Raw genomic sequence first — 72,089 nt, 5'->3', positions numbered from 1 at the left:
TGGGGTTGCTCTCTTCACACTCTCTCGCACAAAACGACTGTGGCCACATCTCTAACATCCCGGCGGATCACGTCCCCTTGGGGAAAGGGTGGATGCTTAGTGTAGATGCGGTGGCCATCGCCGACGGCGAAAACCCACTGTCGACACGTGCCGATCAGGGGTCCCCACCGTTCTCTCTCACAAAGCCGGTGAGGTTGCCTTCGTCCCTTGCTCACTGCCGCGACGTGGGAAGTTGCCGCCTCCCGCCGCCCTCCTCAAGGTTGAGCTACGTCCCTCAGGTACAACTCCCTTTACAGCCGGCTTGCACCACTGCTCCAGCTGCCCACATCACTCCCTGTGGATATTTCTCTACTTCTTTGCCCCGCACATACCTCTACTGGCTTCTACGTACTGTATTTGTGATGAGTTTATGTCTCATCAACTAGTCCCAGTAATCTTATTCTAATCACGCTTCTTCAATTTCTTTGCCATAGGGATGCTCATCTCGATTTTGGTGAAACTGCACAAAATGATCCGATGGTCAAAAGGTTGCAAACTTCATTTATTAGGAAGCTCGAACGTTGCCAGCAAATTGAAGCCTGGTCAGGGTTCACGGTTCAAGGGCTAGGGACTGCATGGATCGTTTTTTTCTTTAGCTGCCTCTGTTCCAAAATAAGTGTCAACTTTAGTAGTAGTACAACTTTGTACTAAAGTTTGCACAAAGTTGAGACACTTATTTTGGAACGGAGGGAGTACATATTTGCTATGATCTGTCAATCATTGAGATGCAATAGCATGCATGTTAGTCTCCTTTGTATTTGATGAAATGTTGCAACGGGCAACCTTGGACGCAAGATACATGTAACAGAAGCTGGAAGTTTCATTGCAATGTACAAATTTATCTCGCTGATAAATTACAGTATGTACTATACTAGTACTTCCTCCGTTCCTAAATATAAGTCTTTGTAGAGATTTCACCATGAACCACATGCAGATGTATATAGATGCATTTTAAGTGTAGATTCATTCATTTTGTTCCGTATGTAGTGGAATCTCTACAAATACTTATCTACTAGTAATAGCTAGCCCCCACTACTAGGAATTCTCTATCCTCTCCTTGAGCCACATCATCAAAATTGATGTAGCCGTTAGATGAAGTAAATCAGTCCATAATAGCCATCTGATCTAGACGTTGAGAGGCTCCGCACTAAGCCACATGCAAGCATGCAGAAATACTGTGGCACATGCATGTGAGTGGGTTTTAAATCACATCAACATGTCTGCATGCAAGCATGCACCGGTAGCATGCATGTAAGTGAGCTTTTAAGTCCCATTAACATGTCAAAAAGAAAAATATAATCCCATTATGCAGTAGGAGTTGGCTGATCTTTTTTCCTTACGTGGGATGTTCTAAATGATGATGGGAGTTTATTTAGTTTGGCTACCACATTTGTCATGCGGTTATAGAGTTTTTTTAGTTCTATGAAATCGATAATTTTGCACAGAGAGATATACCACTGTTCCGCGGCAACGCGCGGGGACTCATCTAGTAATATTTAGGAACGGAGGGAGTACTATGTAAAGAGTTAGGTGTCGCACGGTGATAGTGTGAGGTGGGCCATGTAATCACTGAGCCTATGTGTTTTCACTGCTCTTGCACGCCTCCGCTGTAAGAATGGAGAAAATTGTAATCTAGTAGTAGTACCTCCTTTCGCCGAAAGCGTGGGACATCCAACAGTCCTACCACCTCAGTAATAAAGACCAATGAGCCGTCAAATCACATAGACCCAGCAGTAAGTTGGACGGACGAAGCAACCATCACTCTTGCGCCAGTGAGAGGTCGCGTCCGCTCTGCCCAGGCATGAATGCGGCACCGATTCTTTGGAGCGGCGCTGACCGTTTCAGGCGGGAAGCGCGCGCGGGCAATGGAAGGGCTTTGGGTGGGCCAGGCTGGTCAGGAGCGGGTGTGGCAGCTGTCCACATCTCCCTACTGGACACGCCCGGAAACGAGAGGATGCACCGACTCTCGCGGCTAAAATCGTACTCCACTACACAACATCTCTCTGTAGGAGTAGGTCGATCTGTCGTTCTCTCTAACACACACATGTTGTTAAACACACACACACACACACACACACACGCACACGCACGCACCTTGGTCCCGTTGCACCTTCTAACGTGACTTATTACACCTAGACGGAGGGAGTAGTAAGTATACGAGATACGGTGGCACACTGACTTAAGTCGAATACAAGTGCCCAAAATTTGTGTGCATGTTATAATAAGGATTCACTTAAAATAGTACGTGAGCGAACAGAGGGATCAATTGGACAGTGTTCCCGAGCAGTAGCAAGATGTGTGAGGTAAGATACACCGCTGGCGCTTTTAATTTTTCTTATTAATTTGTTTGTTTCACCCTCTGACTGGTGGGACCCAACGTACTACGTGGAGAGAGGTAAGGTGACTAAGGCTGCATTATTTCTGCATCACTATGGATAGTCTTACCACCAAAGCCACATGACACGATTATGATTGAAATCCCAATGACTCCCACACACACAAAAAAACACGGCATGCTTGTCACACGAATGCAGGAATGTATAAAAGGTTATTTCCCTCTCGTTGAACATAACGGGAGGGTTGTGTAGCTGGTTAGCCTGTTCGCTCATCAAACTTGAGGTCTCGGGTGGATTCTTTGACTGGTCAAAATGTTTTCTAGGGTTTGCACGCTTCACACTCTCTCTCCAGTATATATATACACGCTGGAGCCTCAGCGCTTGTAGTTGCTCTCTTCACACTCCCTCGCCCTCTCCCGCTGGAGCCTCAGCGCTTGTAGTTGCTCTCTTCACACTCTCTCGCCCTCTCCAGATCTAAACAAGACTTCGTTGGCCTCTCTCTCCCCTCACTGCTGCTCAAAGAGCCGGCAGGATCCGTCCGCCGGGAAGGGAAGGAGGCTTAATGCTGTCGCCGTCGGCGAGGGACTACCGGTGCAGCTGTTCACTTTCTACCCAACGGCGGCGCGGGAGGGCCTCCGACCCCTTCTTCTTCGCCGCCGTCCCGTCGCCGACCGAACCACACCCCAAGAACCTTAAGGTATAATTTACTTACTCCACATGCATTGCTCTAGCTGCATGTATACCATGAATCTAGGACGTGGTTCAAAGAGGAAAGGAGTGGGGGAAAGTAGTGGGAAAAGTTGTATATAGCATGAATCTAGGACGTGGTTCAAAGAGGAAATGAAGGGGGAAAGTTGTATAGCATGAATCTAGGACGTGGTTCAAAGAGGAAAGGAATGGGGGAAAGTAGTGGGGAAAGTTGTATCGCATAAATCTAGGACGTGGTTCAAAGAGGAAAGGAAGGGGCGAAAGTACTAGTTCAAAAAGGAAAGGAAGGGGCAAGGCTGTAGAGTTTGAGCAGGACTAGATTTGCTGCGCTCACATAGGGAAAGGTGTCTAAAGATAACAAAACTGGGACCAACACAAATATGCTCCTTGGTTGTTTGTTCTTTGTTGCAACAGACTGTGCATGACCACAGTACATCGGTAGATGCACATGGTGCTGGTGCGTCCACTGTCCCGTGCAACTCCTTAGCTGTTGTTAATCTAAGGCCCTGTTTGGTTAAAAACTCCCTAGTCCCTACCTGCTTGGTTCCAGGGACAAAACATGGACTAGAGGTTATTAAATGACATGCTAAAAGACCATGTTACCCCTAGTAATGAACTACTCCCTCTGTCCCAAAATATAAGAACGTTTTTGACACACTACACTAGTGTCAAAAACGTTCTTATATTATGGGACGGAGGGAGTAATAGAAACAAGGTGCGATGCGTGGCAGGGTCAACTGTTGGAAAAAGTCCGAAAAAGACTCCCTCGGGGTCTTCTTTCTTTAGTCCCAAATGCCCACTTTTAGTTCCTAAAAGTCCCTCCTGTTTGGTTTAGATGGGACTGACACGGAGTTTTTTTAGTCCCTACACCAAAATGTCCCTGTAAACAAACACCCTCTAATAATGCCGCTGAAAAATTGATGCAATGCCACAGTTAAAAGCAAATTACATGTTTAACGAATTTTATTGTTAATATAATCTCTATGTTAATATTAATCAATGCCACAGTTTGAGAAATGCTACTGTCTTGCTTTCTTTCCCATTTAGATAAGGTAGATGCTTCTTTTTGTTGGCTTCCGTGTCATCCACCGTTATTGACCACTAATTGTTTCCTTTGCACCTCTGTGTAAACAGGGTTATCTACTTCACCTCGTTGCCATTGTGACCTTTTGTTGCACTGCACAAAACACTTTTGTTTTAAGAGTGTTTTGTGCAGTTCAACCAAAATGTCACACCGACAATGTTGCTTGATTGCTTGATCTTAGTGGAACTGCACAAGAGGAGATCTTACTTCCTATCCGTTAAGGCGAATTTGGTTCAGATCTTCTTCTTGTGAGTTGTTTGAATTCCGCATCATGAGAGGTCAGTACTAGCCTTCTTTCACATGATTCTACAGTGTGCTTTCATATGTTGTGCTACTTGTACGATAATGTTGCTTGATTTTAGTGAACTGCACAAATGGAGACAAGACTTCCAATTTGTATGTGCACCGTAATATCCCATTGAGGTAAGATAAGGATATTTCACAACTGCTGGCCTGTATTTTGCCACTTTCATCAGAAAATTAATTTTAGTACTATACTTGTGCTCCCTAATTGACATGCCAAATCTTACATTGAAGGCGAAGCTTGTCTGTTATTGAACCAAGTGATGAAGGGGAAGAACAAGCGGAAGAAAAACAAAAATCAACTCCCGGTGCTATAATGAAGCACTGGAACTGTGATGACACAAGTAATGATATAGTTTTGCATCTTAATTTATTGCTATGGCTGGAATGAGCAATTGTTTTGCCACTGATTTGATGCCACTCTTAATGTAATATGTAATTATCTCTACTTGTGCAAACATGGTTTATTGCTATGGCTGGAATGAGCAATTGTTTTGCCACTGATTTGATGCCACTCTTAATGTAATATGTAATTATCTCTACTTGTGCAAACATGGATCTTCTTTGAAGATACCATATATTTTAGTGGAACTGCACAAGAAGATGTTGGAAACATTAAACTAATCGAGGAGTATATAGTAAGCATGGCCACCACCATAGATAGCAACAGATGGTTCCGGAGAAGTGCTTCATCTGTATGCTCTACACAATAAGCCTCCTGACAAAGGTTGGTACTCACCCACTGATTTCATCCATATGATTGAGCTTTGTCATCTCTATTGGTGTTGTGCTACTGTTTAGATACTGTCATGAAAAAGTGGTATTGTCCTTGAGAAGTGCTTCATCTGTGCTGTTTTAAATATTTCCTTTCCTTTTTTCGAGCAAACAGGGATGCTAGCATTTAGTAGTCCTCTTGTCTTTGCACAATAGGATCATCTTCCTCTAAAGAAGAATATGGAGTACGTGAAATGACTAGTTCCGATTATGCCAGGATGAAGAAGCCCTGCCTATCTTCTCATCAGAAGGAGCAGTTGAAGGATGGTTACATTACTCCCCACAAGACCAAACTAACTTCAGCTCAGAAGGACTAACAAATCTCCATTTTTTGGCTGTGATGCGCGAGTACAATGTTGTTCTAGGATTCTTTCTGGTGAGTTCCATTTTTCTGAAAGTGTGCTCTACATGGACCATGTATGTGCCTGTTGAAACTGTCAATTCATAGTACGGTTTGCTTTATACTAATCACTTTTTTGTATTTGTGCAAACAGGGGTGCTCAGCTTGATTTCAATGGGAACTGCACAAAATGTTCATGAATACATCGAATCATTCATTTCCACCACAAGAAAGGAGGTGCCGATAAGTTCAAGGCGTTGCAACATATGAGGGCGAAATCATACAAGCTACGCGCGAATTTGGTTGATTTTGGTGGAACTGCACAAAAAGAACAGCTAGTTTATTTAGCACGAGGTGCCATGTCAATGTCCGAACTGATGGAAAACCCTGCCCATTCCACAATCGTAGGCATTTGATATTTTGGAATGGGAGAACCTTGTCAAATTTTGCTCATTGATTTTAGCAAGACATGCGTTTGATATTTTCGAATGGGACGCCCTTTGCTGTCAGCAGCGTCGATCAATTTTTTCTTTTTTCTTTAGTTGTGAATTAATATTGCCTCTGACATGTGAGTCGCTGAGATGCATAATCATCGATTGTTTTGAATGTTCTCTATGAATTGCCAGGCCTGTGTGTTTGATTGCAATGTACAGAAACGCTAAAAAGCTGCTCAAACTCTTTGTACTCCTTCTGTTCCTTTTTACTTTGCACATTGTGAAAGTGCATACTTTTTTGTATAAGATTGGTCAAAGTAGAGATACTTTGGCTGCAGACAAAACTTGTATGCAGACTAGAAAGGACCGGAGGGAGTACATGTGAAACTGCTGCAAACGAGGTGATCACCCTGGGAATAATGCTATTACGTATTGTTTTGCATGTTCATCCAATGCCAGTGATACAGGAATTCGAACTAATCGAAATAAATTCATTCATACACGGTCGGATTTCATATAAACATGCCGGATTTCATTACATTTCATACATTCTTCAACTAAAAAGGGGTGCGCTGGAGGTATAATTAATTAACCGAAGCTACCCACCTGTGTCCCGCTGAGCCGAACAGAAGCTTCAGTGACTTAACTGCAGGTGCAGTTGCGTAACTGACATGTGGCCTGTTGGGCCCACATGTCAGTCAGCCAACTGCACCAGCAGTTAAGTAGAAGCAGCGTTCTTCTCCAGCGCAGCTCTCCGACTCCACGTCGCCGCCAAGAAGCTAACCGGCCGTCAATGGTCAACCCGCCTAGCTTGGCTTCAACCGGAGGGTAGCAGCGGTGGCCTTACTTGGACCCGAGCGGCGGCGACCTACCGTGTTCTACTATTCCTCGTTTTCTGTGTGGCGCGGCCTCGTTGGCAGCGGGGCGGGGCCTCGGCGGAGCCGGCGATGTCCTCTGTCTCGTTGCCGGCGGGCGGCGCCTCAGCGGAGCGGTGGAAATCCTCCCCCACGTTGCCGGCAGGGTGGGGCCTCGGCTGAGCCGGCGATGTCCTCTGCCTCGTTGTTGGCGGGGCGGGGCCTCGGCGGAGCCGGCGGTTGAAGGAAATATGCCCTAGAGGCAATAATAAAGTTATTATTTATTTCCTTATATCATGATAAATGTTTATTATTCATGCTAGAATTGTATTAACCGGAAACATAATACTTGTGTGAATACATAGACAAACAAAGTGTCACTAGTATGCCTCTACTTGACTAGCTCGTTGATCAAAGATGGTTATGTTTCCTAGCCATTGACATGAGTTGTCATTTGATTAACGGGATCACATCATTAGGAGAATGATGTGATTGACTTGACCCATTTCATTAGCTTAGCACTTGATCGTTTAGTATGTTGCTATTCCTTTCTTCATGACTTATACATGTTCCTATGACTATGAGATTATGCAACTCCCGTTTACCGGAGGAACACTTTGTGTGCTACCAAACGTCACAACGTAACTGGGTGATTATAAAGGTGCTCTACAGGTGTCTCCGACGGTACTTGTTGGGTTGGCGTATTTCGAGATTAGGATTTGTCACTCCGATTGTCGGAGAGGTATCTCTGGGCCCTCTCGGTAATGCACATCACTTAAGCCTTGCAAGCATTGCAACTAATGAGTTTGTTGCGAGATGATGTATTAAGGAACGAGTAAAGAGACTTGCTGGAAACGAGATTGAACTAGGTATTGAGATACCGACGATCGAATCTCGGGCAAGTAACATACTGATGACAAAGGGAACAACGTATGTTGTTATGCGGTCTGACCGATAAAGATCTTCGTACAATATGTGGGAGCCAATATGAGCATCCAGGTTCCACTATTGGTTATTGCCCGGAGACGTGTCTCGGTCATGTCTACATAGTTCTCGAACCCGTAGGGTCCGCACGCTTAACGTTTCGATGACAATTATATTATGAGTTTATATGTTTTGATGTACCGAAGGTTGTTCGGAGTCCCGGATGTGATCACGGACATGACGAGGAGTCTCGAAATGGTCGAGACATAAAGATTGATATATTGGAAGCCTATGTTTGGATATCGGAAGTGTTCCGGGTGAAATCGGGATTTTACCGGAGTACCGGGAGGTTACCAGAACCCCCCAGCAACATAATGGGCCTTAGTGGGCCTAGGTGGAAGAGAGGAGAGGCGGCTAGGGCTGGGCCGCGCGCCCCTCCCCCCTAGTCCGAATACGACAAGGAGAAGGGGGCGGCGGCCCCTTCCTTCTTCTCCCTCTCCTCTTTCCCCCCTCCCAAGTCCTAATCCAACTAGGAAAAGGGGGGAGTCCTACTCCCGGTGGGAGTAGGACTCCTCCTGGCATGCCCCAAGGCTGGCCGCACCTCCCCCCTTTGATCCTTTATATACGGGGGCAGGGGGCACCCCATAGACACAACAATTGATCATTGATCTCTTAGCCGTGTGCGGTGCCCCCCTCCACCATATTACACCTCGATAATATCGTAGCGGTGCTTAGGCGAAGCCCTGCGTCGGTAGAACATCATCATCGTCACCATGCCGTCATGCTGACGAAACTCTCCCTCAACACTCGGCTGGATCGGAGTTCGAGGGACGTCATCGAGCTGAACGTGTGCTGAACTCGGAGGTGCCGTGCGTTTGGTACTTGATCGGTCGGATCGTGAAGACGTACGACTACATCAACCGCGTTGTGTTAACGCTTCCGCTTTCGGCCTACGAGGGTACATGGAAAACACTCTCCCCTCTCATTGCTATGCATCACCATGATATTGCGTGTGCGTAGGAATTTTTTTTGAAATTACTACGTTCCCCAACAGTGGTATCAGAGCCAGGTTTTATGCGTAGATGTCATATGCACGAGTAGAACACAAGTGAGTTGTGGGTGATATAAATCATACTGCTTACCAGCATGTCATACTTTGGTTCGGCGGTATTGTTGGATGAAGCGGCCCGGACCGACATTACGCGTACGCTTACGCGAGACTGGTTCTTCCGACGTGCTTTGCACAGAGGTGGCTGGCGGGTGTCAGTTTCTCCAACTTTAGTTGAACCGAGTGTGGCTATGCCCTGTCCTTGCGAAGGTTAAAACAACACCAACTTGACAAACTATCGTTGTGGTTTTGATGCGTAGGTAAGAACGGTTCTTGCTCAGCCCGTAGCAGCCACGTAAAACCTGCAACAACAAAGTAGAGGACGTCTAACTTGTTTTTGCAGGGCATGTTATGATGTGATATGGTCAAGGCATGATGCTATATTTTATTGTATGAGATGATCATGTTTTGTAACCGAGTTATCGGCAACTGGCAGGAGCCATATGGTTGTCACTTTATTGTATGCAATGCAATCGCCATGTAATTGTTTTACTTTATCACTAAGCGGTAGCGATAGTCGTAGAAGCAATAGTTGGCGAGACGACAACGATGCTACGATGGAGATCAAGGTGTCGCACCGGTGACAATGGGGATCATGACGGTGCTTCGGAGATGGAGATCACAAGCACAAGATGATGATGGCCATATCATATCACTTATATTGATTGCATGTGATGTTTATCTTTTATGCATCTTATCTTGCTTTGATTGACGGTAGCATTATAAGATGATCTCTCACTAAATTTCAAGATAAAAGTGTTCTCCCTGAGTATGCACCGTTGCCAAAGTTCGTCGTGCCCAGACACCACGTGATGATCGGGTGTGATAAGCTCTACGCCCATCTACAACGGGTGCAAGCCAGTTTTGCACACGCAGAATACTCAGGTTAAACTTGACGAGCCTAGCATATGCAGATATGGCCTCGGAACACTGAGACCGAAAGGTCGAGCGTGAATCATATAATGGATATGATCAACATAGTGATGTTCACCATTGAAAACTACTGCATTTCACGTGATGATCGGTTATGGTTTAGTTGATTTGGATCACGTGATCACTTAGATGATTAGAGGGATGTCTATCTAAGTGGGAGTTCTTAAGTAATATGATTAATTGAACTTAAATTTATCATGAACTTAGTACCTGATAGTATCTTGCTTGTCTATGTGATTGTAGATAGATGGCCCGTGCCGTTGTTCCGTTGAATTTTAATGCGTTCCTTGAGAAAGCTAAGTTGAAAGATGATGGTAGCAATTACACGGACTGGGTCCGTAACTTGAGGATTATCCTCATTGCTGCATAGAAGAATTACGTCCTGGAAGCACCGCTGGGTGCGAGGCCTGCTGCAGGAGCAACACCGGATGTTATGAACGTCTGGCAGAGCAAAGCTGATGACTACTCGATAGTTCACTGTGCCATGCTTTACGGCTTAGAACCGGGTCTTCAACGACGTTTTGAACGTCATGGAGCATATGAGATGTTCCAGGAGTTGAAGTTAATATTTCAAGCAAATGCCCGGATTGAGAGATATGAAGTCTCCAATAAGTTCTACAGCTGCAAGATGGAAGAGAATAGTTTTGTCAGTGAGCATATACTCAAAATGTCTGGGTATAACAATCACTTGATTCAACTGGGAGTTAATCTTCCAGATGATAGCGTCATTGACAGAATTCTTCAATCACTACCACCAAGCTACAAGAGCTTCGTGATGAACTATAACATGCAAGGGATGGATAAGACGATTCCTGAGCTCTTCGCAATGCTAAAGGCTGCGGAGGTAGAAATCAAAAAGGAGCATCAAGTGTTGATGGTCAATAAGACCACTAGTTTGAAGAAAAAGGGCTAAGGGAAGAAGAAGGGGAACTTCAAGAAGAACAGCAAGCAAGTTGCTGTTCAGGAGAAGAAACCCAAGTCTGGACCTAAGCCTGAGACTGAGTGCTTCTACTGCAAGCAGACTGGTCACTGGAAGCGGAACTGCCCCAAGTATTTGGCGGATAAGAAGGATGGCAAGGTGAACAAAGGTATATGTGATATACATGTTATTGATGTGTACCTTACTAGAGCTCGCAGTAGCACCTGGGTATTTGATACTGGTTCTGTTGCTAATATTTGCAACTCGAAACAGGGACTACGGATTAAGCGAACACTGGCCAAGGACGAGGTGACGATGCGCGTGGGAAACAGTTCCAAAGTCGATGTGATCGCCGTCGGCACGCTACCTCTACATCTACCTTCGGGATTAGTATTAGACCTAAATAATTGTTATTTGGTGCCAGCGTTGAGCATGAACATTATATCTGGATCTTGTTTGATGCGAGACGGTTATTCATTTAAATCAGAGAATAATGGTTGTTCTATTTATATGAGTAATATCTTTTATGGTCATGCACCCTTGAAGAGTGGTCTATTTTGAATGAATCTCGATAGTAGTGATACACATATTCATAATGTCGAAGCCAAAAGATGCAGAGTTGATAATGATAGTGCATCTTATTTGTGGCACTGCCGTTTAGGTCATATCGGTGTAAAGCGCATCAAGAAACTCCATACTGATGGACTTTTGGAATCACTTGATTATGAATCACTTGGTACTTGCGAACCGTGCCTCATGGGCAAGATGACTAAAACGCCGTTTTCCGGAACTATGGAGAGAGCAACATATTTGTTGGAAATCATACATACAGATGTATGTGGTTTGATGAATATTGAGGCTCGTGGCGGATATCGTTATTTTCTCACCTTCACAGATGATTTGAGCAGATATGGGTATATCTACTTAATGAAACATAAGTCTGAAACATTTGAAAAGTTCAAAGAATTTCAGAGTGAAGTTGAAAATCATCGTAACAAGAAAATAAAGTTTCTATGATCAGATCGTGGAGGAGAATATTTGAGTTACGAGTTTGGTCTACATTTGAAACAATGCGGAATAGTTTCGCAACTCACGCCACCTGGAACACCACAACGTAATGGTGTGTCCGAACATCGTAATCGTACTTTACTAGATATGGTGCGATCTATGATGTCTCTTACTGATTTACCGCTATCATTTTGGGGTTATGCTTTAGAGACGACTGCATTCACGTTAAATAGGGCACCATCGAAATCCGTTGAGACGACGCCTTATGAACTGTGGTTTGGCAAGAAACCAAAGTTGTCGTTTCTTAAAGTTTGGGGCTGCGATGCTTATGTGAAAAAGCTTCAACCTGATAGGCTCGAACCTCAATCGGAGAAATGTGTCTTCATAGGATACCCAAAGGAGACTGTTGGGTACATCTTCTATCACAGATCCGAAGGCAAGACATTCGTTGCTAAGAATGGATCCTTTCTAGAGAAGGAGTTTCTCTCGAAAGAAGTGAGTGGGAGGAAAGTAGAACTTGATGAGGTAACTGTACCTGCTCCCTTATTGGAAAATAGTTCATCACAGAAACCGGTTCCTGTGACGCCTACACCAATTAGTGAGGAAGTTAATGATGATAATCATGAAACTTCAGATCAAGTTGTTACTGAACCTCGTAGGTCAACCAGAGTAAGATTCGCACCAGAGTGGTACGACAATCCTGTTCTGGAGGTTATGTTACTAGACCATGACGAACCTACGAACTATGAAGAAGCGATGGTGAGCCCAGATTCCGCAAAATGGCTTGAGGCCATGAAATCCGAGATGGGATCCATGTATGAGAACAAGGTATGGACTTTGGTTGACTTGCCCGATGATCGGCAAGCCATTGAAAATAAATGGATCTTCAAGAAGAAGACTGACGCTGACGGTAATGTTACTGTCTATAAAGCTTGACTTGTTGCGAAAGGTTTTCGACAAGTTCAAGGGATTGACTACGATGAGACCTTCTCACCCGTAGCGATGCTTAAGTTTGTCCGAATCATGTTAGCAATTGCCGCATTTTATGATTATGAAATTTGGCAAATGGATGTCAAAACTACATTCCTGAATGGATTTCTGGAAGAAGAGTTGTATATGATGCAACCGGAAGGTTTTGTCGATCCAAAGGGAGCTAACAAAGTGTGCAAGCTCCAGCGATCCATTTATGGACTGGTGCAAGCCTCTCGGAGTTGGAATAAACGCTTTGACAGTGTGATCAAAGCATTTGGTTTTGTACAGACGTTTGGAGAAGCCTCTATTTACAAGAAAGTGAGTGGGAGCTCTGTAGCATTTCTGATATTATATGTGGATGACATATTGCTGATTGGAAATGATATAGAATTTCTGGATAGCATAAAGGGATACTTGAATAAGAGTTTTTCAATGAAAGACCTCGGTGAAGCTGCGTATATATTGGGCATCAAGATCTATGGAGATAGATCAAGACGCTTAATTGGAATTTCACAAAGCACATACCTTGACAAAGTTTTGAAGAAGTTCAAAATGGATCAAGCAAAGAAAGGGTTCTTGCCTGTGTTACAAGGTGTGAAGTTGAGTAAGACTCAATGCCCGACCACTGCAGAAGATAGAGAGAACATGAAAGATGTTCCCTATGCTTCAGCCATAGGCTCTATCATGTATGCAATGCTACGTACCAGACCTGATGTGTGCCTTGCTATAAGTCTGGCAGGAAGGTACCAAAGTAATCCAGGAGTGGATCATTGGACAGCGGTCAAGAACATCCTGAAATACCTGAAAAGGACTAAGGATATGTTTCTCATTTATGGAGGTGACAAAGAGCTCATCGTAAATGGTTACGTTGATGCAAGCTTTGACACTGATCCGGACGATTCTAAATCGCAAACCGGATACGTGTTTACATTGAACGGTGGAGCTGTCAGTTGGTGCAGTTCTAAACAAAGCGTCGTGGCGGGATCTATGTGTGAAGCGGAGTACATAGCTGCTTCGGAAGCAACAAATGAAGGAGTCTGGATGAAGGAGTTCATATCCGATCTAGGTGTCATACCTATTGCATCGGGTCCGATGAAAATCTTTTGTGACAATACTGGTGCAATTGCCTTAGCAAAGGAATCCAGATTTCACAAGAGAACCAAGCACATCAAAAGACGCTTCAATTCCATCTGGGATTTAGTCCAGGTGGGAGACATAGAAATTTGCAAGATACATGCGGATCTGAATGTTGCAGACCCGTTGACTAAGCCTCTTCCACGAGCAAAACATGATCAGCACCAAGGCTCCATGGGTGTAAGAATCATTACTGTGTAATCTAGATTATTGACTCTAGTGCAAGTGGGAGACTGAAGGAAATATGCCCTAGAGGCAATAATAAAGTTATTATTTATTTCCTTATGTCATGATAAATGTTTATTATTCATGCTAGAATTGTATTAACCGGAAACATAATACTTGTGTGAATACATAGACAAACAAAGTGTCACTAGTATGCCTCTACTTGACTAGTTCGTTGATCAAAGATGGTTATGTTTCCTAGCCATTGACATGAGTTGTCATTTGATTAACGGGATCACATCATTAGGATAATGATGTGATTGACTTGACCCATTTCGTTAGCTTAGCACTCGATCGTTTAGTATGTTGCTATTGCTTTCTTCATGACTTATACATGTTCCTATGACTCTGAGATTGTGCAACTCCCGTTTACCGAAGGAACACTTTGTGTGCTACCAAACGTCACAACGTAACTGGGTGATTATAAAGGTGCTCTACAGGTGTCTCCGAAGGTACTTGTTGGGTTGGCGTATTTCGAGATTAGGATTTGTCACTCCGATTGTCAGAGAGGTATCTCTGGGCCCTCTCGGTAATGCACATCACTTAAGCTTTGCAAGCATTGCAACTAATGAGTTTGTTGCGGGATGATGTATTACGGAACGAGTAAAGAGACTTGCCGGAAACGAGATTGAACTAGGTATTGAGATACCGACGATCGAATCTCGGGCAAGTAACATACTGATGACAAAGGGAACAACGTATGTTGTTATGCGGTCTGACCGATAAAGATCTTCGTAGAATATGTGGGAGCCAATATGAGCATCCAGTTCCGCTATTGGTTATTGACCGGAGACGTGTCTCGGTCATGTCTACATAGTTCTCGAACCTGTAGGGTCCGCACGCTTAACGTCTTGATGACAGTTATATTATGAGTTTATATGTTTTGATGTACCGAAGGTTGTTCGGAGTCCCGGATGTGATCACGGACATGACGAGGACTCTTGAAATGGCCGAGACATAAAGATTGATATATTGGAAGCCTATGTTTGGATATCGGAAGTGTTCCGGGTGAAATCGGGATTTTAACGGAGTACCGGGAGGTTACCGGAACCCCCCGGCAACATAATGGGCCTTAGTGGGCCTAGGTGGAAGAGAGGAGAGGCGGCTAGGGCTGGGCCATGCGCCCCTCCCCCCTAGTCCGAATAAGACAAGGAGAAGGGGGCGGCGCCCCCCTTCCTTCTTCTCCCTCTCCTCTTTCCCCCCTCCCAAGTCCTAATCCAACTAGGAAAAGGGGGGAGTCCTACTCCCGGTGGGAGTAGGACTCCTCCTGGCACGCCCCAAGGCTGGCCGCACCTCCCCCCTTTCATCCTTTATATACGGGGGCAAGGGGGCACCCCATAGACACAACAATTGATCATTGATCTCTTAGCCGTGTGCGGTGCCCCCCTCCACCATATTACACCTCGATAATATCGTAGCGGTGCTTAGGCGAAGCCCTGCATCGGTAGAACATCATCATCGTCACCACGCCATCGTGCTGACGAAACTCTCCTGAACACTCGGCTGGATCGGAGTTCAAGGGACGTCATCGAGCTGAACGTGTGCTGAACTCGGAGGTGCCGTGCGTTCGGTACTTGATCGGTCGGATCGTGAAGACGTACGACTACATCAACCGCGTTGTGTTAACGCTTCCGCTTTCGGTCTACGAGGGTACATGGACAACACTCTCCCCTCTCGTTGCTATGCATCACCATGATCTTGCGTGTGCGTAGGATTTTTTTTGAAATTACTACGTTCCCCAACAGCGGTGTCCTCTGCCTCGTTGTTGGCGCCGCGGGGCCTCGGCGAAGCAGGGCCTCGTCGACGCCAGCAGAGCGAGGACTCGCCGGAGCCGGCATTGTCCTCTGCCTTGTCCTCGGTCTCGCCAAACAGCGCCTCGCCCGCTTCATCGCCCTCTTTGCTAGCCTCTTTGTAGGCGGTCGCAGCCTCCGTCACCCGCATGCGGTACCGCCAGCGCTCGAGGCGGCCCTTGCGGGCGGAGCGGTACGAGTCGAGCAGCGCCTCCTGCTCCGCCCGCTCCGCGGCGATCTGCTCCTCCGCCAGCAGTGCTCCTGGAGGAGATGGTGGTTGTAGGCGGCGTCGGCCTGCGCCTCCTAGAACTGCTCCTCACGCTTCTGCCTCACCCTGTCCATATATTGGGCACGGGCCTCGCCGATGGTCATGGTGCAATGCACCGGCGAGGATGGCGCGGAGGAGGGGGTTGGCGCCGGATCGTCGACTACCATGTTCTCCATTGGGACGTCATCGTCCTCCGGCTGCTTGCCGGCCAGCCGGTCGGCAGCAATGGCTGCCATCCCCTTGTGGTCCGTCGTCCGCCCGTCCTGAAGATCGCTGGAGCGCGAGGAAGCCATGGTGGGCAGTAGTGGTGTGGACAGGAGAAAGGGAACGGATGCGGATGACTGCGGCTATGGCCGGCGCAGCAGTTTATATAGCAATGGTGGGCGGGCGGAGGGACGGACGTGTGGCGCCGGAGTAGCCGCCTCGGCAACCGCGTATCATTATTGTGGGCGGCAGATGGACGGACGGACGACACTTGTGTCATTTGAAGGCGGAGCAATCGCCTGCACCGGGAAGCGGGGCGGGCGGCGCTGACTGTTTCGCGCGGAAAGCGCGCGCGGGCGAGGAGATGACTTTACTTGGAGAGGATGACAATGGGGACCCACCAGGTCCATAGCCTAACGTACGCAAGTGCCTCCTTATTATTATATATATATATATAACTATAATTTATTTTGCTTCCTCCTAGTTTCCTGACATCACGGTCCCACACCATTGTCAACCTATGTAGTAGTCAATAAACGAGAGAATTGCACAAGAAGCGGCCGACAGCTGGGACCAAGCAGCTCGAGCAGTATTTGTGTTTTTGAGGTGTGAGCACTGTAGAGTTTTTTGATGTTTAGCCCAGATATTAATATTTCTCCTCTGAACAACAATGAAAACATCGCTGCAGGTATTAACTGGGCGGGCTATGGCCCGTCTAGCCCAGGCCAGATATTAATTTTTTTCAAGCTGAAAATGGCTAGCCCAGCTATACTTTTTTTAGGAATACCCAGGCAAGGTCAAGTTGTTATTCTCCGCCCCGCTGGGCTGCAAATCTTTCCTAGGAGGGATGCATTAGGCTTAACAAGAAAATGGGCTTTAAGAAATAATAAATGGGATGTAACTATAAAAATTGGGCAGTAACTATAAAAAAATGCACCAAACACGTGATTACTTTATAAAATATTATTTTTGGATATTGAAAATTTTAATTTCATTAATTGTTGCGAGCGCAATGTTTCGTTGGATTTTTACGTAATATAAATTTATATTGAAATTGTATTTAATCTGACTAGAAATTTCGGGATAAAAATATTTCAGATCCCATCAAAATGTGGGAAATTTTATTGAATTCTGTTTTGAACGGTTGGTTGAAATGGGCTGTACTTTTAACAAACTGTAAAGGGGCTGTAGTAAATTCCATTAGAATTCAAAAATGGGCTACACATTCTTACAAATCTCAAATGGGCTATAAGTTCTCTGCCACACACTTCTGGCCTTACTAAGTTGACGCGTCCCCTAAAAAACAGAGTTGACGCGTATGCAAGGCTTTGTCAACTTATAGTCAACACACGGTTCTAGCAGCAGTGGCCGTTGGATGTCCATCCAACGGATGCCGTGCTTCTTCTTCAATCTCGGATATTCTAGCTTCACCCGCCCAAAAAATGATTCCTCCCCCTGACATCTGGGGCGCACCGTTTCGGTAGCTGACCTATGGGCCTACTAAGTTGCCGTACCAAGGGCTTTGTCAACTTAGTCAATATAAACGATTCTAGCTGCAGTGACCGTACGATGTCCATCCAACGGCCGTCGTGCTTCTTCAAGCTCTGGTCTTCTTGCTCCAGCCGCCCAAAGCAGCGCCGGTCGTGCCGCCTGCTCCTGCCTCCCGTGGCCGGCTGTGCTGCCACGGAGGCCTCACCGCCCCCTACTACTCCCACCGCTGGCCAGGCCATCCCTCCACTCACCCACACCCCCTGTTATTTTGCGGCGACGGCAGCGCAGCCGAACCAGTGAACCCTCGTACTCCTCTCCGCGTGTGCATCCACTGCCACGTCTTCCCCGGCTCCGCGTCGTCCCCTTCCTAGGCCTCGCCGTCGTCCACCGCCCTGGTACTCTCGGCGCGGCGTGGTCAACGTGGTCAAGCAACGACTTCCATCGGATGTGGACTGTACGTGGAGAGGCTGAGAGCTGGGTCCACGACAGCCGCAAGGAAGTGCCTCCTTATTACGCGGAAAATAATTATTCCTCCACCTGACAGCGGGGACCCACCAGACGGGCCACCAGTATTTTGCGAAAAAAATCATTTCCCCCTGACTGCTGGGACCCACCGGACGGGCCACCGTATTTCGCAAAAAAAACGTTCCCCCCGCTGTCAGCTCGGACCCACCGGAAGTGCCTCCTTGTTACGCACAAAAAAAATGAATACTCCCCCGGCTAGCTGGGACCCACCTTGGTGGGAGGCTGACTTGTGGGCCTACTAAGTTGACGGGGACGAAGGGCTTTGTCAACTTAGTCAATATGAACGATTCTAGCTCTAGTGACCGTACGATGTCCATCCAACGGCCGTAGTGCTTCTTCAACCTCTGGTCTTCTTGCTCCAGCCGCCCAAAGCAGCGCCGGTCGTGCCGCATGCTCCTGCCTCCCATGGCCGGCTGTGCTGCCGCAGAGGCCTCACCGCCCCTACTATTCCCACCGCTGGCCAGGCCCTGTGGCGACGGCAGCCTCACACCGCAGCCGAACCAGTGAACCCTCGTACTCCTCTCCGCGCGGGCTTCCATTGCCGCGTCTTCCCCGGCTCCGCGTCGTCCCCTTCCTAGGCCTCGCCGTCGTCCACCGCCGTGGTGCTCTCCACACGGCGTGGTGAACGTGGTCAAGGAACGACTTCCATCGGAAGAGTACTGTACATGGTGAGGCTGACAGCTGGGTCCACGGCCACAGCCCAGTTTTTTTGTGATTTGCCAAGTAAGTCGCTTTGTCAGGCCTGTTGGGCTGCGAATCTTTCAAGACGAGGAGAGCTTTCATTCGGCTGGCCGAGAAAATGGCCCATCAGTAATGAGAAATGGGTTGTACATTTTTTTAAACACATCAAACCGGCAATTAGTTTCAAATATCTTTTTTTTCATTTCAAGATTTTAAATTACATTAATTTTTATGCGTGGAGAATTTGTTGTATTTTATATTGATATACATTTATTTTTAAAATCAGTTTGAATGTGAGTCGAAATTTCGGGATTTAAAACAGTTCGGACCGCATCGAAATATGCAAAATTTCGTATAATTTTTTAACCGTGGCCACAATATGGGTTGTAATGCTAACAAAAAGAATATGGGCTCCAAAAAAAACCTTAAGAATTAGCAAATGGGCTGTAAATTATTAGAAATAATGGCAGATGGGTTGTATGCTGTTTTCCACAGATTTTAGGCTTTCCTAAAAAAAGGTTGACGCACAAGCACTGACTGTTGGATGTCCATCCAATGGCCGTCGTGCTTCTTCAATCTCTGCTCTTCCTGCTCCAGCCGCTCAAACAAGCGCCGGCGGGACTGCCTGCTCCCTCCACCCCGCGGCCGGCTGTGCTGCCGCACATGCCTCAACGCCCCACCGTACTCCCATCGCTGGCCTAGCCATCCCTCTACTCACCCACACCTGCTGTTATTCTCCGGCGACGGCAGACGAACCAGTAAACCCTCGTACAGTCGTACTCCCCTCCGCGTGGGAAACAACTGCCGGGTCTTCCCTGCCTCCTTGGTGTTCCCTTCCTAGGCCTCGCCGTCGTCCACCGCCCTGGTGCTCTCGGCGCAGCCTGGTCAACGTGGTCAACGACCGACATGCATCTGAAGTGGACTGTACGTGGAGAGGCCGACAGCTGGGTCCACGGCCGCACGCAAGGAAATGCCTCCTTATTATGCGCAAAATAATGATTCCTCCACCTGACATCAGGGACCCACCGAAAGGGCCTCTGTATTTCACAAAAAAAACGTTACCGCCGCTGACAGCTCGGACCCACCGGCTATATCTTCGCACGCAAGGAAGTGCCTCCTTATTACGCACAAAAAAATGAATACCCCCCTGCTAGCTGGGACCCACCATGGTGGGAGGCTGACTTGTGGGCCTACTAAGTTGACTGGGATGGGGCCTTTGTAAACTTTAGTCAATATGAACGATTCTAGCTCCAGTGACCGTACGATGTCCATCCAACGGCCGTAGTGCTTCTTCAACCTCTGGTCTTCTTGCTCCAGCCGCCCAAAGCAGCGCCGGTCATGCCGCATGCTCCTACCTCTCGTGGCTGGCTGTGCTGCCGCGGAGGCCTCATCGCCCCCTACTATTCCCACCGCTGGCCAGGCTGTGCGGCGACGGCAGCCTCACATCGCAGCCGAACCAGTGAACCCTCGTACTCCTCTCCGCGCGGACTTCCACTGCCGCGTCTTCCCTGGCTCGCCGTCGTCCCCTTCCTAGGCCTCGCCGTCGTCCACCGCCCTGGTGCTCTCAGCGCGGCATGGTCAACATGGTCAAGAAACGACTTCCATCGGACGTGGACTGTACGTGGAGAGGCTGACAGCTGGGTCCACGGCCGCAGCAAGGAAGTGCCTCCTTATTACGCGGAAAATAATGATTCCTCCACCTGACAACTAGGACCCACCAGACGGGCCACTGTATTTCACGAAAAAAACGTTTCCCCCTGACTGCTGGGACCTACCAGCTACCCTTCGCACACAAGGAAGTGCGTCCGGGCAAAAAAACGATTCGCCCCCCTGACTGCTGGGACCCACCAGCTACATCTTCGCAGGCAAGGAAGTGCCTGACAGTCGGGACCCACCTGGTCGAAGCGTACGTAGCGTTGTCATTCTGGTCGCGAACGTGTACGTACATATATATAGTGGATGTAGAGGCGCGCACGTAGCATTTACATGTACGTACAGCGGCCAGTGTGCAAGAAAGAAAATACGGCCACGTACGTATACGGGCAGGGTCTCGAACGCCTACTCGCGCATACGTATGGCCAGGGCTCGTGTACATGGTTGGGTCCGAACGGAGAAACAGCGTCGTCGTCGTGCTCATGGGGAGCCAACCGGCTGGGTTGAAACGGAATGCGTGGTCGTGTTCATCGGGAGGGCTTGGACGGAACAGGCGATGGAAACGAGGCCTGGCGTACCGCAGAACGGAGGAAATGGACCTCCTATGGTCGAAACGGGGGTCCTGTTGATCGGGAGGGGTGTGGCGTACCGCAAAACGGAGGAAACGGACCTCCTACGGTCGAAACGGGGGTCCTGTTAATCGGGAGGGGTGTGGCGTACCGCAAAACGGAGGAAACGGACTTGTGTTGGAGCGCTACGGTCGAAACGGGGGTCCTGTTCATCGGGAGGGGTGTGGCGTACCGCAAAACGGGACTCCACGGGATACTGTTCATCTCCACCGTCAACCCCCTCCAGCCTCCACGGGCTACTATTCATCCACCGTCAACCTCCTCCAGCCTCCACCTGCGACTGTTCATCCACGGGCTCCTGTTCATCCAGCCTCCACCACGCGCTACTCCACCGGCTACTGTTCAACCAGCCCTCTCCACGGGCTCCTGTTCAACCACCCCTCCACGGGCTACTGTTCATCCAGCCCTCCACCGTCTGCTGTTCATTCTGCCCTCCACGGGGTGGTCCTGTTCATCCTGCCCTCCACGGGGTCCTATTCATCCAGCCCCAACCGGCTCGATTGATCGGGGTCCTGTTCATCCAGAGGCAACACCACGGGGTCCTGTTCATCCACCCTCACCGGGAACTGTTCATCCAACCCCCCAGCAACGCTCACTGTTCATGCAGAGGCAGCATCGATCGGCTTCAGTTAGCAGCAGTAGCGAAGGAATCGTTCGATCGGGTTCAGTTAACAGCCATCGATCGATCGCTTGGGTTCAGTAACGCGTAGCCTGCAGTGCAATCGCTCGGGTTCAGTTAGAGCCCAACGCTTCGCTCGGGTTCAGTTAGAGCCAACGCCTCGCACACACGCACGTACGTGTACGAGAGAAACATGCATCGCTCGGCCCCCGACCTCCCACCGTAACCGGGAACTCTCCAAAATTTTCCTCGCCCTCGCTTCTACCACGGTTTTTTCCGTCATGGACGGCCCAAAGAATGTCATGCAGCTGCGTCTCCGGCCCGCCCAGGACGAAAAACCCATTTTCTGTCATGATTTTTTGTCATAGAAGTAGGAGCCCACCACATCTATGATGATACCGGGTTTTGTCACAATTATCGTCATAGAAGTGTCATATGTATGACAGAATTTTTTTTCGTTCGGCCCAAAATGTCACGGATGTGTCTTTTTTTGGTAGTGTGTGTCCTTGTCAGCTGAAGAATTTGCGAACGGAACTTTTAACTTATCTTATCCAAATTTTCGGCTTTGCCGCTCAAACCGTTCCACATCCCATGAAATACTTATCTATTCACCCACGATCTAACACGATCTCCACTTCTCAGTACGTGGGTGACACATGTCAAGGGAATGAGAAGGGTCAGGGGCACGTTCATCCAAAATCTTCGGGCGAACATTTTTTCACCGTGGCTATAAATACCCCCTCTCCCCTTCCTCACTTCCTTTACTCCGCTCGACCTCTCTCCAGCTCGAGCTTCTCAAACCCTAGTGCCACCGCTACTTCATCGTCGTCGGTGAGGAAGCGCTTCACTGCCTCGACCTCGTCGCCGCCGTACTCGCGCCGGCCGCGGAAATCCTCACTCCGCCCCCACCGTAGCCGTCTTCCTCCGCCGAGTTAGGGCGTGGAAGATTTGCACAGACGAACTTCTCATCTCTACCTCACAGTTCGTCGTGTTCTTCGTCCAGGGTAATTAAAAGTTACTTTTACTGCCCTCTTTGATTCAAATGATTTCTAAAAAATCTTCAAAGGTGTTTATTCTTCAAATTCTTCAAACACTAAACACCTCACATGTCATCTGTTCTTGATTCGTTTCTCTAAGCAATAATTTTTCTTCAAGATTCCTCAATTGTGTGGATCTTTGATCTATACAACTCTGGAACCTAAGACAAAGAATGCTTAGTGAAATTCTTCAAGACTCATCTGGTCAAATTCCTCAAACTTGTTCTTTTTGAAAAACCTTCTGAGAACGCATATGACCTCTCCAAATTCCTCGCAACTATACTCTGTTCACAGGTACTCATGTCCGCTGCTGAATCTCTAGGTTCTCATCAACTTAACTCATTTGCAGCGTTCCTCAAAGAAAAGTTGCATACTTCTTCAGAGAATTCAATTGTTCAAATTCCTCATCTGAAGAAAATGGCTGATGCAAAGAAGCCACAGAAAGGAGGAAAGAGGCCTGAGGTCAACACGGCATTTGAAATCCCTGAGGACATCTATGCTGGGTACTGCACACCCCCTGAGGAAGATAAAAATCAGCGCAAGGTGCACATTAAGAAGATAGAGAGGAGATGGGCAAGAGAGCGGAGGGAGTACACGTATGTGACTCCCAAGTACATGCAGAAATTCACACTCAATCCTCCATGCCCAAGACCTCCGTTGGCACCTGGCCAAGAAGCTGATCCCACCAGCCTCAAGCGTGGTGAGGATTATCCTGATGAATGGGCCAAGCGCCAGGCCAAGCTGGCTAGACAAGCCAGAGAAGCAGTGAGGAAATTCAATGAAGACTCTGCTGCTGCTGCTGCCGCTGAGGCCTCTGTCAAGCCAAAGAAATCCATGGCAAAGAAGCCCGCGCGTAAGCCAAGTCCTTCACCTTCAATGCCCTCAAGGCCAAGTTCCTCAGCAATGCCCTCACGGCCAGAATCCTCAAAGCCCTCACGGCCAATTCCTCACGCTGCTCCTGCTCCTCAAAATCCTCAGCTCCTTCGCATAAGTCCTCAGCTACTCCGACTAAATCCTCAGCACCTGTGCATCTTGCCATGTGCCAAAGGACTACATGCATCTCTATTGCCTCGGGAGCTTCAGCTAGTTCCTCAGCTGCTCCAAATTCTTCAACAGGATCCTCTCTGCTGAAGACAAAGACCACTGCTGGACGAGGTTCTCGCCCAAGTCTTCACAAGAAGGAGGTCGCCTTCCAAGTGCCGTCTGAAGAAGACGAAGCTGATGATGAAGAACTTGCTGAAATCATCAGAGATAGGCAAGTCAGGGCCGCTAGAGCCAAGGGCACAAATGTGCCTCTGCTTTTGGATCCAAAGTTGATCCTCGATTACATTGATCTCTGGCACAAGGACCCAAACACTCCTATGCCTGACTTCAAGCTGACTCCTGGCCAAAATCATATGCTGACTGCCTTCATCCAAGAAGAGAAATGGAAATTTGAGAAGGCCAGGCAGATCAAGAAAGCGCAGCACAGGAAGGAGAAATTCCTGAAGAACAACATTGTCTCTATGACAACTGATGATCTTGTGAAGATCCACTCTGAAATCAAAGTCCTCAGTGATGATTTCAATGCTTACTATGCTGATTGGCAAGGAGCTAAGGTTAGGTTTGTTAAACTGACTGAGAAGTTCACCTCCAATGTTGCAGCCCCATCGCAACAAGAAATTCCTTAGACTGAAGCATCTGCTCAGCCAACTGAAGAACATGCCAGCACCGCTGATGACATTCAGGCTGCTGAAGAAAATGTGAGTTCCAGGGCTGATGACTGCATTCCAGCCGCTGATGAAATTGCCAGGGCTTCCACTAGTGGTGCGCCTGAAGAAAATGAAGAGGTCAGGGCAACTGCATCAGTTGTGCCTGAAGAAACTCAACCACATTCCTCTGCTCCTCCTGCGCCTACCCCAACTCCAATTCTTTCATCTGCATCAGATGTGAAGAAGACCAAGGCTGCAGAGCGTGCAGCAGTGAAGAAAAGGAAAGCATCAGCTTCATCAGATTCTTCAGCTCCGAAGAAGATGAAGAAATTGACCAGCTCAGTTGCAAACCCCATTGATGTTGTTCCGATCTCAACCATGCCATCAAAGGACCTTGTTCCTTTTGATGAAGAATATGTGATCCCTAGCGGATCTGATGAAGAAAGTCCTTCTGCTGCTTCGTCAGAGCAGATGGATGAAGAAATTGAAGTGGATGAAATCCCTTCAACTCCAGCTGTTTCCTCGCCTATGCCTCAATTTACTGCTGAAGAGGCCGGCGTTGAAGAAATAGAAGATGAAGACGTGGACATTGGCTGCACCACACCAGTGATGAATGATGACTTTTGGGAAAGTCAGCACCCCAACTCTCCACTCTTCACACCTTTACAGCAAATTCCTCAGTCCCCTGTTGCTACTGAAGTACAAATGGGATCTGAAGAACCTCGTGCAACCCCATCTGTCCATGAAGCAATTCCAGCCACTAGTGCTGAAGAAAATGTACATGAAGAATTGAAGACCCAGGCTGTCACTGGAGTAGAAGCTGAAATTCCTCAGCCTGAAGAACCTGAGATTGCGATTCCTGAGGTGATAATGCAATTGACTGACACTCCTCAGCCCAAGCCAAAGGATCCATTCTCAAAGAAGCAGAAATTAAAGGCTGATGATTTCTTTGGCGAGCACGTGTTCTTCACTGACTACAATCCCTATGATTCTGCTCATCTTAGAAGGAAGCGCTTTTGGACCGCCAGCCAGGCCAACTTCTATTCTTCACTACTTTTAAATAAGGACAAAGTCTTCGATCACGAGCATATTCCTCATGTGGACATGGAATCACTGCCATGCTTCACTCCTGTCCTCAGTGTGCTTCATGACACAGGCCTCCTCAACTTTTGCATAGACATAGTTGATTGGAATGAAGAACTCATTCTTCAATTCTACGCAACTTTGCACATCACAGGAGATCCTGACGATGTGAACTCCTGGGTTTTGGACTGGATGACTGAAAATACTCACTATAAGGCACCGGCCACTGAATTACTTCACGCCCTGCCCATCAGTCCTCCACCTGAAGGAGCTCGTTGCATGTACCAAGAGCCTGAGCTTACTGATCACTATATGCAAGTGCTGATGAAGCCATTGAAACCAGGTCAAGCCTCAAGGACAAAATTCCTCGTGAAGGAATTGCAGTATGTACCAAGGACAGTCTATCGCATTCTGACGAAGACTATGAGTCCAATCAAAGGCCACGACTCATCTGATGAGGAAATTGTTGGCATCATGAAGAATCTGGTTTTCAACATCATTCATGGCATTCCTGTCAATTATCACGATTTCTTCATGAGGACTCTGGCAAATGTTGCACTTTCACTGTTTGGGCTGAAGCCTTATGCACCGTGGATTATGAGATTCATCAGAACAAGGTCTTCACTCAACTACAAAGCTGATACACTGAACCATTGCAGCTACTTGCCCCCGATTGAAGTCCTCAAACAGACATTTTCCTCAGCTGATGACAAGGGCAAGGCACCAGCTGTTATAGATGAAGGCATTCGTCCATGGGATGGTCAATTTCGCAAGGCTGCATCTTATTCCACCAATGATGACCCTGCCACTCATGATTCTGCTGCCCATGCCTGCAAGCCAAATCCTCAAGCTACTGCTCCTCGTGTGATGACTGACCGTGAACTTCTGCTAAGTCTTCACCAGAAGGTGGATCGAAACCATAAATGGGTTAAGTGTCAGTTTGGTTCAATTCTTCACAACATGACTGCTACACATAATGCAGTGAAGAAAAACCATTACTACCTCCATGAAGTCTTCGGTGGCACCTGGGCTATTCTGTCTCACATTTACAGCGAAGAAGATCTGAAGAACATGGGTCTCAAGGAGGACTTTGACTGGTCTGCACCTCCACCGAAGAAATACAAGAAGGTCAAGGTTCCTTCCTTGGTGGCCAGCTCCTATTCTTCATCACGCGAAACTGATGAGCATGAAGACTTGGACGACACTGCGGCATGCCCTACATCAACAAACGACCCCAACAACGCTGGCGCTCCTTCATCAACTTGATATTCTTCAGGGCGCGTTAGTCCTCATTTTCAAACCTTTTGGTCATTCGATGACAAAGGGGGAGAAATTTGAGTTAGTCTTCAAGCGGGCCTATCTTATATGGGCGTTTTTTCTAAGTTACAACTCTCGTTCTTCTGATGACTTTGTTGGATCGAGTTGTAAACTTAAAACTCTATGGTGGCCTGATACTTTTGCTATTTCTTCTGCATGCTTATTCCTCGTTAATGTTATTGCACGCATGCTGAATTACATCAGTCACCATATTTCATCATGCATTTCAAATTCTTCATATATTATGTCAAATGCGTGTATGAATTACAAGATATAGGGGGAGATCTCCATGATTCAACTCTTCAAGTGTGCATTGCTTCAAAAGCAAATTCCTCACTATGCACATCTTCAGGGGGAGTTCTTCTATATCTTGCAATCAAATTCCTCAATATCAGTATTTACACTTCATATGTTTATCCCCGTTGAAAACTTAACCTATATTGTCATCAATCACCAAAAAGGGGGAGATTGTAAGTGCATCTAGTGGCCCTTAGTGATTTTGGTGTATTGAAGACTTATAGGTTAAGGGACTAATGTGTTTATGAGTGTACACAGGTCTATAAGTCTATGAGGAGTTTGATATTTACAGAGAAAGTCGACCCCTAAAAATGAAGTTCTTCGACTGAAGACTTTGGATTTCTGAAGACTTTCTGAAGACTTTGAAAGTGAAGAAATTGGTGTGACCTTGAAGACTTGGTATTCATTTGAGGAACATGAAGTGTGAAGACTTTTGTTTTCGTAGTTTCATTTTCTCTTTCTTGAGTCATAGGAAACACCGTACTGTTAAAGGGGGTCGAGGAAATACTAAGGAAAAATTTCCATGTGATGCTCAACTCAAAATCCTACACCTACCAATCCCTTCGAGTGAAGCCATTGGAAATCTCATACAGTTCAGTCATATTCTTCAGTAACAGAGACGAAGATCTTCTGGTCTCTGAGGAATTTGTTCTGACTGAGGAGTTAGGAATTCGCCAGTGCGGATTGCCTACACAGTGAGGAACATGATAGCCCTGAGGAATTTGAGCCTCATATTTTCTGACCATTGTTGTGCTACGCGCCAGCTGTCCCAAAATATCTTATATACCTAATGGTCATATCATTGAAGGGCATTTATGTCTTATCATGTCAGGCTGCTCCCTAGGCTATAAATAGCCGCCCCCTACAACCACTAGCTGGTTGGCTGCTCCGAGAGAAACTGACATTTGTCATTTGAGAGCATCCCATCCTCCGAGGACTTTGAGCGAAAATCATCAAGTGAGGAAAACTCAAACCCAAACACCTACAAACCCAAAGTGATTGAGCATCACTGAAGAGATTGATCCTGCGTGGATCCGACACTTGTTACCTTTGAAGACTGTGCTTCTTCCAGACGGTTTGGCGTCATGGTCTAGAGCATCCAAGAGGAATTGTGGATCGCCGAGTGACCGAGTTTGTGAAGGTTCGGAAGTCACCTGAAGACTTACCACGAGTGATTGGACGAGGTCTGTGTGACCTTAGTTCAAGGAGAATACGGTGAGGACTGTGTGTCCTCAGATTTAAATACCTTGCCGCTCCAACCAGATGTACAACTGAGACAGCAGTTGGAACTGGTCTACCAAATCATTGTCTTCACCAAGCTTACTGGTTCTATTTCCTCAACTCTTTCATTTCCTCATTACTATGTTGTGTGCTTGTCATATCTGTGTTTGAAGACTTTCTCAATTTCCACAGTTCAATTTCTTCAGTCTGTTTGTCTTCATCCTGTGCTATCCTATGTTTACGCTTTCTGTACTCTGTGTTTGTCTTCATTTCATCATGATGACCATGCCTACGTTCTGCTATGCTTACTCTTGAGTACTTATTCCGCTGCAAGTAGTTCTTCGCTAAGGAATTTCCTCACCCGCAAATTCCTCAGTGAAGAATTCATAAAAATCGCCTATTCACCCCCCTCTAGTCGATATAATGCACTTTCAAGAAGCCTCTCAACCTACTACAGGGAATCGAGTCAACATTAATTCATGTAAGAATTAAACCGTAATGTAGATCAACAACCCAGTAGTTGATAAAATAACCCTGACACGACCCATTAATACAATATAGGGTCATAGGAAGTAGATTGAGATTGTGCAGATATCATGATCTACGAACCGTATCTACGAATATTGATTGCAAAGTCACAAACAGAACCTCCACACATCACAAAACAAATGTTTCATCAACAGAAACTCCAGTGAATGCCAATTGGATTAAATAAGTAAGATAGAGACACGGAAGAAAGAAAAGATAATCCAAAGAGTATATATTCTATTTTCTTACTTGACATCACAGAGAATGCAAGTCAAAGATATTGCGATACATCTTACCCTTCTATAAATTGACTGCAAGGCACAATCCCCAGCAAAATATACAGAATGAATTGCTCCTATGGTCCAAGTATTGCATAAATAGTTATATACAGACTATACAACAGTGAGCATAAACATGGCATGTACTACCAAAATCCCTTTGCTATGGAGCTTAGTCTGCATGTCTATTCGTCTTGTTTCCCTAGTACAATGCAAGTACTTGTTTCCCTAGTACAATGCCCGTGCGTTGCCACGGGCCTTTTAATTTTTTTTCTGATTGCATACATAAGTATAATGCACTTCCAATTTCACATGTACAGAAATTTTTTACTGTAACAATCGAAAAATGTACTTGATGCAATGTATTTTCATTATTCCACTTCACTTGCATCTCCTAGTAGAACGCCCGTGCATTGCAACGGGCTATATTGACTTCTTCTTTTTTTTACGTCAAAGCACTCTTCTTTTCTTCCATTCTTCCTTCCCCCAATTAAAAATGTTTCTCAGAGTGATATGTGAATGGATAAATTTACAACGATACTAAAATATGAAGGACTAAAACCATATTTATGGAAGAACATTTCTACAACACATTCGACATGAAACTTATGGTGTTTGATAGATTGGATAAAACACGATGCTGACTTAGAACCAAATCTCATTGATATTTCAGAACATGGTTGTCGTACCATTGTACCTGGAAGATCTGTATCCCCCTTCCTCGCTCCCTCTCTAGTAGCCGTCTCATGAGCCGGTCGTCATTGTTGCTGTTGATGGTGATGACAACAATGAGGAGGAACACCACAAGAGCTAGATGTTCTTGACCTCTTCCCTATGGTAATTGCCGCCTCTGCATTGGGTGTCGTTCATCAACACCACCGCTGCGCCAGCTACTACTTGTATAGAAAATAAGAAGATAGAAACTTTGTGTGTTGGGTGGGCTTGGATTTGAAATTATAGCCTTATAGGAGGAAAACTTATATGAAATATGCTAAAAAAAATATCATCTTGTGTTTAAAGCCATAGAAACAAGATCTTTAATAAGGCCATGAGAAGACATGTGCAAAGCAACATAGTACTAAGGTGACTATGCTTTGCCATGGATTCAAGAAAGACATGAAAGTCCAGCTATAGTAATTTTCTCCTACACATTGTGTGTAATTTAGACATAGATCTATTCAAGTCCAAAAAGAATAGTGATGAACACTGATTTATCATAATTTTAATCACAACACTTGTTTAAAAGATCCAGGGAGAGAAAGAGATCCATCCGGGGAGCAAACATGTGTCGTTGATGACGGCCAAAGTGCAAAAGTAAAAAGGAAAACGACCAGCAACACCACCACAACCTAGTTCTCCTTCTAGCACCGCGTGCAATGAAGAGGGTCTGAGCTTGAAACATCAGCCTCGTTGGGTCTTTTTTGTTGCAGCCGAGATGTAGGGGATTGCAAGCACCCTGCCTAGAGGATGCCAGAATGAAACCTGCAATATATAAAGGCAAACCAAAAATCATTAAAGGCAATCTTAGAGGTGCAAAATCATCAAGCTATGGATGCCCTCATAGAGAGACTTCTTGTCATCAAAACCGACAAGGTACAACCTGTGTACTCACACATCTCCCACCGTCTAATTTTACTTTTTACCAATCCAAGTTATTTTTAAGGCTTCATTGGTATGCTGCAAAATCACGCACACGTATAGAAATTACCATTACAATTTGTGTGGCATTCATAGAAGTTACTCCCTCCGTCCCATAATATAAGAGTGTTTTTGACTCTAGTATAGTGTCAAAAACGCTCTTATATTTTACGACGGAGGGAGTAGAAAAAAATGCTAATCCAGTTTAGCTTGATCGGTTACCTTGGTAAACCCACATGTCATCGAACTTAATTATACCTTTTCTAATTTGGGAAGGAATGGGGAAAACAAGGCCGAAAACCACGTGATTTATAAGGGAAAATTGTGCAAAGCCCCGAAAAAAGAAGGGAAACAAAAAGGAAACAACAATTCCGACATCAGCCAACTCGAAACTATACCACCAACTTGCCCATCAAACCAAGACTTTCGCCCTAAGCCCCTCGACCTAACCCAGCCCCGAGGAAGGAACTCAGCCACCGCCGATCGAAAGCAAGCCAAGACCACGCTATACGGGCAGCAGCAAACCATGACCACCAGTTCCGAGAGCCCTTCGATCGATCCGCACGACCAACATGGAGGCGAGTCAACACCAACGCACAACACAACACAACCGAGCCTCAGATACACCACCAAAGCCAAAGCTCACGCAGTAAGCACGGCCCGGACGCAGCCCAACCATGCCCATGTCACAGTATCCAACGGCCAGCCCCATGGCCGCAGCAGACAGATCGGGACCGCCATGATCTGAGCCTTCGAGCCCGCTCCTGGGCAGCTGCCCCAGCAACTGAGTCGCCCACGCCTCCTAGGCCACCCACCTCACCACATCCGCCGACGCAAGAGGCACGACACCGCGCTGGCCGTCACCCTCCGCTTGCCGCCCGCCCCATGAGCTCCCCAACTCATGGAGGACACAACCGCGGAGAAAAGGAACCGTCCCCGCCGCCGCCTGCTCGGCGACGGTGAGGGGAGGAGGAGGATGGGGGTCGCCGGGCTTAGGGTCACCCATGGGGATCGAGTGAAATGGGGCTGGTCGGCATTTCGCTGTCTAGCTGTTTTATCATTTCCAACAAAGGCCTTTCATGCAATATAATTGGGCTATTAAGTTCTAGTATCGATCATACTGTGAGAACAACAAAAAAGAGCATATTGTATACAACGCCACAATAATGATATCATAGACATACATAAAAGTACATGTTAGTACCTTGAGCATTTTAATCCCTTCCTCGTACGTTAGCTTCAACGTTTTCTCTAGGTACTATATATAAATTAGAAGAAGTTGAGACAGTAAATTAAGCAAAAGCACACATATAACAACACAAAACAGTAAGGAGTAATGTCTTACCTTCAGAGGTTCAAATGGATACTGCCTATTTATTGTCTCGAGTTCCTTCTGACAATTTTCATTTGGGTGTTTGAATATTGCTACAATTAGCAATCTATGATATCACAAACCTGAAAACAAAAATCAGTACTTGGTCAGCATCGCTTCAATAGACAAACTAAAGAATTATTTCCTCCAAATCTTCCTTGCCTCAAAGTAGTGCTCCTTAATCTCCATTTCTGCATCCAACCCAATAAACTCACACAGATGCCTGTGAGTGTTTGATTTTTCTGATCTAAATACCGGACCAGCCTCAAACACGCGCCCTAAGCCACCACAGATGCTCATTTGCTTGTATGATTGTGGAGACTGCGCTAAACAAGCAAGCTGGTAATTGTACTCCAGCTTGAATGGAGATGCACCAAGTTCACTTGATCCACCAATCAACTTTGGACTGTGGATCCCAAGTCCGAGAACAAAAACTCGCTGAAAGTCTGCATGTGTATCCAACAATCATGACATGTACTCCCTATGTAAAGAAATATAAGAGCATTTAGATCACTTCTTTAGTGATCTAAACACTCTTATATTTCTTTGAGGAGGGATTATGGACCAAAAGAAGAAAATAAACATTGCATGCTACAGAAATGGAGAATAAAATCTATCTGCATGAGATGCCACATGAATGTCACAAACATAAGCATAGTTTCGATGCACACTATCTCATGTTGCATGTTAAATACAGGTTTGTGCACGTTGCCTTTTGCTGGTAGATGGAGATACTAAGATGAAAAAATGGTCACACAAAAATTGCTTTTCAAATGTTAATATTACCAAGACTAATCCATGAATAAAATGTATGCAACTATGCACAGTAAAGATACTTAAAATAGTTACTGGACTAAACTCATTGATATAGAGCTATCAAAACCGGAGCCAAGGCTCAAATCTTGAACAACGATCAAAGCAGACTTCGTCCTTGTGGTTGCCGCATAGGCTCACCACACTGACAACACCAACTCTCTTCCGTCTTCTCAGTTTCTTGACAAAAAATGATACTGCTATTTGCACATTAGGAAGTAAATTATGCTTCAAGCATTCCTCAAACCAAATCGGCAATATTTAGGCTTAAAATATCAGCAGGCATCCACACAGATTTCTACAGCTGAAATATAGTGTTGTGATTTGTGTACCCATAATGCAGAATAACCTATTGTTCTATTTGGTGGTTAAATAAATAAACATTATTGTTTTTGGCTACTAAATGATAGTCAGTGTCACTGTATATTTCTAAGAAAGAAAATTATAAGACTTCATTGGTTGTAAATAACGCTAATTGTATTGGTTGCCACTAATGTCGACTTAAAAAGAAAATTATGGAGCTTCAGTTCATATGCATCTAGTCATATAAAAAAATAAGAACACATGCTTCAGCTCCTGTTAGTTCAGTCACAAAAAAAATCACCACCAAAAATCAGAAGACAAAGTATCATTGTTATATTTGTTGACTTGATTGATTACTGTAGGTTAACACACCCAACTGGAATTAACCTGCAATAGGATAAAAGAAATTAAGATTTGAAACGTGTGTTATAGGGTTCATAGAAGAGAGAAGCGGGAGGTACCATAGCAAATCATTGGTCGCACAGTTTGACATTCAACTTTCCATTTGCCAATGAGACCTCAGGGATTCATATACATAAACGTTGATTGATATATCAGGTCCAACTCCCTGTAACTCATAAAAGTTACTGGAAGTCAACTAAAAAACAATTCTCAGTAGAAGCATACGGCTTACCAATAAGGTGGACCAAAGGCCTTTATACAATCCTCTACCACTCTCTTCTCTACAAATTGTAGACAACGTGTGAAAGATGCCCTTGTAATACCTAGTGGTTTTCTGCAGAATTTTATAGACACGAAAGTTTAGCTTACTAAAACCTGTTCCTTTGGTGCGTAAAGCTGCATTGCATGAAAGCGTTAGGTAAAGATGCTCTAAGTTCTAACTGGAAGTTATATTGATTGATTGGTTGGCTTAGTGTTATTCACAAATCACAAAAGGAAGAAAAGCATCACCTGTGTTGTCAGGTGATTTCGAACAACATCCAATGGGCAAGTTACAGATGCAGGTGTCACTCACGCTAGACCACCACCAAGTAAACATATAGACACTAACATAATTTGGGCCGTCCATTCCGTGAAGCTGCAACTATATTTCGAAATTTATAAACCTATAACAAAAAAACATAGTCACGAGAAATTTTGCAAGTTAACATACTAAAATTCAGTGCTAAACTTTTTGTATCGCTCATATCAATAGAAGCTGATGGCGGAATAAGAAAATCGATGTACAATTTTCACAAGATTGCCTTTCGAATATGCCCAAAACACTTCTTGTCAAACAACCCATGAAGCCATGTGCCATATACTACCCTTCCTTAGAGCTGCAACATCTGAATGCATACCTGCCACCTGTCGAATCAGTATGCCACAAGCTGATACAACAAACTTTATCATCAGCATATGGGTTATGTGACAAAAAAATTACTATATTGAAGAACATTTTCAAGAGATTGCAATTTTGTAGCTATGAACAGCATATGGTACATACAATGAATCCACGGCCAAGGTTTAAGTTTGGACCATGATTGGACAATACAACACAGAGTGTTGTAAATTAAGAACAATAATAATAGGCCATGACTGTCAACCAGAGATATATTGTTTGGGGCAATCAATTCAAAGCGAGGGAACTAAGTTGATATTATCAGCATCCAATTCCTTTGAAGAATCTATATATGTGCAGTGTGAAGGCAGAAGGATCACATCAGCACCATGAAATAGAAGAGAAATATTCCTTCACGCTCACAATCCGTGCGCACGAGAACGCGGGAGATAAAAGAGGGGGCGGAAAGCCTATTAGCTGCAAGAGGATGGAGAGTGGCGAGGATTGAGATGCAGATCTTGCCGACCACGCCGGCGAGGTGTGCGACGGTGATCCAGCCAAGGAGCCGTCGCGCTTGGCAGGGGAAGGCCCCGCCGACGCCATGGAAGAGGACACGGTGGCCGCCGCCAGTCGACGGCAACGGGGACCTGGCCGATATCACCTCCATCATCCCAGACACGCCTTCATGGTGGGCATCCTCACGGCCCCTTGAAACAGCAGCAGCTTCTCCTTGCATCCCCGTCACCAGATCATAGCAAACTGCACACACGCCCAAATCAGATCAAGATGCGGAAATAACCAAACCAGAAGAAGTGGAGGAGGGATTCGTACCTGGTCGAGGCCATGGACCAGAGGGAATGCGGCGCCGTCTCCTGAAACGATCCTGAAGCGATCCTGAAGTAGATCGTACGATGGACGGGCGGCGGCTTTGATGTGCGAGGGCGACGGCGAAGGTTAGGATCGGCCGCGGCACAGGGATAGATGTCCGGCGGGGGCGAAGGGGTGGATCGGGTGTGCGAAGGGCTGGTTGGCGGCGGAGAACGATCTGCTGTGGGCACGAGGCATCGATCGTAGGGTTTTTTTGGCATGGGTTTTTTTCGCGGGATGGTTGCGAGTTAATGGAGGTGGAAGGATGGTGAAAAAAACCGGAGGTGGGAGGATGACGAAAAAAACCAGCGAAAATAAACCACGGAGACTATTCACCAAGTCGTCCATTAGGAGTAGAGATATAGTGTATAAAATTCCATAGGCTGGGCGGGCCAGGGCCCATTCAGCCTTGCTGAAGCTCCGCTAGTGGTGCTCGCTATGGCGCTGTGGCTCGTGCTTCGTCTGATGGTCCTGCTTCAACGGTTCTGCTGACCTACGTGGGCCGCCGGCGGCCTCCATGAGGTGCGGGTGGCTGCGTTGGTCGCGATGTGGCATGTCTGGTGGTGGTGGCATGGGTGGTGTTGTAGGCCCTCGTGTTGGAGGTTGACCATCGATGGGCTCCATGAGGTGCGGTTGGTTGCAATGGTATCGGTGCCTCTTCAGCGATGGGCAACTTTGATGGTGGTGGCGGTTGGTGGGCTTGCTGACGCCGGTGAGGGATGATGTGCGATCAAGGTGGTGTGGGAGCTCGGGTGAAGACCCTGTCTATGCCTTTAGCCGCAACAAGAGATGGTGGCGGATGTGGCTGTTGTTGACCTCATTAGGAGCATCGCGGATTTGTTGCCGCACCCCTCTTGCACGGATCCGTCCATCGTGACCTCTCCAAGGGAAACCATTGATCTTGTGATCGGACAATAGCGGCACTTTGGTATGTCATTTTCCCTCTTGGGGACCTTGTCTCGGATCTCGGCATCGGCAAGCGACTGAAGGAAATATGCCCTAGAGGCAATAATAAAGTTACTATTTATTCCCTTATATCATGATAAATGTTTATTATTCATGCTAGAATTGTATTAACCGGAAACATGATACATGTGTGAATACATAGACAAACAGAGTGTCACTAGTATGCCTCTACTTGACTAGCTCGTTGATCAAATATGGTTATGTTTCCTAGCCATAGACATGAGTTGTCATTTGATTAACGGGATCACATCATTAGGAGAATGATGTGATTGACTTGACCCATTTCGTTAGCTTAGCACTCGATCGTTAAGTATGTTGCTATTGTTTTCTTCATGACTTATACATGTTCCTATGACTATGAGATTATGCAACTCCCGTTTACCGGAGGAACACTTTGTGTGCTACCAAACGTCACAACATAACTGGGTGATTATAAAGGTGCTCTACAGGTGTCTCCGAAGGTACTTGTTGGGTTGGCATATTTCGAGATTAGGATTTGTCACTCCGATTGTCGGAGAGGTATCTCTGGGCCCACTCAGTAATGCACATCACTATAAGCCTTGCAAGCATTGTAACTAATGAGTTAGTTGCGGGATGATGTATTACGGAACGAGTAAAGATACTTGCCGGTAACGAGATTGAACTAGGTATTGAGATACCGTCGATCGAATCTCGGGCAAGTAACATACCGATGACAAAGGGAACAACGTATGTTGTTATGCGGTTTGACCGATAAAGATATTCGTAGAATATGTGGGAGCCAATATGAGCATCAAGGTTCCGCTATTGGTTATTGACCGGAGACGTGTCTCGGTCATGTCTACATTGTTCTCGAACCCGTAGGGTCCGCACGCTTAAAGTTCGATGACGGTTATATTATGAGTTTATGTGATTTGATATACCGAAGGTAGTTCGGAGTCCCGGATGAGATCGGGGACATGACGAGGAGTCTCGAAATGGCCGAGACGTAATGATCGATATATTGGACGACTATATTCGGACTTCGGAAAGGTTCCGAGTGATTCGGGTATTTTTCGAAGTACCGGAGAGTTACGGGAATTCGCCGGAGAGAAGTATTGGGCCTTATTGGGCCATACGGGAATAGAGGAGAGAGGCCAAAAGGAAGGAGGCGCCCCCCCTCTGGTCCGAATTGGACAAGGGGTGCAGCCCCCTTTTCCTTCTCCCTCCCCCCCTCTTTCCTTCTCTCCTACTCCGGAAAGGAAAGGGGAATCCTACTAGGACTTGGGAGTCCTAGTAGGACTCTCCACACTTGGCGCGCCCCTCTAGGGCTGGCCTCTTCCTTGCTCCTTTATATACGGGGGCAGGGGGCACCCCATAGAGACAACAATTGATCTCTTCGATCTCTTAGCCGTGTGCGGTGCCCCCTCCACCATAATCCACCTCAATAATATCGTAGCGGTACTTAGGCGAAGCCCTGCGTCGGTAGAACATCATCATCGTCACCACGCCGTCGTGCTGACGAAACTCTCCCTCAACATTCGGCTGGATCGGAGTTTGAGGGACGTCATCGGGCTGAACGTGTGCTGAACTCGGAGGTGCCGTGCGTTCGGTACTTGATCGGTCGGATCGTGAAGACGTACGACTACATCAACCGCGTTGTGCTAACGCTTCCGCTTTTGGTCTATGAGGGTACGTGGACAACACTCTCCCCTCTCATTGCTATGCATCACCATGATCTTGCGTGTGCGTAGGATTTTTTTTGAAATTACTACGTTCCCCAACAGCGGCACTGGTGGTTTGCGGAGGTTCTGGCGTCCAGACTTCTATGGCAACGATGATGGTGGGAGCAATATCGACAACGCGACAATGGTTGCGGTAATCGGTTCTTCTCCGGCGTGCCCGCGATATTGCCTCGGTTTGTTTGTTTCTGTGGAGTTGAAGCTGCAGCAACGGGGCCCTATGGTGTACGATGACTGGTTGCAGGTGGCCAGTTTGGTGATCTTCCGCGGCGCCAGTCGTGCCTGGATTTGTCCTTCGGAGTTCTCCGTCAGAGTCGGAGCTGTGCTTTCTGGACGCAGGTGGCTGAGCTTTGGCATAGATCTTAATGCAGCTTCACGCATCCGCTATGGTGTGGGTTGAGTCGAGGATCGGTGCCGAAGAAGTCTGAGTCATTTGCTCATAGTTTAGAGATGTCGAGGATGCCTCTAGGGGAGGAATGATGACGATGACGCATGCGTGTTGTCTCGACAAGGCCCTCTTTAAAGTGGTGTGCATGAGGTTTCTTATGTGCGTCGATTAACGAATATGATGGTTTTAGCCCATTTCTCCGTAATTAACTGGGCAATCCGGTTTTCGCTCAGTTTTCTCTAATTAACTGAGCAACTCTTTTCTTCTCAATAGACGCAGGAATCCTACCATTTAAAAAATCATTAAATTTAGATACAACTTCTAAAAAACAATGCATTGGGCTAGTTGTCTCTTAAGTTTTTATATCTTCTAGAATAACGTGTTAAGAGACGGTGTATTGTGAGATACAAATAGTATGTTTTCACCCAGTCAACCATTAGTAGTAGTTATGAGATCACTATATTAGTATTCTAAACACTCCTATATTAGTTTAGGAGGGTGTAGCGTTTAAGAAAGGCCGTAGTTAAGCCAAAAAAATGATTTAGGCATTTTCTTCAAAAAAAATTGTAATGTTATTTGCACCACTGATGATAGCGGATCTTCTGGATCACTTCCTCGGCATAACAATGTGGCCCACAAATCAGCTGTTATCAACATTTCTAATGATGTCGGTAAGCACACCATGCCAAATTACTTTTAAAACTTACTGCTTATACTTACCTTTTAAGTCGCTTATAGTTTATAACTGTGTAGGCCCTTCACACCGTCGCATGAAAACCAAGAAAAACAAGAAAAATGAGCACACGTCACATGGTACACAACCATCTACCATTACCATTGTATTGTCATTATACATAATTTGATTTGTATTCATGTACATAGTAATCTCTCAAACTCTCTTCATGGTTATCATCATACTCACCTACAATTGAATCCATAAAATAGAAGAAGGCTGAACACAAAGACCTACATAACCCTTACAGGCAAATGATGTTTTCGTTTGCTCTTCTAATACCAGTACATGCATATGCTGGCACCAACCAGTTTATATACCATTGCATAGGGGCACCCGGCACTACCTACTTTAGAAGTTTTGATGGTCATTGCAAATGGGGAAACAAAGTGAGGCTATATAAGAAAGAACTCATAAATTTGAGGCGTCTCATCGCTACAAGGAAGCCACGTATGCATCTGTTATTACATTTGCACTCAAAGAATGTGAAGACCCTGTGCACATCACCTGCAATTTTATATACAATTCTTCTTAGCGTTGTTTGTAATACAATCCACATTACATTATTTTTCCATTTACATATTCTACTTACTCACTACTAACATCACTTCTAACTGGCTTCTTGCGCCATCGGCACAACACGGTAATCTAGTAGGGTAAAGCGCACTGTACTCACATGAAAGGAATTAACCGATACGGTACAGTCTGCTATTTAGTCAAACTGCAATTATTTAGCATCTGACCACCATGTGCAAGTTAATCATAGTATAAATTGAATGAGACCTAAATCTCATTCCCAGGGCAGGTAGTCTACGTTGGCATCTCATTTGATGACATAGTCAGCAAATGGAATGCGACCTGAATAAACCTAACAAGATCAATGTCAGTTACTCCCTTTCCCCGTACGGTACATCGGGTAATTGCCAAACAAATTTATAGTTCATAAGTGATAAACACCACCAAAATGAAAATCTCCACTCACTTAAGAAAAAGAATACCGCTATACCATGCGATATATTGCTCCGATTGATTTAGGAGCAGCAAGCCATGGGATAAAGAATAATAATCAGTGGTCAAACATTTACAAAGCATCATGTCTCCCTAGAAGCATGCAATTCCAACTCTCCTCCACTAAGTTGTACAACAATCTATTGAAAACTTTGCATATCAAGAAAATGCACAAACAATCCAGCAAACATGGTCGGTGCTAAAGCTCACCCATCCTATTTGACTGCACGTGCTCAACTATGTCCTCCTAAAGTATGGTCCCCCATAGCGGAGATCACGAAGATCTGCAAAACAATAGGCTATATAAATGTAAAAATGGTGTGAAAAATTGGTGTTGACTGAATAAATGAGAAAGCAAACACGTAGGATGCATAAGTAGAGAAATAGACAGCTTACCAAATCAGGAGATGAGCCATGGACCATGGTTGCATGAACAGAGAAACCACGCTATCAGTACTACGACCTATTGATCGGAGGATACCAAGAATCAAAAGAAGCTCGAAGTGGCCTGTTAACAAATTGGTGCACCGAAAGTTGTGATGCGGAAAGTTGCTTGTCTGCATCGACTCTTACACACCGGCGCATGAAATCTTGAGCTTCTATAGACAAATAACTGGGAATGGGAGGTTGTTCTCCTTTTCCAATCATAAAGAAAGCATTTATCTATAAGTAGCAGAGAAACATTAGTTGGGAGCCGGCAATTAACACCAAGTAGGCTCAATTTCGAACGAGTTACATAGAATATTATTTTGTAAGAAGAACTCCCATGGAAAAATAATCACACTTTTTTAAGAAACAAAACCGTCACAATAATAATGTGCTATTTTCACCGTTATAATAGAAAAATAGAAAAAAGAAGAGAAGAACACCATTTTTTGAAAGCATAGTATATGTGCACCGAATGCGAATTAGAAGAGCTATATCTGATAAATTATTTCTTAAAACTCATATCTGATAAAAAAAACTCAGGCTTGGAAGGGTGATTTCAGGGTTGGAGGAGGGGGGTGATGATTTCCCCATGTTATGCCTCAGCAAGTACATGGATAGTTCCAATATTACAATATCGATTAGTTTAAAGAAAAAGGACAATATATGTTGGCATCTTATCACATTTTTATTACAAAGTCAAATAGGCAATATCCTAGATAACGAAGGTGTAATGCATAATAAATTTAACATGCAACATACTTAATTTTTCGTGTGGCAAGTCAATACCAGAGAACTAAAACATGTGAAGTTGAAAATATGACTTACGCAAGGAAAAAAATTGCCACTCTAGATTTTGCCAATGTTCCTTATGCCATTCTAGATTTTGACATTTCACTTTTGCCACTCTTTGGTTTTGACAAGTATCACAATTGCCATTCCGTAGGAAAAGCAAAACAACTTTATTTCATTTTTGCCAATCTTAGCTTTTGTAAATCACAATTGCCACTCTGAAAAATTTGCTTTTGTCACGGGAATGGCAATTTTGATATTGTCAAAAACTAAGAGTGGCAAAAGTGAAATGTCAAAATCTAGAGTGGCATAAGGGAAACTGGCAAAACTGGAGTGGCAAAAACTAAATTTACCCCTCAGCATTCGGATATGGTATTTGGCAGGTTAGCATTTCCAACACGGTACAACCCAAGCTCCACATGTCAGCTGCATGCTCATATGTTTTTCTATGATTAACATCCTGAAAGTGGGAAGGTGCACTTAGATCTTGGGCGCTTATTAAAAGTTACCACAATATTCATGAAATATATCAAAATAACACCAAAGTCGAATACTTTGAACCTGATTAGCATGGGCTAAACCGCTAAAGTATGACTATTACCTCAGGTGCCATCCAGTAAACACTTCCTTTGCATGATCTCAGCATATTAATTTTAGACACCTGAAATTAAAAGAAAGTACCAATCTGCCATTTGAAGACGTGCAAATAACCTCAAAGAAGAAACAAGGATCACCTCCTTCATAAACCCAAAATCTGTAAGTTTTACCGATCCATTTGCATGAACCAATATATTGGCGCATTTGATACCTGTGAGTAGAAAGAAATGTCTCAATTAAAGGCTAAGGCTAAATTTTCCCACCTAAACCCTCCCACGAATAAATTCTTCATAGATTGGTTAAAACAAGAGAGGGGGGCAATGGTCCTCTCAGCTAAATAGCCTAGCCTCCGCACTGATTATTGGCTCATAAGCACTGATATTTTCAAGATAAATCATAAGAGAAGTAAATTATACCCATGGACCACATTCCTCTCATCGAGATAAACCAATCCATTGATAATCTGCCGTGTGTACGCACAGACTTGTAAGTCTTGCAGTTTATACTTCGGATAGAGGGATGAAAGAGAACCCTGTGTAACAAGCTCAATAAAAATGTAGAGTTTAGAATCTCCCCGCATTTAAGGTGTGAACATCATTATACATAAATAAATCAATTTCTGTAGTGACATAAGGATTGCTTAAACAAAACAAAAGATCTTGAATCGCAATGCATAACCTAGGAACATCAAAAAGAGTGTGGAATATTGTTTCAATAAAAAGGAGTGTGGAATACCTTGTCAGTTCCATAATGCTGGACTATATTTTGATGTTCAAACTGACTAAGGAGAGGAATTTCCTAAGAAACAAAAAGAACATAAAACCAGGCAATGAAAATTGAAGAATATAGCTTCAGAAGATGTTAGAGCATGTGAAATGTGCATAGACAATAGTTGATATCACAAAACTAATCAAGAGCAACAGTTAACCTGTTCAAGTGAAAGAATAGATTGATGTGAATTGTGTCCTTTGTCAAGCAAAGATACTTCCTTACCAGCAAAGAACACACCTTCACTGCAAAAATATTCAATAACAACCGGATAATATGGACTCACTAGCATGTAGCATTGGATGCTAGCCGGATAAAATGGACTCGGAAAGATTTGGTCAGATCGACATAATCGGACCCAAGTCCAGATAAGGTCTGAGTCGGACATACCCGACTATGAGACGTAGTGATAGGTCATCTGTGAGTCTCTAGTACAACATAAGTTCTATGTCTAAGACCTGAGCTGGCGCATGTACTCTGGATGGTGACGTACCTGCTTTGGGCAGACCAAACGCTACTATGTAACTGGGTAGTTATAAAGGTAGGTTTTGGACTTGTCCAGACCCATGTTGCGAAACATGGTCGAGCAAGATGGGATTTGCCCCTCCGATCAGGAGAGATATACTCTAGGGCCCTCGTGTTATTCGACCAAGATAAGCATGTTCATGCAACAAGGATTATGAGATAATACGGTTTGTGGTTGGCATCACTAGAACCCGAAAGAGGTTGGGATAGCACAAGGATGACAAACTCACCTTGAGCCCGAAGTGTGACATGTTGTACAGATTCGCCAACCAGCTTCATTGTCTACATGGTGGTCGGCACGCCTTCCTATAGGCCCTACCAACCGAGCAGGCCGGATGTGATCTGACCTACGACGAAGCCGACTTCAACCTAAGGGGTCGCGTGTGAAGGAAATATGCCCTAGAGGCAATAATAAAGTTATTATTTATTTCCTTATATCATGATAAATGTTTATTATTCATGCTAGAATTGTATTAACCAGAAACATGATACTGTTGGAAATATGCCCTAGAGGCAATAATAAAATGGTTATTATTATATTTCCTTGTTCATGATAATTGTCTATTGTTCATGCTATAATTGTGTTATCCGGAAATCGTAATACATGTGTGAATACATAGACCATAACATGTCCCTAGTGAGCCTCTAGTTGACTAGCTCGTTGATCAACAGATAGTCATGGTTTCCTGACTATGGACATTGGATGTCATTGATAATGGGATCACATCATTAGGAGAATGATGTGATGGACAAGACCCAATCCTAAGCATAGCACAAGATCGTGTAGTTCGTTTGCTAGAGCTTTTCCAAATGTCAAGTATCAATTCCTTAGACCATGAGATTGTGCAACTCCCGGATACCATAGGAGTGCTTTGGGTGTGCCAAACGTCACAACGTAACTGGGTGGCTATAAAGGTGCACTACGGGTATCTCCTAAAGTGTCTGTTGGGTTGGCATGAATCGAGACTGGGATTTGTCACTCCGTATGACGGAGAGGTATCTCTGGGCCCACTCGGTAATGCATCATCATAATGAGCTCAATGTGACCAAGTGTTTGGTCACGGGATCATGCATTACGGTACGAGTAAAGTGACTTGCCGGTAACGAGATTGAACAAGGTATTGGGATACCGACGATCGAATCTCGGGCAAGTAACGTACCGATTGACAAAGGGAATTGTATACGGGATTGATTGAATCCTCGACATCGTGGTTCATCCGATGAGATCATCGTGGAACATGTGGGAGCCAACATGGGTATCCAGATCCCGCTGTTGGTTATTGACCGGAGAGTCGTCTCGGTCATGTCTGCATGTCTCCCGAACCCATAGGGTCTACACACTTAAGGTTCGGTGACGCTAGGGTTGTAGAGATATTAGTATGCGGAAATCCGAAAGTCGTTCGGAGTCCTGGATGAGATCCCGGATGTCACGAGGAGTTCCGGAATGGTCCGGAGGTGAAGAATTGTATATAGGAAGTCCAGTTTCGGCCACCGGGAAAGTTTTGGGGGTCACCGGTATTGTACCGGGACCACCAGAAGGGTCCCGGGGGGTCCACCGGGTGGGGCCACCTATCCCGGAGGGCCCCATGGGCTGAAGTGGGAAGGGGAACCAGCCCCTGGTGGGCTGGTGCGCCCCCCTTGGGCCTCCCCCTGCGCCTAGGGTTGGAAACCCTAGGGGTGGGGGCGCCCCACTTGGCTTGGGGGGCAAGCCACCCCCTTGGCCGCCCCACCCTTGGAGATTGGATCTCCTAGGGCCGGCGCCCCCCCAGGGGCCCTATATAAAGAGGGGGGAGGGAGGGCAGCCGCACCCAAGCCCCTGGCGCCTCCCTCTCCCTCCCATGACACCTCTCCCTCTCGCTGAGCTTGGCGAAGCCCTGCCGAGATCCCCGCTGCTTCCACCACCATGCCGTCGTGCTGCTGGATCTCCATCAACCTCTCCCTCCCCTTGCTGGATCAAGAAGGAGGAGACATCTTCCCCAACCATACGTTTGTTGAACGCGGAGGTGCCGTCCGTTCGGCGCTCGGTCATCGGTGATTTGGATCACGACGAGTACGACTCCATCAACCCCGTTCGCTTGAACGCTTCCGCTCGCGATCTACAAGGGTATGTAGATGCACTCTTTTCCCTCTCGTTGCTAGAAGACTCCATAGATTCTTCTTGGTGATGCGTAGATTTTTTTTTAATTTCTGCAACGATCTCCAAAAGTGGCATCATGAGCTAGGTCTATGCGTAGTTTCTATGCACGAGTAGAACACAAACTTGTTGTGCGCGTAGATGTTGTCAATTTTCTTGCCACTACTAGTCTTATCTTGTTTCGGCGGCATCGTGGGATGAAGCGGCCCGGACCGACCTTACACGTACGCTTACGTGAGACAGGTTCCACCGACTGACATGCACTAGTTGCATAAGGTGGCTAGCGGGTGTCTATCTCTCCCACTTTAGTCGGATCGGATTCGATGAAAAGGGTCCTTATGAAGGGTAAATAGAAATTGGCATATCTCGTTGTGGTTTTACGTAGGTAAGAAACGTTCTTGCTAGAAATCTATAGAAGCCACGTAAAAACATGCAACAACAATTAGAGGACGTCTAACTTGTTTTTGCAGCATATGCCTTGTGATGTGATATGGCCAAAAGGATGTGATGAATGAAATATATGTGATGTATGAGATTGATCATGTTCTTGTAATAGGAATCACGACTTGCATGTCGATGAGTATGACAACCGGCAGGAGCCATAGGAGTTGTCTTTATTTTTGTATGACCTGCGTGTCATTGAATAACGCCATGTAAATTACTTTACTTTATTGCTAAACACGTTAGCCATAGAAGTAGAAGTAATCGTTGGCGTGACAACTTCATGAAGACACGATGATGGAGATCATGATGATGGAGATCATGGTGTCATGCCGGTGACGAAGATGATCATGGCGCCCCGAAGATGGAGATCAAAGGAGCAATATGATACTGGCCATATCATGTCACTATTTGATTGCATGTGATGTTTATCATATTTTGCTTCTTATTTGCTTAGTACGACGGTAGTAAGTAAGATGATCCCTTATAATAATTTCAAGAAAGTGTTCCCCCTAACTGTGCGCCGTTGCGAAAGTCCGTTGTTTCGAAGCACCACGTGATGATCGGGTGTGATAGATTCTAACGTTCACATACAACGGGTGTAAGACAGATTTACACATGGAAAACACTTAGGATGACTTGACGAGCCTAGCATGTACAGACATGGCCTCGGAACACAAGAGACCGAAAGGTCGAACATGAGTCGTATAGAAGATACGATCAACATGAAGATGTTCACCGATGTTGACTAGTCTGTCTCACGTGATGATCGGACACGGCCTAGTTGACTCGGATCATGTTTCACTTAGATGACTAGAGGGATGTCTATCTGAGTGGGATTTCATTGAATAATTTGATTAGATGAACTTAATTATCATGAACTTAGTCTAAAATCTTTACAATATGTCTTGTAGATCAAATGGCCCACGCTAATGTTGCCCTCAACTTCAACGTGTTCCCAGAGAAAACCAAATTGAAAGATGATGGCAGCAACTATACGGACTGGGTCCGGAACCTGAGGATCATCCTCATAGCTGCCAAGAAGGATTATGTCCTAGAAGCACTACTAGGTGACGCACCCATCCTAGAGAACCAAGACGTTATGAACGCTTGGCAGCAGCGTGCTGATGATTACTCCCTCGTTCAGTGCGGCATGCTTTACAGCTTAGAACCGGGGCTCCAAAAGCGTTTTGAGCAACACGGAGCATATGAGATGTTCGAAGAGCTGAAAATGGTTTTCCAAGCTCATGCCCGGGTCGAGAGATATGAAGTCTCCGACAAGTTCTTCAGTTGTAAGATGGAGGAAAATAGTTCTGTCAGTGAGCACATACTCAAAATGTCTGGGTTACACAACCGCTTGACTCAGCTAGGAGTTAATCTCCCGGATGACGCAGTCATTGACGAAATCCTTCAGTCGCTTCCACCGAGCTACAAGAGCTTTGTGATGAACTTCAATATGCAGGGGATGGAAAAGACCATTCCTGAGGTATATTCAATGCTGAAATCAGCGGAGGTGGAGATCAAAAAGGAACATCAAGTGTTGATGGTGAATAAAACCACTAAGCTCAATAAAGGCAAGGGTAAGAAGAACTTCAAGAAGGACGGCAAGGGAGTTGCCGCGCCTTGTAAGCCAGTTGCCGGGAAGAAGCCAAAGAATGGACCCAAGCCTGAGACTGAGTGCTTTTATTGCAAGGGAAGTGGTCACTGGAAGCGGAACTGCCCCAAGTACTTGGCGGACAAGAAGGCCGACAACACCAAAGGTATATGTGATATACATGTTATTGATGTGTACCTTACCAGCACTCGTAGTAGCTCCTGGGAATTTGATACCGGTGCGGTTGCTCATATTTGTAACTCAAATCAGGAGCTGCGGAATAAACGGAGACTGGCAAAGGACGAGGTGACGATGCGCGTCGGGAATGGTTACAAGGTCGATGTGATCGCCGTCGGCACGCTACCTCTACATTTACCTACGGGATTAGTTTTAAACCTCAATAATTGTTATTTAATGCCAGCTTTGAGCATGAACATTGTATCAGGATCTCGTTTAATTCGAGATGGCTACTAATTTAAATCCGAGAATAATGGTTGTTCTATTTATATGAGAGATATGTTTTATGGTCATGCCCCGCTGGTTAATGGTTTATTCTTAATGAATCTCGAACGTAGTGTTACACATATTCATAGTGTGAATACCAAAAGATGTAAGGTTGATAATGATAGTCCCACATACTTGTGGCACTGCCGTCTTGGTCACATTAGTGTCAAACGCATGAAGAAGCTCCATGCAGATGGACTTTTGGAGTCTCTTGATTACGAATCATTTGACACGTGCGAACCATGCCTCATGGGTAAGATGACCAAGACTCCGTTCTTCGGAATAATGGAGCGAGCAACCAACTTATTGGAAATCATACATACTGATGTGTGCAGTCCAATGAGTGTTGAGGCTCGCGGTGGCTATCGTTATGTTCTCACTCTCACTGATGACTTGAGTAGATATGGGTATGTCTACCTAATGAAACACAAGTCTGGGACCTTTGAAAAGATCAAGGAATTTCAGAGTGAGGTTGAGAATCAACGTGATAGAAAAATAAAGTTCTTACGATCAGATCGTGGAGGGGAATATTTGAGTCACGAATTTGGCACACACTTAAGGAAATGTGGAATAGTTTCACAACTCACGCCGCCTGGAACACCTCAGCGAAATGGTGTGTCCGAACGTCGTAATCGCACTCTATTGGATATGGTGCGATCTATGATGTCTCTTACCGATCTACCGCTCTCATTTTTGGGCTATGCTTTAGAGACTGACGCATTCACTTTAAATAGGGCTCCGTCGAAATCCGTTGAGACGACACCGTATGAATTATGGTTTGGGAAGAAACCTAAGCTGTCGTTTCTAAAAGTTTGGGGATGCGATGCTTATGTCAAGAAACTTCAACCTGAAAAGCTCGAACCCAAGTCGGAGAAATGCGTCTTCATAGGATACCCTAAGGAAACCATTGGGTATACCTTCTACCTCAGATCCGAAGGCAAGATCTTTGTTGCTAAGAACGGATCCTTTCTGGAGAAAGAGTTTCTCTCGAAAGAAGTAAGTGGGAGGAAGGTAGAGCTTGATGAAGTACTGCCTCTTGAAGTGGAAAGTAGCGCAACTCAGGAAAATGTTCATGTGGTGCATGCACCGACTAGAGAGGAAGTTAATGATGATGATGATCAAGGTACTTCGGATCAAGCTCCTACTGAACTTCGTAGGTCCACAAGGACACGTTCCGCGCCAGAGTGGTACGGCAACCCTGTCTTGGAAATCATGTTGTTAGACAACGGTGAACCTTCGAACTATGAAGAAGCAATGGCGGGCCCAGATTCCGACAAATGGCTAGAAGCCATGAAATCCGAGATAGGATCCATGTATGAAAACGAAGTATGGACTTTGACTGACTTGCCCGATGATCGGCGAGCCATAGAAAATAAATGGATCTTTAAGAAGAAGACAGACGCGGATGGTAATGTGACCATCTATAAGGCTCGACTTGTCGCTAAGGGTTATCGACAAGTTCAAGGGGTTGACTACGATGAGACTTTCTCACCCGTAGCGAAGCTGAAGTCCGTCCGAATCATGTTAGCAATTGCCGCATTCTATGATTATGAGATATGGCAAATGGACGTCAAAACGGCATTCCTTAACGGCTTTCTTAAGGAAGAATTGTATATGATGCAGCCGGAAGGTTTTGTCGATCCTAAGAATGCTAACAAGGTATGCAAGCTCCAGCGCTCCATCTATGGGCTGGTGCAAGCATCTCGGAGTTGGAACATTCGATTTGATGAGATGATCAAAGCGTTTGGGTTTACACAGACTTGTGGAGAAGCCTGTGTTTACAAGAAAGTGAGTGGGAGCTCGTAGCATTTCTCATATTATATGTGGATGACATACTGTTGATGGGAAATGATATAGAATTCTTGGGAAGCATAAAGGCCTACTTGAACAAGTGTTTTTCAATGAAGGACCTTGGAGAAGCTGCTTATATATTAGGCATTAAGATCTATAGAGATAGATCAAGACGCCTCATTGGTCTTTCACAAAGTACGTACCTTGACAAGATATTGAAGAAGTTCAATATGGATCAGTCCAAGAAGGGGTTCTTGCCTGTATTGCAAGGTGTGCAATTGAGCACGGCTTAATGCCCGACCACGGCAGAAGATAGAGAGAAGATGAGTGTCGTCCCCTATGCCTCGGCCATAGGGTCTATTATGTATGCCATGCTGTGTACCAGACCTGATGTAAACCTTGTCGTAAGTTTGGTAGGAAGGTACCAAAGTAATCCCGGCATGGAACACTGGACAGCGGTCAAGAATATCCTGAAGTACCTGAAGAGGACTAAGGATATGTTTCTCGTTTATGGAGGTGACGAAGAGCTCGTCGTAAAGGGTTACGTCGATGCTAGTTTCGACACAGATCTGGATGACTCTAAGTCACAAACCGGATACGTGTATATTTTGAATGGTGGGGCAGTAAGCTGGTGCAGTTGCAAGCAAAGCGTTGTGGCGGGATCTACATGTGAAGCGGAATACATGGCGGCCTCAGAGGCAGCACAAGAAGCAATCTGGGTGAAGGAGTTCATTACCGACCTAGGAGTTATTCCCAATGCGTCGGGCCCGATGACTCTCTTCTGTGACAACACTGGAGCTATTGCCCTTGCCAAGGAGCCCAGGTTTCACAGGAAGACCAGGCATATCAAGCGTCGCTTCAACTCCATTCTTGAAAATGTTCAAAATGGAGACATAGATATTTGTAAAGTACATACGGACCTGAATGTAGCAGATCCGTTGACTAAACCTCTCCCTAGAGCAAAACATGATCAACACCAGAACTCTATGGGTGTTCGATTCATCACAATGTAACTAAATTATTGACTCTAGTGCAAGTGGGAGACTGTTGGAAATATGCCCTAGAGGCAATAATAAAATGGTTATTATTATATTTCCTTGTTCATGATAATTGTCTATTGTTCATGCTATAATTGTGTTATCCGGAAATCATAATACATGTGTGAATACATAGATCACAACATGTCCCTAGTGAGTCTCTAGTTGACTAGCTCATTGATCAACAGATAGTCATGGTTTCCTGACTATGGACATTGGATGTCATTGATAACGGGATCACATCATTAGGAGAATGATGTGATGGACAAGACCCAATCCTAAGCATAGCACAAGATCGTGTAGTTCGTTTGCTAGAGCTTTTCCAAATGTCAAGTATCATTTCCTTAGACCATGAGATTGTGCAACTCCCGGATACCATAGGAGTGCTTTGGGTGTGCCAAACGTCACAACGTAACTGGGTGGCTATAAAGGTGCACTACGGGTATCTCCGAAAGTGTCTGTTGGGTTGGCACGAATCGAGACTGGGATTTGTCACTCCGTATGACGGAGAGGTATCTCTGGGCCCACTAGGTAATGCATCATCATAATGAGCTCAATGTGACCAAGTGTTTGGTCACGGGATCATGCATTACGGTACGAGTAAAGTGACTTGCCGGTAACGAGATTGAACAAGGTATTGGGATACCGACGATCGAATCTCGGGCAAGTAACGTACCGATTGACAAAGGGAATTGTATACGGGATTGATTGAATCCTCGACATCGTGGTTCATCCGATGAGATCATCGTGGAACATGTGGGAGCCAACATGGGTATCCAGATCCCGCTGTTGGTTATTGACCGGAGAGTATTCTCGGTCATGTCTGCATGTCTCCCGAACCCGTAGGGTCTACACACTTAAGGTTCGGTGATGCTAGGGTTGTAGAGATATTAGTATGCGGAAATCCGAAAGTCATTCGGAGTCCCGGATGAGATCCCGGACGTCACGAGGAGTTCTGGAATGGTCCGGAGGTGAAGAATTGTATATAGGAAGTCCAGTTTCGGCCATCGGGAAAGTTTCGGGGGTCACCGGTATTGTACCGGGACCACCGGAAGGGTCCCGGGGGGTCCACCGGGTGGGGCCACCTATCCCAGAGGGCCCCATGGGCTGAAGTGGGAAGGGGAACCAGCCCCTGGTGGGCTGGTGCGCCCCCCTTGGGCCTCCCCCTGCGCCTAGGGTTGGAAACCCTAGGGGTGGGGGGCGCCCCACTTGGCTTGGGGGACAAGCCACCCCCTTGGCCGCCCCCCCTTGGAGATTGGATCTCCTAGGGCCGGCGCCCCCCAGGGGCCCTATATAAAGAGGGGGGAGGGAGGGCAGCCGCACCCAAGCCCCTGGCGCCTCCCTCTCCCTCCCGTGACACCTCTCCCTCTCGCTGAGCTTGGTGAAGCCCTGCCGAGATACCCGCTGCTTCCACCACCACGCCGTCGTGCTGCTGGATCTCCATCAATCTCTCCCTCCCCTTGCTGGATCAAGAAGGAGGAGACGTCTTCCCCAACCGTACGTGTGTTGAACGCGGAGGTGCCGTCCGTTCGGCGCTCGGTCATCGGCGATTTGGATCACGACGAGTACGACTCCATCAACCCCGTTCACTTGAACGCTTCCGCTCGCGATCTACAAGGGTATGTAGATGCACTATTTTCCCTCTCATTGCTAGAAGACTCCATAGATTGTTCTTGGTGATGCGTAGAATTTTTTTTAATTTCTGCAACGATCTCCAACAGATACATGTGTGAATACATAGAAAAACAGTGTCACTAGTATGCCTCTACTTGACTAGCTCGTTGATCAAAGATGGTTATGTTTCCTAGCCATAGACATGAGTTGTCATTTGATTAACGGGATCATATCATTAGGAGAATGATGTGATTGACTTGACCCATTCCGTTAGCTTAGCACACGATCGTTTAGTATTCTGCTATTGCTTTCTTCATGACTTATACATGTTCCTATGACTATGAGATTATGCAACTCCCGTTTACAGGAGGAACACTTTGTGTGCTACCAAACGTCACAACGTAACTGGGTGATTATAAAGGTGCTCTACAGGTGTCTCCGAAGGTACTTGTTGGGTTGGCGTATTTCGAGATTAGGATTTGTCACTCCGATTGTCGGAGAGGTATCTCTGGGCTCACTCAGTAATGCACATCACTATAAGCCTTGCAAGCATTGTAACTAATGAGTTAGTTGCGGGATGATGTATTACGAAACGAGTAAAGATACTTGCCGGTAACGAGATTGAACTAGGTATTGAGATACCGATGATCGAATCTCGGGCAAGTAACATACCGATGACAAAGGGAACGACGTATGTTGTTATGCGGTTTGACCGATGAAGATCTTCGTAGAATATGTGGGAGCCAATATGAGCATCCAGGTTCCGCTATTGGTTATTGACCGGAGACGTGTCTCGGTCATGTCTACATTGTTCTCGAACCCGTAGGGTCCGCACGCTTAAAGTTCGATGACGGTTATATTATGAGTTTATGTGTTTTGATGTACCGAAGGTAGTTCGGAGTCCCGGATGAGATCGGGGACATGACGAGGAGTCTCGAAATGGTCGAGACGTAAAGATCGATATATTGGACGACTATATTCGGACATCGGAAAGGTTCCGAGTGATCTGGGTATTTTTCGGAGTACCGGAGAATTACGGGAATTCGCCGGGGAGTATATGGGCCTTATTGGGCTTTAGGGGAAAGAGAGAGGAGAGGCTGCCCCCCCCCCCAAGGCCTAGTCCGAATTGGACTAGGGGGAGGGGCTGCGCCCCCTCCTTCCTTCTCTTCTCTCTCCCCTTTCCTTAACTCCTACTCCTACTACGTGGAAGGGGGGGAATCCTACTCCCGGTGGGAGTAGGACTCCCCTAGGGCGCGCCACAAAGTGGGCCGGCCCTCCCCCTCCTCCACTCCTTTATATACGGGGAGGGGGCACCCCTTGGAGACACAACAATTGATCCTTGGATCTCTTAGCCGTGTGCGGTGCCCCCCTCCACCATAATCCACCTCGGTCATATCGTAGCGGTGCTTAGGCGAAGCCCGGCGTCGGTAGAACATCATCATCGTCACCACGCTGTCGTGCTGACGGAACTCTCCTCAAAGCTCGGCTGGATCGGAGTTCGAGGGACGTCATCGAGTTGAACGTGTGCTGAACTCGAAGGTGTCGTGCGTTCGGTACTTGATCGGTCGGACCGTGAAGACGTACGACTACATCAACCGCGTTGTGCTAACGCTTCCGCTTTCGGTCTACGAGGGTACGTGGACAACACTCTCCCCTCTCGTTGCTATGCATCACCATGATCTTGCGTGTGCGTAGGAATTTTTTTGAAATTACTACGTTCCCCAACAGCGTGCTTAAGGGAAGGAACCTGTGAGGTCAGATTTTACTCCACGAGTCACATGATCCTACTCGGACTCGGATCCATGCCGAACAGACTTTGTGCTTTAGGATCGGTACGAGGCCCACATATTGAGCCCATGGCGGATGCCTATATATGCTAGAGGTGCAGTATAAGGTTTCAGTTGACACTACTGCAGGATACTGCTAACGCGACACTACGATCAGAGACCTTTTGATGAAACTGTGTACGATGCAATAATCACAAATGGTGGTGTAAAAACGTCAAAAAAGGTGCAAAACATTTGCGATGGCGGAGCCATCAAACACGGTTCAGATTTTAGTTGCGTGTGCGATGCGGGGCACACGGATAATCCATTCGAACTATTTGCAATAGGCAGAACAACAGAAACGGGCAGCCATATCAATGTGTGTGCGATATACGGCATACGGTTCACTCGGACGAACTGTTTTCGATTAGGAAACACAACAGAAACGGTTCAATTTAACAAGATGTGTGTGATATGCCGATACAGTTCACATGGATAAACTGTTTGCGATGAGCCAAAAGAACACAAACGAGTCGTGTAAACAAGATGTGTGTGATACGTGGCAAATAGCCGACTCGGATGATCTGTTTGCGATGAGAAATTACAACACAGACGGTTGATACAGTTAGTTCGTGTGCGATTCTATGTGTACAAAAAACTTTGAAAAATGCAAACTAGTTGCTTGCGGTGGCTAGGAGTCTCGCACACGAGGCGTCTGCGAGTACTCGTGTGCGATGATTAGTAAGTTACATATACGTTTCCTTATGTTAACATGTGTGTGAATTTGCAATATGACAGTTAATATGCAAATGCCTTCTGGACATCGGGCACATGCTTAAACTCAATGAACTATGTATGATACTAATATTTTCCATGAAAATTTAAGAACTTGGGTAACAACATTTGAGTAACATATATATAGTGGTTACACTATTCGACAAAAGGAGGATCTTTGTAACACGGTTTTGACAACCATATGGTCCATATCTACATACTTAATATAATAACAACTATCACATTTTAAGAGGCTAAGGGCCAACAACCATATGGTCCATATCTACATACTTAACATAGTAACAACTAGCACACTTTAAGAGGCCGAGGGCCAACAACCACAACTATCCGCTGGAAGCAGCTTAATCACGGCGACTCGGCATCTCGTCAATGAAAAGGAAGAGCCCTCATGTGCCTTGGTAGAGCATGAGTAGAACAATATCTCCAATTTTTTCCAATATGGATGCATTGCCACGACAAGCGAGAACTTGTTAATTCGAATGGTTCCATTTCTGCGGGAAATGCAGTACCTTGAAATCACTTTGGCGTTATTAGCAGGAACAAGTGTAATTCGACCACGCCGGGAAATCGATCCAGGAACTGCTACAGCGAGCAATTTCTGTTGACATGTAGAATAAAAACCAATTGTAACATATCGTTGAAGATATTTATATAGTTTATGAGCATCAACATTAAAATAAGACTTTTTACCAGCGTTTTGTGCACATAATTGGTCTTGTTCAATGTGTATACCATAGGTCTAATTAATCCCATCCAAAATCCAGCGTTTATATGTTGTGCTATCTCTGTCAAATTACCAACAAAGTTTATGACATGCTTCAAGTCCTTCCAGTGAAATTTGGTATGCTTAATAACATACAGATCGTTCACTATGCATCCAATATATCCTGCTTAAATGGTGGAAATGTATTATTTATTCAGAACATAGCCGAAAAATATATAGTGCGTATAAATTGGTAAATAGAATTTGTTACTGCCTAAGAACGGAGTCAGAATTTGAAATCACAATTGGTTGCTTAAATAGTGATCAATTAGTCAGAACAAATACCCCGATTTTGCTAAGTAATATGACAGCATGGAGAAAGTTGAAAGAACAGTAAGCTCGATCAGACTTTGATCGGCTGGTGACGTTGGGGAAGTAAACATCCATGTTAATTAGACCAGGCTGTGGTGCACGCACTAGAATTTTGTTGCCAGCTTTCAGTTCATAACACTTAGACATTTTTCTCCAAAGGTCCGCATTAAAATAGGAGTGACCATCTTTATCAAGTTTTACGCTAACCTTCATTGTAAATCTATGATGCGTTGTCAATATGACATCCTCGGAGCATATGGTCCAATACAATGCTGGTGGATATTTCACTCACACAAAAGGTGACATACATACACACACGCGCGCGCGCACACACACACACATTTTCAGAGGGAGATTGCCTAACCCATAATAAAATAGGTAAGTGCATGATTTGGGTAAATCAGCAAGAGAAGGCAAGTATCAGCAACGTTATGAACCGAGCACACCGAGTATCCATTCATAAACATATGCAAAAAGATTAACCAGTAAACGCCACCAAATGATATCTCTTTCAGGAGCAGCAGCTGGGCAAATGGGATGCAAGAAAGCCACATCACAAGATATTATTCCTGAATCATAAAAGCAATACAATTAGATAATTATGATGGAATGTCTCAAAACTTTGCTGAGCAAATGGAAATAGTAAACTCTTTGATACAATGAGAGGCAAACCTCTACTGGGTGCTTAACTGAATAGTTATTGTTGACCCTTGTTTAAGATAAGATGCTTAAGATAAACCCGCAAGCCCCCTTCAATGAAGACGTGCAAAAAGATTAACTCGTGACCACAACAACTAATTCAGCACAAAGAGATTAGATTTCAGAAACATATATTATAAAAAAGCACCATAAACAATTGCAATTTGATAAGAAAAGCCTACAATACTAAAAAACTCTAACTCTGAAAATTATTTTCTATTCATTTGTTGCATTTAGTTTTCCCTTTGTTAATCAAGGACAATAAGGAGTCCACATACACAATGGAAGGAAGTGCTCGAGAATTATTTTTCACTTAGTTGAAGTATAGCTTGCATTGACAATAAAAGGGAAGGCATGCATTAAAATCAATGCAACTAAAGTGAATCACAAAGATATCACTCAAGCTTGAGCAATAAGGCCTGAGGAAAACAAAAACTAAAAACAATAATCTATTGAACGGCAATCAGGAAGAGCAAGGAAGTAACTAATGGACCAACTGAGAAAATGTAGCTGAATTTTACTATAGATAGTTAGCTATCTTGTTATCGACGACGTTCATATTCAGAAGCTCTTTGGCTGTTATCGACAATGTTGAAGAGCGGCTTGCCACTTGTTACCTGTTCCAGACATGTCCAAAAAGCAGTAACACAAACGAAGAGTGGACAATAGCAGTAGAAACATAATCTGAAGCAAGATTTATCGGGTTGCCTTTTTCTAACTGATTAAGATCTGCTGCCATTTAAGCTGGCAATGCATGGTTACATTGTAGTCAACAGGGACTAGTAATGAAAATGAAGAAATAACTATACTGGCAGAGGTAGCTCGTAACTAGCAGGGACACTCCAAGAAAAGTATGTACCTGAAAAAATAGGAACCACAATAACTCTATATATCAATTGCTTCCTCTGAATCTCTATCAATCATCTACTTCCTCTGGATGAACAGACGGAAATCACAGCAAAGTTCACCCTGGAAGAACAGAGTACAAAACAAATATAGTCAACAATCTAAAGGTACCAGCGACGGTAAACATCGTAGCAATAAACACCATACAGAAGCATGACCTTTTGATTTTCTTCCTATATCTGGGGCTTCTACCATAGCTAAGAATCATGAAAAGCAAATAGAAAATTCAATGGAAGGGGTTGACCATCTATAGGGCACTAAGTGGAAAATCATAATATATAGATGCATATTAATACATGAAAAGTACAAATGATGCAGCTTTACATCACTGATTCAGCAGTTCACACATTAATCGTGTAGTCTTTTTCTTTTTGAAAAGGAGGATAACCACCGGCCTCTCCATCGGTCTTTGGAGAAGATGAATGTGTGTAGTCTTTTATATTTGTGAAAGGAAAAACCGCAAAGAGCTTCGGAGGCCACCCCCTATTCTTGGCAAGGATAGAACACACATTGCTTTGTCTTGCATCAACTTTAATAAAGATGGCTACATGCGTCACAATGATGCGAAGACCAAGGATTGTAACCTATTTTTCGAAGGAAAAAACCACTAGCAGGCGATCAAGTAATAAGTTGATGAATGGTTCTCAAGATCGATCTAGTCAGAACCTAATCCATGGTCAGCAACGTAATACGCAACAATGTAACTCGAAGCTGAGGCTGAAAACTAAAATTAGTAAATGAACCAAATGATGCAGTCAAGATGTTGTCCTGGCTACCTGCCTGAGTAAACCTGTCCAAAATGCTGGACGGAGCACCGGTCGTCAGAGTGGGTATGAGCCGGTGTTGGGGGAAGCAACTCTGCTACCGCCAATGGAATGGCCTTGGCCCGTGGGGTAGCTGGCATCAGTAGCTAGCTTTTTACTGCGATGTATACATGTCTTATGCATGTGAGTGTGTTGGGCTTCACTCACATCACATGCCTGTACCTGTACGTACGTCCAATTGCAAGGAAAATTGAGCATCGCCAAAGATGGCATACATGCGGGCTCCCCGGACGCGGCTGAGATCTTCACCGGTAGTCGATGGAGGACGCACGGCACTCATGCATCGCACCTGCAGCAAATTAAGGAACGCTATGCCGCAGCACCCTGATCATGGAACCACACCGCACACACCAACATGTTGTACCATAGCCACGACACCCTCCCCCTGAACAGTTCGTTATATGTTTGCATTGGTTTGGTTAAGTTCTTCCGGGGGTAATTAAGGTTAGATAGACGATGGCGACGTACGTGCTTCAGTTCCATCGTTCATCGTCACCTTTTTATTCTTTTCATTCACGCCTCTCTGGAGTAGTAGTGCTTTATTTTTGTCAGTGGAAGGCAGAACCGTGTGGTAGAGCTTTGGAACCCCCACCTAATCTATTCTTGTGCATGTATGCATGCATGCGCGTGTGTGGAGCTACACTCACATCACATGTCTTTACCTAGTCTGTAGATCCCAGTTGAAGGGTAGACGCACGCACGCAGCTTCCCATGGCCATGGCCATGGCCAGCGGCTGAGATCGTCTGATCATCGGCTGTCCACTGTCCTGCTCGACACGTACGTCGTTACCCAGCAAATCATCGATCGCCTTTGCATCACGGCCTCACGGGCTCGCTCTACTTAAACAGCCCCACCCACCGTGAGCCATTGCCCTCCACCTCGCCTCCAACCCTGCCTTCACGTAGAAGCACACCAAGACCAAGCGAACCAACTGAACTGACCGTGTGCTGCTTGCCTGCCTTGCCTTGCCCTAGCTCCACTCCATCCACCATGGATGGCAACAAGATTGCCACCCGGCCAGCCAGCGTACGGGCGTTTGCCATCGCCCGCGGCACCGTCGTCGTCTTCGCCTTGGCCACAGCGGCCGACTACGTGCTCGACCGCTACCACCTCTGCAGCAGCCAGAGCCAGGTACCACCTCTGCCCTCCCCACCCCACCTCTGCAGCAGCTAGATGCCTTCTAGACTTTCCGATCCGATCATCACACGCCAAACTGGCCGTCTGCGTGCAGGCTTCCTTCATCCTGCCGTGCGTCAGGGTGACGGCCGCGGCGGCCGCCGAGTGGAGGGCCCTCTGGCTCGCCATGGTCTGCTGCGCGGTGCTCGAGGCGGCCGTCGCGGCGCTGGCGCTGCGGCACCCATGCCGCGCCCTGGCCCTGGCCTACCTCCAGCTCGCGCTCACCGTCGTCCGCCACTACATGTACGCCCGCGCCGTCTGCATCCTCCTCGCCGCCGACCCAGGAGACCACCTCCGCGGGCTCTGCATCGGGAGCATCTCCACCTTCTTGTTAGCGACTTCCCTTGCTCTCGCATGGGATCGACAATGGGCCATAACTACTGGGCTTGGGCTGCTCGGTAGCCAGGCAACACGGCAACTACAAATACAAGGGATAGAGTTACGAACAACTTGGCTAGGAACTGGACGGCTTCGGCCTCCTCTGCTTCTGTATCTCCTCCCTCTTGTGTTCCTCTCCTTTGTAATGGCTAGACCTTGGTGAATCCATGGCTTGTAGTTCTAATTGATGAGGAATAGATCTCTGTGAGAAGAGTGCTGTTAACACTTCTTCGCGGGTGACGTCACCAGCTTCATGTTCATGGACCTTCTCCATGGAGGCGAGGAGTGAGGAGTTCAGCTAGCTGCGCCTGCACTGCATGCATGCAGGGGATCATGCTCATGCCCATGGATCAGCTCATGAGGTACTGCGACTAGTTCTAACTTCCAAGGGATAATAAGTACTGTATGTGTGAATCGATCTAGTACTCTAGTATGCATTATGAACTTATGATCGAGTGCCGTATGTGTGAATCGATCTGCTAGCAGTGTGATGTTAATTAGACCTATCGACTATACTAGCTGGTTACTCCAATGTTGGGCTGTATAATTAGCCTTGATGATCCTGGTCAGTCTTGGATGTACGGTATGAGACATCAGATATCTGCATGCATGCTGTTTCCGCTCTTGAGCCATTGTTTTGCATTCGTTCTGGCAGCCAAGCGGTCTCTCTCGTTCAAAGCTGGGAGAGGCCACTCGTTTGGGTCGAGCCTGTGCACAAAGCTGGGTTTCAGATTGCACTGGTTCATTGACACGTATGTGTAAAAAAAATGTCAAATGGTGGGCCAAAACAACGTTTCCTTATAACCGGAGTCCTGCTTGCCACGTCTAGGCTCGAACACATACGTCGACCGTGCACGAGGAATGGAATGCTACGTACGGTAGATAGAAACGGCCAGTAAAATGCAAGCCAACTAGTACTTCATGGTCATCATCTACTCCAGAAACCGAAATGGCTGGCGTGGCAAAGCTGTTCAGCGCATTTGTGCAGGAGACGCTGCCAAATCGAGTTTCCAGACGAGCGAAAGCATCCACGGCTGGCGTGGCAAAGCTGTTGAGCGCATTTGTAGAAACGCCATTGAATCAAAGGGGAGGGGGTCGGTCTGAGGGAGACGCATCACCGGCATTTCTACTTCTCTACCTTAAATGAAACTAGTTGAACGTCCGTGCGTTGCCGCGGGACAACAAACTTACACAAAAAGACATTTATCAAATCATCACAATACTATGCATCATGTATGTCGTATGCAGCTTATGAGCTTGTTTAAACAAATATTATCTTATACAAACACAGCCTTTTGCCTCTTGAGCACCGGCGCTCGTGTCCACGCTACAAAATCACTACATATGAATGTTATTTATCATCTCAAAAGGTTAAAAATAATAGTACTGATATTTGCATCCTGTACAAAAATAACAAGCAGAGGGAACGAAATGCAAATAGAAATCTGTAGAAACACAACAAACCTTCTTATTTTTGCACATGCTGCATTCATTTAAATTGTTGTAGTTTTATAAGCTCAAATAACATGTAGAATACTACATGTGTGAATTTTGTGGTGTTTTTTTACAAATGGAGACTTTTGAAATAATAATTTTGGCACCGCTACAGGAAGTCCAAAGTGAATTTACTGTCTTACACTTACTAACTGAACAAAATAGTAAGGTGCACTGCATCATATTCATACCAAATTCGGAGCTCATGAATCATCCTTTTCTTCTCATCCAGGTGCACTGGTATCCAAGCACCATGGCAATGGGACAGAACACAAGGTAAGCAGGGGATACTATAAGAAATTCACTTGGATGGTTTGACCAAAATGCAACTTAGCTAATGAAATATTGGAAGGGTTTCCTATTAACATGGAACTGAACAGAAGGCTTGACTAATTATTTGGCAGGCCGCACTTAGACCATTTACTATATCTTCAAACAACCAAAGACCAACTTTGTTAATTTGTCCCATTATGAGGTTAAAAATGGACCCTTCCTGAAGTCCTCCTAGTACCTTTAGTACAACCAACATTAATAGCACATACCTGATAATTTTGCTAATCAACGTCGAGTTCCTAGTTAATACAATTCCTTGCAGACTTTGCAAAGTACTGATAATTTCCAATAACTATATTTGGATTTGGTTGGTGCTACTCAGCAGAAAAATCATTTTTAATAGACATTTAGTACAAATTCCATGGCAATTCAAAAAGGCACCATACACACAGATTCCAGTTGCAATAAATAATTTTTACACAATGCCTACAAAGCAAAGAAACAAGTCTCACCTTCACAATGTTGGATGGTAGCAGTTCACTCATTCTAGAATAGTCTCTAGTTGGGATGGTAGCAGTGATGCAAATTGATTTCATTGGAGACACACATTGTATTGTCTTTCCATCAAAATGCTAGTTAGTCCAAGAAAAGTAGAGTTTGTAATAAATTAATACTGAGATATCGTGATTAGCTGTTGACATCCAGCAACCTCTGTTGGGATACCTATATATCAAGATTACATCGAATTGTAAATAGTCACTGGTTCCTGCAAAAAGAACAATCAGTCACAATACATGATGTGAATATTTCAAGAAATAAATGTCACATTTGCAGCTCCAAATGCTTCTTATCCTTGGGGCTTTTTATTCCCTGATAATCTACTAAGCCTCCAGCTCTCTAATTTCTGTTACACTTTTCCTTTGGTTCACTGGGCCCCAGTTTCTCATTCTTTCTACTGCACCAAAGCAGTTTTAGGTGCACTGAACATTGATTAGAACTCGGCTAAAGTGAAAATGGGTACATTGGTCAAATCTTGATGTCATGAACTCTTACCCATATGCCCATACGGGTTGAAGTGGAGGATCTCCACGGTCTTAATCCCCTGCAGCTCCATCATGAACCACGCGACACCATCTACAGCTCATCCCCGCTCGAGGTGTGCGACATACTTGTTGTATGACCCCGGCGTCAGCCCGCGTGGCAGCTCCACCACCCGCCCCTGGCCAACTTGTTGCCCCTGAGAACGATCATGCGTTGCCACGAGAAAAAAAATTAGATAGTACAAAAATATCAATTTAAACAAACTGTTATGGACACTTTTATTAAGGTATTTCATGTCCGCCCAATTTTTTTAGCAATTTAACTTTAAATGTGCTCATATCTCTCTCCCTCAGTTTGTCACTCTTATCCGGACTAATTGATAGAATATGTGACCCTTGCTTTAACTCAGTCAAAATGCCCGATAGTCCATGGTAATCAATAGAATGCCCCATAGTCCTGGGAATAGACAGGACTCTCATTTGGCTCTCTGTGGAATGAGCAATGAGGCTCTTTAACGAGCATGACACATCAAATACCCCCATCTCCTCCAGATTCCATCGACTTAGCAAAAACACCGCATGGATCCTTCCTACATAATCAAATGGTAGCAGCAGAAATCAAGCTCATCAAATCAACAAAAAATTCCACGGTGAATATACCTGAAACACATTTTGATCAAATCTTGCACGACTTGACATGGCAGCAGGTCCAGGAACACCTGTTCCATAGGCCATAGCCCTCGTTTGTGTGCATTGTATACCATACTCATATATACTTTTAAGGGATAGTTGTAATGTACATCAGTGGCGGAGGACAATTGTTTTAGGTAGGGCGGACTCTAGAGTGTTAATAAATTCAATGCAAAATGAAAGTCCAATATCTCATATCTAAATTACGTTCAAGACAAGGAAATTACAACGAACCTTGCAAACTAACATGTACATTACTTGCATTTCCTGAATCAACGAAAACACCTATAAGGCATAGCCTCTAGTCACACATATACATATGCAAGCTTTAAAAGAGTGACCAGAAGATCGCAGTAATAAATACATAAAGAACTATATCCAATTGTTAGTCTGAACAGAGAACAAAGACAATAGTGAAGGAAATATGCCCTAGAGGCAATAATAAAGTTATTATTTATTTCCTTATATCATGATAAATGTTTATTATTCATGCTAGAATTGTATTAACCGGAAACATAATACATGTGTGAATACATAGACAAACAGAGTGTCACTAGTATGCCTCTACTTGACTAGCTCGTTGATCAAAGATGGTTATGTTTCCTAGCCATAGACATGAGTTGTCATTTGATTAACGGGATCACATCATTAGGAGAATGATGTGATTGACTTGACCCATTCTGTTAGCTTAGCACTCGATCGTTTAGTATGTTGCTATTGCTTTCTTCATGACTTATACATGTTCCTATGACTATGAGATTATGCAACTCCCGTTTACCAGAGGAACACTTTGTGTGCTACCAAACATCACAACATAACTGGGTGATTATAAAGGTGCTCTACAGGTGTCTCCAAAGGTACTTGTTGGGTTGGCGTATTTCGAGATTAGGATTTGTCACTCCGATTGTCGGAGAGGTATCTCTGGGCCCACTCAGTAATACACATCACTATAAGCCTTGCAAGCATTGTGACTAATGAGTTAGTTGCGGCATGATGTATTACGGAACGAGTAAAAAGACTTGCCGGTAACGAGATTGAACTAGGTATCGAGATACCGACGATCGAATCTCGGGCAAGTAACATACCGATGACAAAGGGAACAACGTATGTTGTTATGCGGTGTGACCGATAAAGATCTTCGTAGAATATGTGGGAACCAATATGAGCATCCAGGTTCCGCTATTGGTTATTGACCGGAGAGGTGTCTCGGTCATGTCTACATAGTTCTCGAACCCGTAGGGTCCGCACGCTTAATGTTACGATGACAGTTCTATTATGAGTTTATATGTTTTGATGTACCGAAGGTTGTTCGGAGTCCCGGATGTGATCACGGACATGACGAGGAGTCTCGAAATGGTCGAGACATAAAGATTGATATATTGGACGCCTATGTTTGGACATCGGAAGTGTTCCGGGTGAAATCAGGATTTTTCCGGAGTACCGGAAGGTTACCGGAACCCCCCCCCCCCCCCGGTAACTTAATGGGCCTTATTGGGCCTAGGTGGAAGAGAGGAGAGGAGGCTAGGGCAGGGCCGCGCGCCCCTCCCCCCCAGTCCGAATAGGACAAGGAGAGGGGGGCGGCGCCCCCCCTTCCTTCCTCCCCTCCACCTTTTCCCCCTTCCTCTCCTAGTCCAACATGGAAAAGGGGAGGAGTCCTACTCCCGGTAGGAGTAGGACTCCTCCTGGCGCGCCTCTCCTCCCTTGGCCGGCGGCCTCCCCTTGCACCTTTATATACGGGGGTAGGGGGGCACCTCTAGACACACAATTGATCAACGATCTTTTAGCCGTGTGCGGTGCCCCCCCCCACCATATTACACCTCGATAATATCGTAGCGGTGCTTAAGCGAAGCCCTGCGTCGGTAGAACATCATCATCGTCACCACGCCGTCGTGCTGACGAAACTCTCCCTCAACACTCGGTTGGATCGGAGTTCGAGGGACGTCATCGAGCTGAACGTGTGCTGAACTCGGAGGTGTCGTGCGTTCGGTACTTGATCGGTCGGATCGTGAAGACGTACGACTACATCAACCGTGTTGTGTTAACGCTTCCGCTTTCGGTCTACAAGGGTACGTGGACAACACTCTCCCCTCTCGTTGCTATACATCACCATGATCTTGCGTGTGCGTAGGAATTTTTTTGAAATTACTACGTTCCCCAACAGTGGCATCCGAGCCTGGTTTTATGCGTTGATGTTATGCACGAGTAGAACACAAGTGAGTTGTGGGCGATATAAGTCATACTGCTTACCAGCATGTCATACTTTGGTTCAGCGGTATTGTGAGATGAAGCGGCCCGGACCGACATTACGCGTACGCTTACGCGAGACTGGTTTCACCGTTGCGAGCACTCGTTGCTTAAAGGTGACTGGCGGGTGTCTGTCTCTCTCACTTTAGTTGAACCGAGTGTGGCTACGCCCGGTCCTTGCGAAGGTTAAAACAACACCAACTTGACAAACTATCGTTGTGGTTTTGATGCGTAGGTAAGAACGGTTCTTGCTCAGCCCGTAGCAGCCACGTAAAATTTGCAACAACAAAGTACAGGACGTCTAAGTTGTTTTTGCAGGGCATGTTGTGGTGTGATATGGTCAAGACATGATGCTATATTTTATTGTATGAGATGATCATGTTTTTGTAACCGAGTTATCGGCAACTGGCAGGAGCCATATGGTTGTCGCTTTATTGTATGCAATGCAATCGCCATGTAATTGTTTTACTTTATCACTAAGCGGTAGCGATAGTCGTAAAAGCAATAGTTGGCGAGACGACAACGATGCTACAATGGAGATCAAGGTGTCGCGCCGGTGACGATGGTGATCATGATGGTGCTTCGGAGATGGAGATCACAAAGCACAAGATGATGATGGCCATATCATATCACTTATATTGATTGCATGTGATGTTTATCTTTTATGCATCTTATCTTGCTTTGATTGACGGTAGCATTATAAGATGATCTCTCACTAAAATTTCAAGATAAAAGTGTTCTCCCTGAGTATGCACCGTTGCCAAAGTTCGTCGTGCCCAGACACCACGTGATGATCGGGTGTGATAAGCTCTACGTCTATCTACAACGGGTGCAAGCCAGTTTTGCACACGCAGAATACTCAGGTTAAACTTGACGAGCCTAGCATATGCAGATATGGCCTCGGAACACTGAGACCGAAAGGTCGATCGTGAATCATACAGTAGATATGATCAACATAGTGATGTTCACCATTGAAAACTACTCCATTTCACGTGATGATCGGTTATGGTTTAGTTGATTTGGATCACGTAATCACTTAGATGATTAGAGGGATGTCTATCTAAGTGGGAGTTCTTAAGTAATATGATTAATAGAACTTAAATTTATCATGAACTTAGTACCTCATAGTATCTTGCTTGTCTATGTTAATTGTAGATAGATGGCCCGTGCTGTTGTTCCGTTGAATTTTAATGCGTTCCTTGAGAAAGCAAAGTTGAAAGATGATGGTAGCAATTACACGGACTGGGTCCGTAACTTGAGGATTATCCTCATTGCTACACAGAAGAATTACGTCCTGGATGCACCGCTGGGTGCCAGGCCTCCTGCAAGAGCAACACCAGAAGTTATGAATGTCTGGCAGAGCAAAGCTGATGACTACTCGATAGTTCAGTGTGCCATGCTTTACGGCTTAGAACCGGGTCTTCAATGACGTTTTGAACGTCATGGAGCATATGAGATGTTCCAGGAGTTGAAGTTAATATTTCAAGCAAATGCCCGGATTGAGAGATATGAAGTCTCCAATAAGTTCTACAGCTGCAAGATGGAAGAGAATAGTTCTGTGAGTGAGCATATACTCAAGATGTCTGGGTATAATAATCACTTGATTCAACTGGGAGTTAATCTTTCGGATGATAGCGTCATTGACAGAATTCTTCAATCACTGCCACCAAGCTACAAGAGCTCCGTGATGAACTATAACATGCAAGGGATGAATAAGACAATTCCCGAGCTCTTCACAATGCTAAAGGCAGCGGAGGTAGAAATCAAAAAGGAGCATCAAGTGTTGATGGTCAGTAAGACCACTAGTTTCAAGAAAAAGGGCAAAGGGAAGAAAAAGGGGAACTTCAAGAAGAATAGCAAGCAAGTTGCTGTTCAGGAGAAGAAACCCAAATCTGGACCTAAGCCTGAAACTGAGTGCTTTTACTGCAAGCAGACTGGTCACTGGAAGCGGAACTGCCCCAAGTATTTGGCGGATAAGAAGGATGGCAAGGTGAACAAAGGTATATGTGATATACATGTTATTGATGTGTACCTTACCAGAGCTCGCAGTAGCACCTGGGTATTTGATACTGGTTCTGTTGCTAATATTTGCAACTCGAAACAGGGACTACGGATTAAGCGAACACTGGCCAAGGACGAGGTGACGATGCGCGTGGGAAACGGTTCCAAAGTCGATGTGATCGTCGTCGGCACGCTACCTCTACATCTACCTTCGGGATTAGTATTAGACCTAAATAATTGTTATTTGGTGCCAGCGTTGAGCATGAACATTATATCTGGATCTTGTTTAATGCGAGACGGTTATTCATTTAAATTAGAGAATAATGGTTGTTCTATTTATATGAGTAATATCTTTTATGGTCATGCACCCTTGAAGAGTGGTCTATTTTTAATGAATCTCGGTAGTAGTGACACACATATTCATAATGTCGAAGCCAAAAGATGCAGAGTTGATAATGATAGTGCAACTTATTTGTGGCACTGCCGTTTAGGTCATATTGGTGTAAAGCGCATGAAGAAACTCCATAATGATGGACTTTTGGAATCACTTGATTATGAATCACTTGGTACTTGTGAACCGTGTCTCATGGGCAAGATGACTAAAACACCGTTCTCCGGAACTATGGAGAGAGCAACTGATTTGTTGGAAATCATACATACAGATGTATGTGGTCCGATGAATATTGAGGCTCGTGGTGGATATCGTTATTTTCTCACCTTCACAGATGATTTAAGCAGATATGGGTATATCTACTTAATGAAACATAAGTCTGAAACATTTGAAAAGTTCAAAGAATTTCAGAGCGAAGTTGAAAATCATCGTAACAAGAAAATAAAGTTTCTACGATCAGATCATGGAGGAGAATATTTGAGTTACGAGTTTGGCCTACATTTGAAACAATGCGGAATAGTTTCGCAACTCACGCCACCCGGAACACCACAGCGTAATGGTGTGTCCGAACGTCGTAATCGTACTTTACTAGATATGGTGTGATCTATGATGTCTCTTACTGATTTACCGCTATCGTTTTGGGGTTATGCTTTAGAGACGGCTGCATTCACTCTAAATAGGGCACCATCGAAATCCGTAGAGAGACGCCTTATGAACTATGGTTTGGCAAGAAACCAAAGTTGTCGTTTCTTAAAATTTGGGGTTGCGATGCTTATGTGAAGAAACTTCAACCTGATAAGCTCGAACCTAAATCGGAGAAATGTGTCTTCATAGGATACCCAAAGGAGACTGTTGGGTACACCGTCTATCACAGATCCAAAGGCAAGACATTCGTTGCTAAGAATGGATCCTTTCTAGAGAAGGAGTTTCTCTCGAAAGAAGTGAGTGGGAGGAAAGTAGAACTTGATGAGGTAACTATACCTGCTCCCTTATTGGAAAGTAGATCATCACAGAAACTAGTTTCTGCGAAACCTACACCAATTAGTGAGGAAGTTAATGATAATGACCATGAAACTTCAAATCAAGTTATTACTGAACCTCGTAGGTCAACCAGATTAAGATCCGCACCAGAGTGGTACGGTAATCCTGTTCTGGAGGTTATGTTATTAGACCATGACGAACCTACGAACTATGAAGAAGCGATGGTGAGCCCAGATTCCGCAAAATGGCTTGAGGCCATGAAATCCGAGATGGGATCCATGTATGAGAACAAAGTATGGACTTTGGTTGACTTGCCCGATGATCGGCAAGCCATTGAAAATAAATGGATCTTCAAGAAGAAGACTGACGCTGATGGTAATGTTACTGTCTATAAAGCTCGACTTGTTGCAAAAGGTTTTCGACAAGTTCAAGGGATTGACTACGATGAGACCTTCTCACCCGTAGCGATGCTTAAGTCTGTCCGAATCATGTTAGCAATCACCGCATTTTATGATTATGAAATTTGGCAAATGGATGTCAAAACTGCATTCCTGAATGGATTTCTGAAAGAAGAGTTGTATATGATGCAACCGGAAGGTTTTGTCGATCTAAAGGGAGCTAACAAAGTGTGCAAGCTCCAGCGATCCATTTATGGACTGGTGCAAGCCTCTCGGAGTTGGAATAAACGCTTTGATAGTGTGATCAATGCATTTGGTTTTATACAGACTTTTTGGAGAAGCCTGTATTTACAAGAAAGTGAGTGGGAGCTCAGTAGCATTTCTGATATTATATGTCGATGACATATTGCTAATTGGAAATGATATAGAATTTCTGGATAGCATAAAGGGATACTTGAATAAGAGTTTTTCAATGAAAGACCTCGGTGAAGCTGCATATATATTAGGCATCAAAATCTATAGAGATAGATCAAGACGCTTAATTGGACTTTCACAAAGCACATACCTTGACAAAGTTTTGAAGAAGTTCAAAATGGATCAAGCAAAGAAAGGGTTCTTGCCTGTACTACAAGGTGTGAGATTGAGTAAGACTCAATGCCCGACCACTGCAGAAGATAGAGAGAAGATGAAAGATGTTCCCTATGCTTCAGCCATAGGCTCTATCATGTATGCAATGCTGTGTACCAGACCTGATGTGTGCCTTGCTATAAGTTTAGCAGGGAGGTACCAAAGTAATCCAGGAGTGGATCACTGGACAGCGGTCAAGAACATCCTGAAATACCTGAAAAGGACTAAGTATATGTTTCTCGTTTATGGAGGTGACAAAGAGCTCATCGTAAATGGTTACGTTGATGCAAGCTTTGACACTGATCCGGACGATTCTAAATCGCAAACCGGATACGTATTTACATTGAACGGTGGAGCTGTCAGTTGGTGCAGTTCTAAGCAAAGTGTCGTGGCGGGATCTACGTGTGAAGCGGAGTACATAGCTGCTTCGGAAGCAGCAAATGAAGGAGTCAGGATGAAGGAGTTCATATCCAATCTAGGTGTCATACCTAGTGCATCGGGACCAATGAAAATCTTTTGTGACAATACTGGTGCAATTGCCTTAGCAAAGGAATCCAGATTTCACAAGAGAACCAAGCACATCAAAAGATGCTTCAATTCCATCCGGGATTTAGTCCAGGTGGGAGACATAGAAATTTGCAAGATACACACGAATCTGAATGTTGCAGACCCGTTGACTAAGCCTCTTCCACGAGCAAAACATGATCAGCACCAAGACTTCATGGGTGTAAGAATCATTATTGTGTAATCTAGATTATTGACTCTAGTGCAAGTGGGAGACTGAAGGAAATATGCCCTAGAGGCAATAATAAAGTTATTATTTATTTCCTTATATCATGATAAATGTTTATTATTCATGCTAGAATTGTATTAACCGGAAACATAATACATGTGTGAATACATAGACAAACAGAGTGTCACTAGTATGCCTCTACTTGACTAGCTCGTTGATCAAAGATGGTTATGTTTCCTAGCCATAGACATGAGTTGTCATTTGATTAACGGGATCACATCATTAGGAGAATGATGTGATTGACTTGACCCATTCCGTTAGCTTAGCACTCGATCGTTTAGTATGTTGCTATTGCTTTCTTCATGACTTATACATGTTCCTATGACTATGAGATTATGCAACTCCCGTTTACCGGAGGAACACTTTGTGTGCTACCAAACGTCACAACATAACTGGGTGATTATAAAGGTGCTCTACAGGTGTCTCCAAAGGTACTTGTTGGGTTGGCGTATTTCGAGATTAGGATTTGTCACTCCGATTGTCGGAGAGGTATCTCTGGGCCCACTCAGTAATACACATCACTATAAGCCTTGCAAGCATTGTGACTAATGAGTTAGTTGCGGCATGATGTATTACGGAATGAGTAAAGAGACTTGCCGGTAACGAGATTGAACTAGGTATCGAGATACCGACGATCGAATCTCGGGCAAGTAACATACCGATGACAAAGGGAACAACGTATGTTGTTATGCGGTGTGACCGATAAAGATCTTCGTAGAATATGTGGGAACCAATATGAGCATCCAGGTTCCGCTATTGGTTATTGACCGGAGAGGTGTCTCGGTCATGTCTACATAGTTCTCGAACCCGTAGGGTCCGCACGCTTAACGTTACGAT

At 45.2% G+C, this 72,089-nt stretch overlaps 2 protein-coding genes and 1 long non-coding RNA gene across 4 annotated transcripts; 1 reads left to right on the top strand and 2 right to left on the bottom strand.

Annotated features, from left to right (window-relative positions):
• Window positions 1-30,468: 30,468 nt before the first annotated feature.
• LOC109757555 (uncharacterized) lies at window positions 30,469-35,700 on the bottom strand. 2 transcript variants are annotated; one of them, XR_002231587.4, is made up of 7 exons: window positions 35,647-35,700; window positions 34,446-35,574; window positions 34,168-34,269; window positions 33,995-34,101; window positions 32,580-33,920; window positions 32,391-32,500; window positions 30,469-30,889 (listed from the first exon to the last, which is right to left on the bottom strand). It is a non-coding gene; the product is annotated as an uncharacterized lncRNA (long non-coding RNA). The 2 variants fall into 2 exon arrangements; XR_012188103.1 differs by lacking the exons at window positions 30,469-30,889; window positions 33,995-34,101; window positions 34,168-34,269; window positions 34,446-35,574; window positions 35,647-35,700 and adding an exon at window positions 32,138-32,303.
• Window positions 35,701-42,044: 6,344 nt separating this feature from the next.
• On the bottom strand, window positions 42,045-43,532 carry LOC109757554 (mitogen-activated protein kinase kinase kinase 1-like). The gene is made up of 7 exons (XM_020316376.2): window positions 43,519-43,532; window positions 43,221-43,305; window positions 43,029-43,090; window positions 42,709-42,867; window positions 42,430-42,523; window positions 42,297-42,356; window positions 42,045-42,155 (listed from the first exon to the last, which is right to left on the bottom strand). Exons 1-7 carry the CDS (start codon window positions 43,530-43,532, stop codon window positions 42,045-42,047), a joined length of 585 nt encoding a protein of 194 aa, XP_020171965.2.
• Window positions 43,533-59,630: 16,098 nt separating this feature from the next.
• Window positions 59,631-60,734, top strand: LOC123494278 (uncharacterized). Its single transcript, XM_045229457.2, has 2 exons — window positions 59,631-59,897; window positions 59,998-60,734. Exons 1-2 carry the CDS (start codon window positions 59,757-59,759, stop codon window positions 60,481-60,483), a joined length of 627 nt encoding a protein of 208 aa, XP_045085392.1. The 5' UTR covers window positions 59,631-59,756; the 3' UTR covers window positions 60,484-60,734.
• Window positions 60,735-72,089: the final 11,355 nt, after the last annotated feature.

This window comes from Aegilops tauschii, chromosome 6 (genome assembly GCF_002575655.3).
Source record: "Aegilops tauschii subsp. strangulata cultivar AL8/78 chromosome 6, Aet v6.0, whole genome shotgun sequence".
Taxonomy (NCBI): domain Eukaryota; kingdom Viridiplantae; phylum Streptophyta; class Magnoliopsida; order Poales; family Poaceae; genus Aegilops; species Aegilops tauschii.
This window is presented reverse-complemented; position numbering and strand designations above follow the sequence as displayed.

Bases quoted from the DNA above. Each gene is read 5' to 3' on its own strand.
- LOC109757554 (XM_020316376.2), bottom strand. The intron at 42,524-42,708 runs GTATAATTTACT...CCTTTAATTGAG, and splicing joins GAGAGGAATGTGGTCCATGG to ACATTTCTTTCTACTCACAG. The intron at 42,357-42,429 runs GTGATCCTTGTT...TTTTAATTTCAG, and splicing joins ATTTTGGGTTTATGAAGGAG to GTGTCTAAAATTAATATGCT.
- LOC123494278 (XM_045229457.2), top strand. From the start codon at position 59,757: ATGGATGGCAACAAGATTGCCACCCGGCCAGCCAGCGTACGGGCGTTT. The intron at 59,898-59,997 runs GTACCACCTCTG...GTCTGCGTGCAG, and splicing joins TCTGCAGCAGCCAGAGCCAG to GCTTCCTTCATCCTGCCGTG.